The 72,089-nt window shown below is 36.3% G+C and overlaps 3 protein-coding genes and 1 pseudogene across 3 annotated transcripts; 1 reads left to right on the top strand and 3 right to left on the bottom strand.

The window, feature by feature from the left end:
• Positions 1-4,244: 4,244 nt before the first annotated feature.
• Positions 4,245-5,867, bottom strand: LOC136417699 (odorant receptor 10-like; annotated as a pseudogene).
• A 16,468-nt stretch (positions 5,868-22,335) lies between these two features.
• LOC136417700 (odorant receptor 67a-like) lies at positions 22,336-23,973 on the bottom strand. Its single transcript, XM_066403519.1, has 8 exons — positions 23,968-23,973; positions 23,529-23,888; positions 23,271-23,477; positions 22,979-23,202; positions 22,825-22,924; positions 22,667-22,771; positions 22,457-22,612; positions 22,336-22,391 (listed from the first exon to the last, which is right to left on the bottom strand). Exons 1-8 carry the CDS (start codon positions 23,971-23,973, stop codon positions 22,347-22,349), a joined length of 1,203 nt encoding a protein of 400 aa, XP_066259616.1. The 3' UTR covers positions 22,336-22,346.
• A 26,343-nt stretch (positions 23,974-50,316) lies between these two features.
• On the bottom strand, positions 50,317-52,250 carry LOC136417612 (tigger transposable element-derived protein 4-like). The gene is made up of 2 exons (XM_066403382.1): positions 51,982-52,250; positions 50,317-51,844 (listed from the first exon to the last, which is right to left on the bottom strand). Exons 1-2 carry the CDS (start codon positions 52,000-52,002, stop codon positions 50,780-50,782), a joined length of 1,086 nt encoding a protein of 361 aa, XP_066259479.1. The 5' UTR covers positions 52,003-52,250; the 3' UTR covers positions 50,317-50,779.
• A 2,375-nt stretch (positions 52,251-54,625) lies between these two features.
• Positions 54,626-59,890, top strand: LOC136417701 (uncharacterized). Its single transcript, XM_066403520.1, has one exon. It carries the CDS (start codon positions 54,626-54,628, stop codon positions 59,888-59,890), a length of 5,265 nt encoding a protein of 1,754 aa, XP_066259617.1.
• The last annotated feature ends 12,199 nt before the right edge of the window (positions 59,891-72,089 follow it).

Below are 72,089 nucleotides of genomic sequence, written 5' to 3' on the forward strand. Positions count from 1 at the left end.
TATGGATAGTACCTATTTTGATGATCAGGTGTAAGGTTTTCTCCACGCCTTCAAGTTGATTGACCTTTGTAAAAGGCACCAAAGATTTAACGGTATGTATCTTGCGCGTTTGAGTCGTTGGCAGCTTCTTAGGTTCTGAAAATGTAATACAATGACCTCAGATGCGACTATCTCGTCAATATGGAGCCGTATAGATGGATGTTAAGACGGGATCTTCCTACCGGAACTGATTTTGACTGTTATGCTGCCGGACTGGAAATTCTCCAAACAGTTGGCCCTGCCAAACTGAAATAGGAGACCTCAGATCCTCCCATACTATTTTTTTTCGTGTTTTACGTGCGAGTACATGTTAAAACGACTTGTTAATCCGTTTCTACATTGTGTTTATTATTTGAAGAAAATACTGAAGGTCTTAACGCATCTGAACCTGAAGCTCAAAAGAAAAAACAACGGAAAAAACGCGCCTTGATAATGGGGTCTAAAAAGTTCACTGTCAACGATGATCCAAAAGTATTTCTGTGTCAAGTACTCAGACTGGAATCAGCAATTTTTTCTGCGTGTGTTAAAAGGGTAGGTTTTAGTTTAATAAAAATGCACGCACGTGTTCTCAAACAACTTTATTCTATCCTTTTCGGGAATCGAATAAGCACCATACCAAAGATGCGTCAGGGTCACCCCCGAGTGCATCTGTTTTTCTTTAAAAAAGAATTGACATGTACCATTCTACCTTCTTCCCACGCTCACAATCCTCAATCATTCTCTTCTCACTAATGTTAGAACAGACCAATAGGTGAATCGTTTTCTGCATTTTATGTTCCAGCCAAGATGATAAACAGACTCTCTATCTTTTACGACAAGTGATTTATTCTTATTTAATACAGGGCTAAACAATAAAGGGTATATATGTGCTTGATTATGGGAACTAGTTATAATAGCGTGAGAAGATTCAAGCGTGAGTGTTACTGGAAACTTGTTTACAAAGTTTCCATGGACCCTATAGGTTATAAATTTATGTTTGTGTGAGTATGACTACTACAGTGCATGCACTTTTATTTTTTCTGTTCTATGTTTATTGTACCTACATTTGCATTTTACGTTATCTTTTTTTTTCTGAGCTGAGTTATTATAGAGGAATAAATGTACTAATATTTTTATAGAAGCAAAGAACCAGGATAGAGATGGGAAATTGGGAGCGATTTGCCAGTAAGTTCGGGTGACAGTGAAAAATTTCCAGTCGACATAAGACCTGTTAACCAGTACCACTTATGTGCACCATTCACGGATTTCAGACTTGATTTGTGGGGCCCAGAGGAAAATAATGAGTAATTTACATTTATGCATGTTTAGGTCTTGGTTGGTGGTATTTAAATTTGCTTTGTTACCATTCATAGAGTTCCCAGTCAATTTAGAGTTTTATCTTCTGGTATTTTCTAAAGAACAGTCGAATCATTTTTTTATCGATTTGGTTTAATATCAGATCGACTTCCATTTTCCATTAATTTGGCTAAAGTGTTCGCTGAATCACTCACAATAAATTTTAAAAAAATGACAAGTAAAAAAATATTTAATGATGATGAATCTTTTAAAACTGATATAGGAAAGTGCCAAACGTTTTTTGTGATGATAAATGATTTGCAAACTATTGCCCCTTAACTATGACAAAATGAGAAACTTTATACATTATATCGTCGGCGTTCAGGCAAAAGTCACTAAGTCCATTTTTATCATTTTTTAGTTAATAACACCAAATATTTTTGAAAATAAACATTTTTTAACTGGTAAACCTCATTAAGTCCGTATAAGCATGTATAGCTAGTTATATTCGCACGAGAAAATCATTAAGTTACATAAGAAGCTTTTTACGTCAGGCAAAAGTCATTAAATGGATTTGGTGATCTTTGTCTGATCTGTGACAAATGATAAACGTATACGTCAGTTGGACTTAGTGATTTATTTGATATTTCATTTTAAGATTCGATTAATTATTTCGGTGGTATTTGTAGTTTGCGTGCGCATCAATAAAAAATATTCCTAAATTTGTATTATAGTTATATAAAACGAGCTTAAAATGGTAAAACGGTAGGGGCAAGCGTCTTTTAGAAGTTGCTCAAAATGCGAATCACAACAAAAAACCTAAAATAATTGTGCAATCAGTTGTAACGTTGAATAGCCAATATTTGGTAGAAAAAAAACCTTTAAAAAATTTAAATGTGTTGATGACGATAAAAATTTCGATTCAAACGATGAAGACAGTTCTGATAATAGTAAGGAAATTGAAGGTAAATTTTGCCTTAAACAGTAAAAAAGCGAAACTAAACATCGTTCTTATTATTAACAGTCGTTTAAATTAGTTAACATTTATTGCTATTGCTCATGCATGTCATTGTACTGCCTGAACTAAATGATTTGTCGTATAATTTTTTGACAAAAGGTAAATAGTATAAATTTAGTATTTATTAATATTAATAAGTAAAATAGAGAAATATAGAAAAACATATTTAGTGCCAAGCCATTAATAATTTATGTTGATGAATGAAATGAATTCCATAAAATATTTTTCAATTTTGTACTCTTATTGCAACCGATAAAATAAGGCGGTAGTCGATCTTTAATGGTTATATAGATGGAATGTGTTGAAAAGCTAATTTCGTAAGACTATAATTGAGGTTTAAGAGGCACTAGTACAAACCATAAATGTACACTAGTAACAAAATGCACTATCCTTGTTAGTGGCGCTCCTTAGTAAAAATGACATGCTCATGTACAGATGTCACAATCAGGATGGTTTTATCTTATATTAAAGCATAGAAAATATACGCATATGCGGGCGTAGCCTAGAGAGGAAGGAAAAAGAATAGAACATGGAAACCACAGGCAGGCATCAACATTACTGTTTTATGGATTTGTTTATAAAAGGCATTTGCTGGAAATGCATGAAGTATCTCCACTACATCATTGTTACAACCTAGCCTGCTGTACTTAACCAGCCGTGAAAAATTACAAACGAGATTTGTTAGCGAATAAGTATGGACATATTAGGAAGGTGTTAACACGGTTTATGCAAAATTTCATTAGTATTTAAGTAGAAAAGGAGAAGGACATTTGACAATCCGCCAACACGCGTTTTTACTTATTGATTTAACCAGGCTTCTGTGTGTGTATAAAGTAGATACATACACATCATGATGCATTCTGTAAATATAATATTAGTATTGTTGTCCATACAAGACATTTCTTGTCGTCATTATGTTATTTAAAACTATTTTCTGATTTAAAATCACTAAGAGAATTCTCTTCTTTTCAAGACACATCGGCACAAGTGAAACGAATCCAGTTTTCTCAAATGTACCAGCAATTGCCACAATTTCTTGATGAGAGAGTGGCATCTGAACTGTCCCGTCCATTAGCGTTTGTCGCTTTGCTTCACTTGTCTAACGAGCAAAATTTGAGTTTAAAGAGACAGAATGATTATGATTTTTGCATTTCAAATTCGAATTTTTAGCTATATAATTTTTTTGTCGAACTCAATTTTGAATTATACATCATTTGAAAAGTTGTATCTTTTTAAATATTTTTGATAAGGAGTGCACAGAAAGTACTAAACCATGAAAATTTCGGAGGGTTTATCTTCCTGACACTTACATAAAGAAAGTGAGTAGATAACATATTAGGATTCTACGGTCTACTTTGTAAATAAAATTTAAATTGAGTTTTTATTATAGTAATTTGTTTATATGAAATTTTTGCAAAATACAAAAAAAGTTTTTAAAAAATGGCATTTTTTTTTATCACCTTTCCAAAATATTAATATACATATAATTCCAGGCATCGAGATCTAAGGCACTCGAATTCCTGAACACAGTCGTGGAACGCCTAAACGTCTAGATTACGACTGAGGAGTTTTTGCATGACCATTGGTTATTATTTGTATGTAACAGTTTTGAAATACCCTGTACAATAAGTTATTTTACTTACATGGCTACAATCTATTTTATGTTTTTTTCGCCTTATTAAAATTACATAGGGAGGTATAAAATATGTTGTCGATGCTTAAAGTAAAGTCAACTTCTGCTGATCTTCGTGCTCATTTATTATCGTTGGATAGTACATCTATCAGCACTATTACAATAGAGTGACATCAAATACATTTATTTTTAATTTGAAAATTTGTGTAAGTAACGTATTTATTATGTATTAGAGACCATCTGTCGTGTCTCAACATATACCTACCCCTACTGCCTTATCTATGATGTCATAATGAGCATCACGTATGAATACGTACCCTGAAGTATCTAAAAATGAGTGATTTCCATGGGGACCGTAATTACATCAATGAGATCAGTAGATGCAAACTTACAGAGATAAAGGACTGTATCGACATCACACCAAATGGACCAATCGTAAAGGCAAGAGGTTTCTGCACTCTCATGATAAATATCAAAATCATGAATTTGATTTTAGGAATCTCGTCCGGCCAATTACTTTCCCAGATTGAATGGGTCAATTTCTGACTCTAAAATCGAATAAGAGCGGAGGCTTTTATGAATTCCTGAGAACAGGTACTTACCAGGATCAAAAGTTCATCAGCATGGTAATAATACAAAGTCTTAACAGCATGCTTATTGAAAATGTACTTATAGATGCGATTAACAGTAATGTGATTTCGTTCTAATTAAAAGATAAATTTAAAAAATATTTCGACTAGAAGAAGAGTTACCAACCCCTGAGACTTGCGTTAAAGACGTGGCAATTTGAATTGAGCTCTGAATAAAATCCAACATCATAGGATAGGTCATGTTCTTATTGTAGATGTTAACATATCTGAAAATGTGGAAATTACCTAAAAATGGGTTATAACACGTGTTTGTGACTCACTGAATAATATTCTCGTGTCTGACAATGAGGTGTTTAAAAAATAAAAAAGCAGCCGTTTCCTCGTCCTCAATGGCACTCAAATTTTGATATTTACGTTTAAAATCCTGAAAATTCCTGAGCAAATGGTCTAGCTTTTTTAACTGCCTGCAAGGATAGAGAATTAAACTGATCACGAGGCTATCGATGACAACTAGAGAATTAGCCACCACTATAGCGTCTATAAACTGAACAATATACGCCGTCTAAAACTGATATTTTATTTGTCCATAGGGCATGTAATTCAATAGACCTTATAGTGCTCTTGTACATTAAAAGGAAACCAAGTGGATAGAGGCAATTCTTTTATAATCTTGGTAGCATTGCCATATGTTTCTTCAATGGGTTCAACCATAATAGGTTTTGTGAAGAATACCACATTCACGATTATTACGAAGTAAATGTAGATCTTACATTTCCAATTGGTGTTTTCAATGTTCTCTCTATCGAGTTTTTGAATCTTGAATTTTGGAATATTATATGATGAAAACTAAACTATTGTTAAATCTACCAATTCATCATCAATAAGGTCTCCCTTCATTTCATTTTCAATAATTGTCTTTATCATTTTCTTGAAGCTGGGACTTATTCGTGTTATCAATCGCCTACAGAAAGTAACGGTTTGTAACAAGGTAATACATAGATTCGAAGACATCAGATCTTTTTTAATGGGATTTTCGTTCAGAATCAAGTATAATTCTATGTATACCGTGACTGTGAATACAGCGCAATAAACAAGTATTATATTGGAATATACATCATAAGCGCTTTGCATCTTCTTGTTTTCTGGAAACGTGAACTCCGACGGCAAAACCTCCAACATAAAGCACCCTTTTACGGCTATTCTCAAGTTTTCGCATTTGGGGTATATCTAGAAAAAGTCTTTAGGATAGGAAACTAATATCCAAAGAGATGTTTTATAATTAACGGAATTTTGAAGGTTGACTTACGATCATGTTTTTCGGTAGCTGTAGCTCTAGCTATCACTCGACAGATGCAAATATATTGCTGCCAACAAAGTGCAGCGCTGAGGTAACTAACCTGCCGCGCAAATTACAAAGGTGATATAATATTGTATTGTATACAGCGTGTCCACAATTCACGTTTTTAAGGAATTCAGTGTTAGTTTTAAAATGCTCGGAACTGTAGGTAAGACAGATTCATATATCAGATATTTTTTAGAAACGGCTTCTTCTATGTTAATAGAATTTAGAGATCGGTTGCAACAATCTTTACCATATGCTATGTGGTAGTTAAATAATAAAGGCACATGAAACAATGGGTACTAATGTACGTTGATGGAATCTGATAGGAATGTTGGCAAATGCTGCAATGAAACGACAATTTCATTTGCAACAAAAACCAAAACTATCTTGAGCAATTTGTGCATTTAACCTTTACTTCAACTTATGCGCTGGCATAATGTGGTTTTCTTCCCGGAGAAAAGAGCCTCACTCAAAGGGCGTCTCCAACTGACGGTTACCTACGAGACTGTGCATGGAGTCCTACAGCTATAAAAGTTCCGGAGAACTCCTAAATACCCCTCCTTCCAGCAAATTACTTTTGGGGGATACCTAAAGTGGTAGCTTTTTCCCAACTCGTCTAGGAGAAGGGCTACTTTGTGGTCATTGGACTATATTGTGCTCCTCCAACTTTTTGGGAAAATTACTTGAAATTAAAAAAATTCATTTACACTAATGTTCATTGCAAGAGATTACTCAGTATCTCAGGCTAGGCACTTACCGGTTTCTTGTCGGATTTGTATCCTTTTAAAAATTTCGGAATTTGGGAAAATTATTATTCATTGATAAGGTGATAGTTGTTTGCGACATACTGTATAATAATCTGATCATGATACATTGTAATATTGTCCTCTTATTTAGTTACCATTTTAATCCTTACGTATGTACAATTATAAACCAATTACATTAGTATTTAAGTGTCTAGTTACTATTTCATGACTCTATTATAACTTTAGTCTATAATTACTAATAGTTTAGCCGCATTGCAAGAACAGGTTTTCATCATTAATAAAAAAGTGTTTCCGATTTTTGTATCCACAAGTTTTGTAATTTAATTTGCTTATTTATTAGCTGACCTCGGGACTCTGATGGCAACTCGAGACACAACCCTTTCTTGAAATCGAAAGACACTTGATGGTAATACAAAATCAGATTGTGCCAACACGGAATTATCTGAAATTGGTCATTCGGAACGCAACAGTGAAGACCAATGATTGCAGATATAGAAGTAATGCATCTGAAACCATTCAACACATCACCGAAGGCTGTTAAGCGGTTGCAGGGATGGAGTATAAGGAGCGACACGACTTGCACACATTCAATCAGGAACTGGCTAGTAAGCTAGGGCTCCTACAAGCGGGCAGGATCCCCTACTATGAGTACGCACTGAAACCTATTTTAGAGACCGAAAGCCATTTGCTGTATTGGGACCGTACAGGTTCGACAAACCGTACAGTAGATCACAATAGATCAGATATAATACGAGCAGTAACACCTAAATGTTTGGAAAAATAAAAATTGTTCAAAAAACAATAACTTTTTTCTATTAATACGGAAACATCTATGATGAATTTAATAGCACAATTTGCTCGTTATAACAGGTATTCCGTACAATGCCAGTATCGAATTCAAAGAAATACTACAATAACAATAACAAAATAATGAAGAAAGTGGAAAAGATGACAACAAAATATTGGGAATTATTTAAAAAAAAAGATTAATAAGGTGTTACGTCTTCTTTGGATTTAAGAACCGCTTGAATTTTGGCAAGTATTAATCTAGCTAGTTCGTGACATAAGTCCGGAGCATAATTTTCCCATATTTCGGTGATTTTCGCTTTTAATTCCTGAATAGTTTTTTGTGGCTTATTATATACTCTTTGTTTGATTTTAGGCCATATCTTTTTAATTACTCCATACACAGTTTCGTAGGTAGGCGCCAGTTGGAGGCGCCCTTTGAATGAGGGTCTTTTCTCCGGGAAGAAATCCCCATTATGCAAGCGCATAAGTTGAAGTAAAGGTAAAATGCATAAATTGCTCAAGATAGTTTTGGTTTTTGTTGCAAATGAAATTGTCGTTTCATTGCAGCATTTGCCAACATTCCTATCAGATTTCATCAGCGTACATTAGTACCGATTGTTTCATATGCTTTTATTATGTAACTACTGTTGTGGATATGCCTGCCACAGAATCTATAGGTCTTGAATAATTGAAATGTTTATAAAAGTTAAAGAAAAACATTCGCTACAGGGTACTGTCTAGTGTTTTTCAGGACTTTAATGTAAATTCTTGTTAATTTGAGGTAGTTACGCATAGAATAATTTAAAATTAATCTTGTTAAGGTAGTTACACATAGAATAATTTAGAATTAAAAAAAAACAAAAAAAAACGTGTAATCTTCGGGCCAAGCATCCTCGTGATACGCCTATGAACGTCACTAGTTCGAGAAGTAACTTCCGCCAAGCACAGGGTTTTTTCACCCATTATCCTTGGATAGTAGACGAGCCAAGTGGTGGAATTTCCAGCGGCTTCTTTGTCGGAACTAGTACCAGGGTGCAATTACGATTACCGAAAGACCCAAAAAAGGCCAAATCGTGCCTCCCGAGCGTTACGCTTTAACGCGGCCAGTGGTTATTGGACCAATAACTACCCCATAGTCTAAGTACGCCTATGGTTGTTCTCCAGTTGATGCGGTATTTAAGAAGTTGCAACATGAGACAGAGCTCTCTTGCAATCTTGCACCCTCGCGTCTTACGACCTTGCTCTTGGTTCTCAACTACCAGCTCACGTGTCCTCTTATTCGTTACGTGCCTCCCGTAAATGAATCTGTGAAGTGGTTCCCGGGGGGCCGAGCGGAAATCCTGGAAGGAGTATCTGATCCCGACTGGTTAATTTCACGACGAATCCTTCGAAAGTTCATAATCGACACGCTGTAAAAGTGTGAGTACGGGAGTGTTAGTTCTATATCCGGCAACAAAAAGACACACAGGTTAGTTGTAGATTATCTAGCATAAGAATGGCATTGTACAATTAGTCTTAGGATGTAGAGTGGCTTAGAGAAATATTTTTCTTCCTTTGTAATTCGGTTAATTTCCAAAGTTTCCTAGGTTAAGCTGTAAAAGTACCGTAAGGGATCTTTTAGAAAAACTTAGGTGGTACCCCTTGGCAAATACAATATACACGATAATTTTTTTCTTTCATTAATAAATTCGTACACAGTAAAGAATGGCCTACAGTAATTCAAGAAGCAGAGAAAAAGCTTTCTTTGATTCATTAAGAGGCGAAGGGGATGACTCCCCAAGTACCATTGAGGAAAGGGTAAGTTTGGCCTACCAGGCAGGAACAAGATTGAACCGGACGACACCGGTGCCCCGCCCGCGACGTTCAAATACCACCAAACTCCGCAATACTACCACATAGCATATGGTAGAGATTGTTGCAACCAATCCTTAAATTCTATTAACATAAAAGAAGCCGTTTTCAAAAAGTATCTTTTGACATTTGAATCTGTCTTACCTGTCATTCCGAGCATTTAAAACTAACACTGAATTCCTTTAAAACGCAAATAATAGACACGCTGTATACAATACAATATTATATAACCTTTGTAATTTGCGCTGCAGTTAACTTACCTCAGTGCCGCACTTTGCGGGCAGCTATATATTTGCATCTGCCGAGTGATAGCCACAGCTACAGCTATCGAAAAACATGATCGTAAGTCAACCTTCAAAATCCCGTTAATTATAAAACATCTCTTTGGATATTAGTTCTTTATCCCAAAAACTTTTCTAGATATACCCCAAATGCGAAAACTTGAGAATAGTCGTAAAAGGGTGCTTTATGTTGGGAGTTCTACCGTCGGGGTTGACATTTCCAGAAAACAAAAAGATGCAAAGCACTTATGATGTCTATTGTTACAAAATACTTGTTCCTTATGCCGTATTCATAGTCACTACATACATAGAATTATACTTGATCCTGAACGAAAATCCCATTAAAAAAGATCTGATGTCTTCGAATCTATGTGTTACCTTGTTACACACCGTTATTTTCTGTAGGCGATTGATAACACGAATAAGTCCCAGCTTCAAGAAAATGATCAAGACAATTATTGAAGATGAAATGAAGGGAGACCTTATTGATGATGAATTGGTAGAGTTAGCAATGGTTTAGTTTTCATCATATAATATTCCAAAATTCAAGATTCAAAAACTCGATAGAGAGAACATTGAAAACCTCGATTGGAAATGTAAGATCTACGTTTACTTCGTAATGATCGTGAATGTGATATTCTTCACACCACCTATTATGGTTGAACCCGTTGAAGAAACATATGGCAATTTGACCAAGATTGTAAGAGAATTGCCTTTATCCTCTTTGTTTCTTTTTAATGTACAAGAGCACTATAAGGTCTATTGAGTTACATGCCCTATGGACAAATAAAATATTATCAGTTTTAGATGGCGTGTACTTTTCTGTATATAAGTGCTATAGTGGGGGCTAATTCAGTAATAGTCATTGATATCCTTTAGATCAGTTTAATTCTTTATCCTTGCAGACAGCTAATAAAGCTAGACCATTTGCTCAGGAATCTTCAGGATTTTAAATCGGAAATATCAAACTTTGAATGCCATTGAGGACGAGGAAACGGCTGCTTTTATATTTTTTAAACACCTCATTGTCAGACACGAGAATATTATTCAGTGAGTCACAGACACGTGTTATAACCCATTTTTTGGTAATTTCCACATTTTCAGATATGTTAACATCTACAATAAGAACATGACCTATCCTATGATGTTGGATTTTATTCAGAGCTCAATTCAAATTACCACAAGTCTCAAGGGTTGGTAACTCTTCTTCTAGTCGAAATATTCTTTAAATTTATCTTTTAATTAGAACGAAATCACATTACTGTTAATCGCATCTATAAGTACATTTTCAATAAGCATGTTGCTAAGACTTTGTTTGTATTATTACCATGCTGATGAACTCTTGATCCTGGTAAGTACCTGTTATCAGGAATCCATAAAAGCTTTCGCTCTTATTCGATTTTAGAGTCAGAAATTGACCCATTCAATCTTTTTTTTTTTTTTTTTTTTTTTTTTTTTTTATAGAGGGTAAAAAATGCATTTACGCACTAACCCCCGGGCCCTTGATGTTCACCTCGGCTCGGGGAGTGTGGGACTCGACACAATACCCACTAAAAAATCCCTCTGTTTTCTTCCGATATGGGACAGGAATCATCTTTCGACATTACTTCTGTCCCATATCTGTCTCCTTCTTATTCCCTTTGCTCTAATTCTTTTTGCTTTATTATATTCGCTATTTGCTTCATTATAATTTTGTTTTTCTCCTCGCTCTCTGTCATTTGTTCTATAATATTTCTTGTTGTCAGGCTCTCTTCCAGAATTGTTTCTGTCTCTCTTCTATATCTACTCCATCTGTCACAATTGAGTATGGTGTGTTCAGCCGTATCTATTGTGTTACAGTACTTGCATTTGTCCTCATTTATAATTTTAAATCGGTTTAAGTATTCCCCAAAACATCCATGACCTGTTAAATACTGTGTTAAATAATAATTGGTTTCGCCAAATTTACACTTTGTCCATTTTTCTATCTTAGATATTATCCTTTTCGTTTTCTGCGCTTTGTCCGATAGTTTGTTCCAGTTTTTTTGCCATTTTTCATGTATTTTGTTTGTTTCATCATGTCTGTTCGTGTTTCCTTCATTATATAATTTTGTTCTTAGTTCTACCTGTAATTCTATGGGGAGTATCTTTGCGATCACGCATAGCGCTTCATAAGACACAGTTCTGTATGCATTGACCCATTCAATCTGGGAAAGTAATTGGCCGGACGAGATTCCTAAAATCAAATTCATGATTTTGATATTTATCATGAGAGTGCAGAAACCTCTTGCCTTTACGATTGGTCCATTTGGTGTGATGTCGATACAGTCCTTTATCTCCGTAAGTTTGCATTTATTGATCTCATTGATGTAACTATGGTCCCCATGGAACTCATTGTATTAATGAAATTCATTAATTAATGCTAATATGACTTAAACAGGCAGAAAAAAGCGATATCAGCCAGAACCGATCAGTTTGTTATGAAATTTGGTCAAATTGACTCATTGGCGTTATCAGAAGAATACATGGAAGAACTCAAGGCTTCTCGTATTCAATTTACTAACACTTGGCAAGAAATAACTAAATTTCTGAAGAGCAGGAATTTTCAAATATTACTTCTTTCTAATGATTCACCCCTATTAATTTCTATTAGAGTGAATCAATACATTGCAGACCATATCAAATTTAAATATAAAGACGGTAAAATGATGTTGCCTCTATCTAAACTTCTTCAATGTAAAATTGTTCGTGAACTCATTCTTAATTATTTTTAAAGTAAGGCCACTTTTAACCTGTTGATTCTAAACTGCGAATTTACAAATGAGCTTAATACTAACGTTAAAACTGAAATTTTATTGAAGTTGCTAGAATGTTTAGAAAGGTCAAAAACTTTGAATGGGGAGATTTAAAAAAAAGACTTTAGTTGGTTTGACTTGGAAACCAAAATTTGAAAATATATTCATCCATGACAACAATTTCAGTGTCTTAAATGATAAATCAAAAATGGAATTACGACAGAAAAATATTGATTTCCAGGATAAGAGTATTTCTTTTAATAAAATTTTGAGTATTGCTGATGCTAACACAATTATTGGTAACAAAACGTTGACAAAGCTGTTTCAAAAACGTGAACTTATATTGCATAAATTTAGTCCAGTAGAGGAAGAAGACATTTTTATTAACTGCACATTAAGACCGCAAATTGTAGATAAAACAGTTCTAAGCGACAATACTTTTTTATCTTCTAATTTTGTCGTTATATTAAATGCCTCAACAGATGACTTACAAAAATTAGGTACCAACTTTAAAAAGAACCCCCTGTTTGATTTCGACCATCTGGAAAGTGGAATGAAATTAATAAACCAAACTATAAGTTTTTCAGATCTACTTAGGAAATATAGTAAACAAAATGTGACAAAAATCCATAATATGTTTTGGCCAGAAAACACTGCAGGTTATTTAGTGTTAAAGCAATTTACAACTACTGGCCCAGTAAAGGGCTTTATCTGCAATATAAATAGTGAAACGAACGGTGCTGAAATTAAAGAAGAAGAAATTATAAAGTCAATTAAAAGATCAATGGAAAATAAAGTGAACTTTATCGCAGCGGAACCGGGATTGGCAAAATTCAATCATGTCTAACATTGGCAAAAACTTCAAATTCGCACATCCTGAAATATAAGTGAATCGAGTGAATCTGCTGCATCTTCTAAACAGCTTCCAGGAGCAGCAAAACTCACGTTGGGAGATATAAATTTTACAGAAGAATGTACAGATCAGGCAATTTAATTTATAACAGAAATATTACTTAGAAGTGGCACAGACGATGAACTGTTACAGAAAAGATTACTCGAATATGCTTTAAAGGAAGGTAAAACGCTCGTGAAAGCCTAAGCATAAAAGTCGCTTTCTTATTTGATGGGTTTGATGAGATTAGTCCTACGCACAAAGATAAGACTTTAGTACTCTTGAAGGCACTTAAGCAAAGTAGTGTGACGCAAATGTTGGTATGTACCAGAATTCATGAAGTACGAAACTCAGAGGATAATTTAAGAGTGGCTGCATTTTATTTTAATTCATTTAGCAACGAAGAAAAAGAACAATATTTTAAGAAATTTCGGCAACCCCAGCCATATAAATACAATATAGACTTTTATATGGTACGATAAGTTAATGTGAGAGTCTTCCAAACACGCACACTCTTTTTGAAAGAGATCCTCTTCAATTTTAATCGCATCGTCGAGTTTTATAACGTGCCTTGTGTTGATATATTGTGAAGTTCACGAAATACATCATCACTTTGGTACCCTTTTTTTGCACTTTCCAAATTCTTGCGAGTGGGTTAATGTAATACTAAAACCCATGGTTTATCGCAATGGATTTTAGTATTTAAGGATTTGCAGGGCATATACGAGCTTTCTTTTCTTCTGGGTTCGGTCGGTCGTGGACAACTCAAGAGTCGCTTCCGCGCTCAAAATTTATAAGTTACTTTGTCCTCCGCTTTGTTCACTTTGTATTAATAAACGCACTTTTATAATCCTTTTTCTGACCTGTGATTTCATTATAAGATATAAACACCATCCTATATCTACAGTAGTATCAAACCCGATGCTGCATTATTATTGTTTTAAAGTACAACAACAGCATTAAATTGCACAAAAAATACTATCTTTTAACGTTTGTTTATTTTTTTAATGTTGCTTACGTTACCGGAAGAGCAAAATTGCTCATTTTTAAAAATTAATAAGTGGGTTAAATGCCACCTCAAATTAAAGGTCTTTCAAAACTATATACATTCAATGGTGTATTGAGAATTAAAATCTATTGATTAGTTTTTGAGAAAAATAGCTATAAACGCAGTAAAAAATGCAATACAAACTCAGTTAAATAGTACGTAAACAATGAAAAAACTTATTTGTTAATAGAAAATTGTTTTGCTTTCGATTTTGTGCTCACAAATAGGTTTTGATTAAAAAAAAACAAGTAATGAATAAAAATAATCAAAGGCTGTTTGTGAGTAAAAAATCGAAGACAAAGCAATGTCCTATCAGCAAAAAAGTTTTTTCATTGTTCACGTACTATTTGACTGAATTTGTATTACATTTTTTACCACATTTATAGCAGTTTTTCTCTAAAATTAATCGATAAATTTTGAATAGCAATACATTATGAAATGTAGATTTAAAAGATTTTTAATTTGAGGTGTCACTTCACTCAAGTTTCAGTTTAAAAAAATTGTCTATTTTGCACTACTGGTGACGTAAGCAACATTTAAAAAATAAACAAACGTTAAAAGATATTATTTTTGCCCTAGGTAATTGTTAGGGCTTGTGTAGAGGACATAATATCCGATAATTGATTTAATCTATTAGTTCGATAAGTAGTATTCTACATAAGCCTACAATTTAATCCGTGATTAGTATGTAAGGAATCCGTGTGCTACGCCTATGAACATTACTCGTTTTTTTGCCACTTTGCCCATATGACCAGATGTTGGTACGCATTTCGTTTGAATTTAAACCAACTGTGTTACAAAACTTTTCGCCGACCTTTTGAGCATACCGGAGTTTAGGCACGTCCTCGATTCTGGTCTTAACCGCCCTCTAATAAAATCCAATTAGGGTAAACGGTATAGTTATTGAACAGATAAAGAACGTTTTATTTATTAAATAACTTGATAAAAATTTATTTTTTAAACTACAGATATCACCAGTGCACGAAAGTATCGTAAACAGATGGGTATTTAAATGTTATATCGAAAATACAAAACAACAACATAGAAAAAAATTAGGCATCACTAAATTTTTATGTTCAAAAAGTACAGTTATTGGACAAATTATAACAGTTAACAGACGAATTAATTATAGTTATTGAACATTTAATTTCTCAAGTTTAATTCTTCCAAGTCTTCTTAATCTGTTTCATCACTTTCTTCACGTGCTTCCTTGTGGCATAAATGACACAAATAATCATCTTCATCATCTGGAATGTGCTCTCTATGTGACACAGGAACACATGATCGATGAAAATTCCTCTGACAAGTATTGCAAGTCGATCCGTTCCTTTTTATTAGCTTCAAGCATTTGCTACATTTTTGCCTGTATTTCTGGCTGTTTTGTAGTTTAGTTTTCTCCATTAATTGTTGTTGTTTTTTCTCTGCGCGCTTTCTTTTTCTATCTTATTTCGCTTCTAACTTTTGCTGTTTTAAAGCATGTTTGGATTCAAAGATTTGTTGAAACTTTTCTGATGCCAAAGCAAAAATTGTTCTCTGTTTGTCGTTTATTTTTTCGTTTCGGAGAATTTTGCCACATTAGAAAAGGAGAAAGAGTTACATTAGTTTTTGATGCTTCCTCAAGTGGGACGTCTCGTTTGTAGGTATTACCACTAAAGCAGAGACAACAGAGGAACTAGAGGCCGAAAATTGTGATTTTTTGATCAATGACCATGTGGATGAAAATGGAATTGGAGTTGTTGTTTTGATTCGTTCGATATTAAACTCTTCTTCTGTAGCTACCTCATTAGTAATTGCACTCAGTTCAACATTCGTATCTCTTATTTGTCCGTTTTCAAGAGATTCTGACCAAAAATTATCAAAATTACTGGGTAATATTTTTTGGAAGTGTTTCCAAATTAAGTGTAATTTTTTTAAATTTTCGTCGTCGATTTCTTGAGACGAATTATTACTCTCAAATTTCGTAATAAGATCTGGGCCTACCACTTCAACAAATTCACTGTAAATTAACGTTCTCTCCTCGCTCTGTTAATTTTCTTCGTTCTGTTTATTTACATTTTGTTTTTTCGATCTAAGACACCGAATGTAATCCACTGCATCTGGATTAAAGGGGCATAATCCACATAATCGAAATCCATTTCGGATTGTATCTGGTTTAATGCTGTCAACGACGTTTGTTAATATAGGTGCAATGTTAAGTTTATTTATTGATTTCCCTGGACTTTCTGAATAGAATTGTCTTGTAGTTTTTCGCGAGGTGGCTTTCAATGGACTAAAAGCTGCGACATCTGTGGGCTGCAAAATCTTAATTGAATTCGGGTATAAAGCACAATTTGCAATTGACTGCATAAAACACCCAAGTCGTAAGTTATATGAGACTTATCTCCATCAACAAAGAGGATCACGGGGAACGTCGCCTTGTTCTTTACTAAATATCGATAGAAAACGTTTGCTATGTACTCATAAAATACCTCAACAGTCATCCATGTGTTATCGCTCCTTGCAACAGCCCATTCCAACGGAACAGCACGAACAACTTTCTCAGGAATTCTTCGGTAAGAATACATAATCATTGGGGGACAAGTTTTTCCATCAGCAGAGAAAGAAAACATTACAGTAATATTTTCTTTTGAAGAAGCTTTCTCGATGCTGTAAACATTTTTTGTTCCCTATTCGGCCAATACACGAACTGTAGATGGACACATTTGAAATCCCGTTTCATCCCCGTTATAAATCTGAGATGGGTACTTGAGTACATCCGTCAAGTTTTGCTCTACGAAGTATTCTTTGATTTCGGCGAACCATTTTCTTAGATTCGATTCCGTTACCCAGAGGCCAGCCGGTGAAATCATTTCGCTTTGCTTATCTGAGTTTTGAGGATTTCGACGAAGAAAATCCTTTATCCATCCTATACCGGGACGATTATTTTTTAAAGGATTTGGTCTAGGATTTGCTTCTCTAAATTTTTGAACACTAGAGATAACATCTTCCATTTTTCTCGGAAATCCTCTTTTTCCTAATTCCGAAATCCACAAAACTAAACGGTGTTCTTCTTCGAGATTCCTAAAATCAAATTCATGATGTTGATATTTATCACGAGAGTTCAGAAACTTCTTGCTTTCACGATTGGTTCATTTGGTGTGATGTCGATTCAGTCCTTTAGTTCTGTAAATTTGCATCTACTGATCTCATTGATGTAACTACGGTCTCCATGAGACTCACTCATTTTTAGATACTTAAGGGTATATATTCATACGTGATGCTCATTATGACATAATAGATAAGGCTGTAGGGGTAGGTATATGTTGAAACAGGACAGATTATCTCTAATACATGATAAATACATTATTTACACGAATTTTTAAATCAAAAATAAATGTATGCATACCATGCATTAGATGTCACTCAATTATAATAGTGCTAATAGATGTACTATCGAAGGATAATAAATGAGCACGAAGATCAGCATAAGTTGACTTTGCTCTAAGCATCAACAACATACCTTATTCCTCCTTATGTAATTTTAATGAGACGAGAAAAACATAAAATAGATTGTAGCCATGTAAGTAAAATAACTTATTTTACAGGGTGTTTCAAAACTGTTACACACAAATTGTAACTAATGGCCATGTGAAAACTCCCTAGTCGTAATCTGGACGTTTAGGCCTTCCACGACTGTGTTCACGAATTCGAGTGCCTTAGATCTTGAGGCCTGGAATTATATGTGTCGGAATAGCATTAGATGCGTTTTCCATATTTGAGGAAAGGAATCTTTTTAATAGCCAAAGAATGAAAAGACAGACTAGCGAATTCACTACCCCACGACCGCTCTTCTTCCCATCAATCTATTAACTGTCTGTTCTTTGTCCCTGTGTCTTAACTTTCCCAGTTCTGGTGAGTCCTTCAGAACCGTGGGAAAAGTACCTGCTAGTCCCTATTACAAAAGAACCAATAGTTTAGTGTCACCCAAATAATTAGCACACATGGCCACTTAAGCGCGTCGTGGCACTAGTGACCTCGTTCGACAGTGCTTTGCCTTTAGATAGCCCTGTCAGCCTGCCCTTCATCTTATTGTCTATCCTACTGCTACTTTTACAAAACTTAAAAACTAATAAATCTCCGACATATACAGGGTGATTCGTAACGCAACCGACACAGAACAGATGCGTGTAGAAGACCTCAAAACATGTCGATTTTTTATATGAAAGTTTTTTGTGAGGCCTGCGGTTACTGAGATATTGGCTTCAGAAAATGAATAAAAAAATTTGAAAAAATTCTGTATTTCAGGAAAGGCTTAACCTAGAATAACCATATTTGGGAAATATTTTTGTTTTATTGACGTCTTTATTTGTTAAAAATTTGAAGTGGCTGAAAGCTCAATAAGGGGTGGTTTAGGGGTTGGTCACCCTTAAAATTATATGAATCTTTTTAACCCTAACCAAATTAACAACTAAGGTTTATCAATATGATAGTAAATTTAATTTAATATCTTTTCGTACTCTTGCACATTTTTCGAGAAATTATTCGTTATTGAGAAAAAAAATGTTTTGTGATTTGGTGTCAAAACTAATCAAATCGAGCAGAAGGGTGCATCTGTGTGTAAGAGAAAATGGTAGCCATTTTGAACAATATATTTAGTGTTTATTTTATTTTAGTAATACAGTGCAATCTCTTTAATCCGAACGGCGAAATCATGAGTTACAGTCCGAACGCTACCTCGATAATTTGAACGTTAATCAGAAAAGAGTTGCTGGTTGTCACCGCTTGAATTACGCCACCACCGTTGGTAATGTGGGACTCCCGTTGCCCCATCGGGGAGTCCCTTCGCTCCGTTTTAAGTTAAACCTTTGAATATAAAGATCATTGTGTTTAGCGTCCCTAATGTGTGTGTGCGGATAGTAAGAGATCCGGTTTGGGCTTGCTTCCCAGAAAAATGTCAAAAAGAAAGCACGTAACACTCGATTTAAAAAAAAAAATTGAAGTGTTAAAAGATATAGATGCCGGTGCAAGCTATTCAAACATTACATCTAAATATGGCATCGGAAAAGCTACTGTGGCTGATATTAAAAAAAAACAAAAACAAAATCCTGGCATACCTCCATGAAAATGATTTTGGACCTTCAAATAGAAAAACTTTAAAGTTCAGTTCAAATCCTAGAGTTGAAAAGGCTATATTTACGTGGTTTATGCAGGAAAGAACCAAAGGTAAATTCTTATACATATTCCATATTTTTGATACAGGTTGTAGGAATTCCTTTTGTTTTTCTAGGTTCTCCAATTTCTTGAGAAATTCTTCGCGCGAAAGCTCAGTTTTTCTATAAAGAAATTACACAAAAAGATGATTTTAAAGCAAGTTCTGATTGGCTTCATAAATTTAAGACTATATTTGGTATTCGCCAGTTAAGCATTTGTGGAGAATCACTATCTAGCGGCTATGACGCTGTCGTGCCATTCATGGAAAAACTTATACAATTGATAAAGGAAAAAAATTTGGTTCCGCATCAAATTTATAATGCTGATGAAAGCGGACTTTTTTGGAGGGTTTTACCAAAAAAAACCTTAGCCCATTTCAAAGAAAAATCTGCCCCCGGACGAAAAGTAAACAAAGAACGGATCACTTTTATGCCTTGTTCCAATGCATCTGGATTTCACAAATTAAAGTTATTGGTTCTAAATAAGAGTGTGAAACCCCGTGCGTTTAGAAACGTTGAAGTTCCCGTTTGTTATAAAGGACAACGGAGATCTTGGGTAACTAAAGATATTTTTACTGAGTGGTTTCACAATAAGTTTGTACCTGTTAGTACTTGTTAGACGTACAATGAAGAAACTCAATCTTAGTCCAGAAGCAATTTTAATTTTGGACAATGCACCTGGGCATCCCACTCAGTTGTCTAGCAACGATAATCAAATTTTTGCATTTTTTCTTCCTCCAAATTGTACACCGTTGATACAGCCAATGGACCAACACGTTATACAAGCAATAAAATTGTTCTATCGCAAAAAGTTGCTGAAAAAAATTGTCGACTCTGATTGTGATATATCAGAATCACTCAAAAGTATAAATCTGTAGGACGTTGTTTTCTCTTTGGACGAAGCATGGAGATATGTGAGTGTTAACTTAATACAAAAATCATGGAGTAAGATATTACCGCATGAAGTAAATGCTTGTGACAGTGACGAGGAAGATGAAATTCCATTAGCTAGGTTAGCTAGACAAATCACTGAGCCCAATGTCACAGAGTTGAATAACGAACTAAAAGAGATTGTGGATTTGGGAAGAAAGATTGACCAAAACTTAACTAAAGAAGAGATGAAAGAGTGGGTAGTACACGACAAAGCACTCAGCGATGAATTGATTGAGGCTGATATCATTTAAGAAATAGATGAAGATTCCCATTCTGATAGTGACTCTGATGATGTTTCGGAAATTCCACGTTTGGTGACAAGTACTGATGCAGTGTCAGCTTTTAACACTTGTATTGCTTGGGCAAAACAAAATAATGTTCCTGAACATCGAAAGATTTTTCTGCAGGAACTGTTAGTTCAAGCGCAAGATGTCGCATTTAAAAATAAAAAACAGACTCAAATAACACATTTTTTTATCAGCACGTCAAATAAAAAATAATTCTTAATTACTTTTCGTTGATATTCATTTAGGTATATGTCAGTACGTAAATACATACAATACATATTTGATCATTTTTAAATTTTTGAGAAAATTATTTTGAGTTGTATGTGTCATATAATGTATAAACGTAATATATGTACATAAGTGCTAGCGTTAGGATTTATGTATATCTTGTTAAGATCGGATTAATACATGTCTTGAAAATATGCATTTTTATTCTGTGTTCGTTAATCCGAACCATTCGATAGTCCGAATCAGGCTTGGCAATGTGGTGTTCGGATTAAAGAGGTTGCACTGTAATTTGTTTCAAATATCGTTAAACTTTGAATAAATTTGATTTAATATTTATTAATAATGAGACCACGTGTTAGTTATCGTTTGCAAAATCTTTCTAAATAAAAATATTGACGAGCTATGATTAAGTTCATAGTTTACTATTATAAAAGTACTGTTTTGTTCGATTTGATTAGTTTTGACACTAAATTGGAGCACGGCCTTTTAGTTTTTGAGGAATATAATTTCGTTATGCTCGATTTGATTAGTTTTGACACCAAATCACAAAACATTTCTTTTCTCAATAACGAATGACTTCTCGAAAAATGTGCAAGAGTACAAAAAGATATTAAAGTAAATTTACTATCATATTGATAAACCTTAGTTGTTAATTTGGTTAGGGTTAAAAAGATTCATATAATTTTAAGGGTGACCAACCCCTAAACCACCCCTTATTGAGCTTTCAGCCACTTCAAATTTTTAACAAATAAAGACGTCAATAAAACAAAAATATTTCCCAAATATGGTTATTCTAGGTTAAGCCTTTCCTGAAATACAGAATTTTTTCAAATTTTTTTATTCATTTTCTGAAGCCAATATCTCAGTAACCGCAGGCCTCACAAAAAACTTTCATATAAAAAATCGACATGTTTTGAGGTCTTCTACACGCATCTGTTCTGTATCGGTTGCGTTGCGGATCACCCTGTATAATTCCAGGCCTCGAGATCCAAGACACTCGAATATTCCTGAATACTGTCGTGCAACGCCTAAACGTCCAGATTACGATTGGAGAGCTTTCGCATGACCATTGGATATTATTTGTATGTAATAGTTTTGAAACACCCTGTAAAATAAGTTATTTTACTTACATGGCTACAAACTATTTTATGTTTTTCTCGCCTTATTAAAATTACTCAGGGAGGCATAAGGTATGTTGTTGATGTTTAGAGTAAAGTCAACTTCTGCTGATCTTCGTGCTTATTTATTATCCTTTGATAGTACATCTATTAGCACTATTACTATTGAGCGACATGCATGGTATGCATACACTTATTTTTTATTTAAAAATTCGTGTAGGTAACGTATTTATCATGTATTAGAGACCATATGTCGTGTCTCAACATATTCCTACCCTTACTGCATTATCAATTATGTCATAATGAGCATCACGTATGAATACGTAGCCTGAAGTATCTAAAAATTAGTGATTTCCATGGGGATCGTAGTTACATCAATGAGATTAGTAGATGCAAACTTACAGAGATAAAGGACTGTATCGACATCACACCAAATGGACCAATCGTGAAAACAAGAGGTTTCTGAACTCTCGTGATAAACATCAAAATCATGCATTTGATTTTAGGAGTCTCGTCTGGCCAATTACTTTCCCAGATTGAATGAGTCAATTTCTGACTCTAAAATTTAATAAGAACGGAGGCTTTTGTGAATCCCTGATAACAGGTACTTACAAGAATAAAGAGTTCATCGGCATTGTAATAATACAAACAAAGCCTTATCAGTATGCTTATCGAAAACGTAGATATAGATGCGATTAACAGTAATGTGATTTCGTTCTAATTAAAAGATAAAGTTAAAGAATATTGCAACTAGAAGAAAAGTTACCAACCCCTGAGACTTGCGTTAAGGCCGTGGCAATTTGAAATGAGCTCATAATAAAATCAAACACCATAGGATAGCCCATGTTGTTGTTGTAGATGTTAACATATCTGAAAATATGGAAATCACCTAAAAGTGGGTTATAGCATGTGTTTGTGACTCACTGAATAATATTATCGTGTCTCACAATGAGGTGTTTAAAAAATAAAAAAGCAGCCGTTTCCTCGTCCTCAATGGCATTCAAAGTTTGATATTTCCATTTAAAATTCTGAAAATTCCTGAGCAAATGGTCTAGCTTTTTTAGCTGCCTGCAGGGATAGAGAATTAAACTGATCATGAGGATATCGATGACTATTAAATTATTAGTCCCCAATATACCAGCTATACACTGAAAAGTATACGCCTTCTAAAACTGATAATATTTGATTTGTCCGTAGGTCATGTAACTTAATAGACCTTATAGTGCTCTTGTACATCAAAAGGAAACCAAGAGGATAGAGGCAATTCTCTTATAATTTTAGTCGAATTACTATATGTTTCTTCAACGGGTCCAACTATAATAGCTTTTGTGAAGTATATGAAACACACGATAATCAAGAAGTAAATGTAAATTTCACATTTCCAATTCGCGTTTTCAATGTTTTCTTTATCGAGTTTCTGAATCTTGAATTTTGGAATATTATGTTATGAAAACTAAAACATTGCTAACTCTACCAATTCATCATCAATAAGGTTTTCCTTCATTTCATCTTCAATAATTGTCTTGATCGTTTTCTTGAAGCTGGGACTTATTCGTGTTATCAATCGCCTACAGAAAATAATGGTGTATATCAAGGTAATACATAGATTCAAAGACATCAGATCTTTTCTAATGGGATCTTCGTTCAGGATGAAATATAATTCTATGTATGCCGTGACTATGAATACGGCCCAATAAACAAGTATTATGTTGGAATAGACGTCATAAGCGCTTCGCATTTTCTTGCTTTCTGGAAACGTGAACTCCGACGGTAAAACTCCCAACATAAAGCACCCTTTTACGGCTATTCTCAAGTTTTCGCATTTGGGGTATATCTAGAAAAAGTATTTGGTATAGGGAATTAATATCTAAAGAGATATTTTATAATTAACGGGATTTTGAAGGTTGACTTACGATCATGTTTTTCGATAGCTGTAGCTGTGGCTATCACTCGGCAGATGCAAATATATAGCTGCCCGCAAAGTGCGGCACTGAGGTAAGTTAACTGCAGCGCAAATTACAAAGGTTATATAATATTGTATTGTATACAGCGTGTCTATTATTTGCGTTTTAAAGGAATTCAGTGTTAGTTTTAAATGCTCGGAATGACAGGTAAGACAGATTCAAATGTCAGATATTTTTTGAAAACGGCTTTTTCTATGTTAATAGAATTCAAGGATCGGTTGCAACAATCTCTACCATATGCTATTTGGTAGCTAAATGATAAAGACACATGAAACAATGGGTACTAATGTACGTTGATGGAATCTGATTGGAATGTTGGTAAATGCTGCAATGAAACGATAATTTCATTTGCAACAAAAACCAAAACTTTCCCCAGCAATTTATGCACTTTACCTTTACTTTAACTTATGCGCTTGCATAATATGGTTTTCTTCCTGAAGAAAAGACTCTCACCCAGAGGGCGCCTCCAACTGGTGCCTACCTACGAGACTGTGCATGGAGTCCTACAGGTATAAAAGTTCCAGAGAACTCCTAAATACCCCTCCTTCCACCAATTTTATTTAGGGGGATACCAAAGTGGTAGCTTTTTCCGAACTCGTCTAGAACAACGGCTCCTCTGTGGTTATTGGACTATACTGTTTTTTTCCAACTTTTTGGGGAAATTACTTGAAATTAAAAAAATACATCCTCCATAATGTTCTTCGCAAGAGATTACTCAGAATCTTAGGCTAGGCACTTAACGGTTTCTTATCGAATTTGTGTCCTTTTAAAAATTTCGGAACTTGAGAAAATTATTCATTGATAAGGCAACAGTTATTTGAGACATACTGTATAATAATCTGACGATGATACATTGTAGTATCGTCCTCTTATTTAGTAAAATTTTAATACTTGCATATGTATAATTATATACCAATTACATTTGTATTTAAGTGTCTAGTTACTATTTCATGACTCTATTATAACTTTAGTCTATAATTACTAATAGTTTAGCCGCATTGCAAGAACAGGTTATCTGCCTTACCTACCATTCCGAACATTTAAAACTAACATTGAATTCGTTTTAGACGCGAATAACGGACACGCTGTATACAATACAATATTATATAACCTTTGTAATTTGCGCTGCAGTTAACTTACCTCAGTGCCGCACTTTGCGGGCAGCTATATATTTGCATCTGCCGAGTGATAGCCACAGCTACAGCTATCGAAAAACATGATCGTAAGTCAACCTTCAAAATCCCGTTAATTATAAAATATCTCTTTAGATATTAATTCCCTATACCAAATACTTTTTCTAGATATACCCCAAATGCGAAAACTTGAGAATAGCCGTAAAAGGGTGCTTTATGTTGGGAGTTTTACCGTCGGAGTTCACGTTTCCAGAAAGCAAGAAAATGCGAAGCGCTTATGACGTCTATTCCAACATAATACTTGTTTATTGGGCCGTATTCATAGTCACGGCATACATAGAATTATATTTCATCCTGAACGAAGATCCCATTAGAAAAGATCTGATGTCTTTGAATCTATGTATTACCTTGATATACACCATTATTTTCTGTAGGCGATTGATAACACGAATAAGTCCCAGCTTCAAGAAAACGATCAAGACAATTATTGAAGATGAAATGAAGGGAGACCTTATTGATGATGAATTGGTAGAGTTAGCAATGGTTTAGTTTTCATCATATAATATTCCAAAATTCAAGATTCAGAAACTCGATAAAGAAAACATTGAAAACGCGAATTGGAAATGTGAAATTTACATTTACTTCTTGATTATCGTGTGTTTCATATACTTCACAAAAGCTATTATAGTTGGACCCGTTGAAGAAACATATAGTAATTCGACTAAAATTATAAGAGAATTGCCTCTATCCTCTTGGTTTCCTTTTGATGTACAAGAGCACTATAAGGTCTATTAAGTTACATGACCTACGGACAAATCAAATATTATCAGTTTTAGAAGGCGTATACTTTTCAGTGTATAGCTGGTATATTGGGGACTAATAATTTAATAGTCATCGATATCCTCATGATCAGTTTAATTCTCTATCCCTGCAGGCAGCTAAAAAAGCTAGACCATTTGCTCAGGAATTTTCAGAATTTTAAATGGAAATATCAAACTTTGAATGCCATTGAGGACGAGGAAACGGCTGCTTTTTTATTTTTTAAACACCTCATTGTGAGACACGATAATATTATTCAGTGAGTCACAAACACATGCTATAACCCACTTTTAGGTGATTTCCATATTTTCAGATATGTTAACATCTACAACAACAACATGGGCTATCCTATGGTGTTTGATTTTATTATGAGCTCATTTCAAATTGCCACGGCCTTAACGCAAGTCTCAGGGGTTGGTAACTTTTCTTCTAGTTGCAATATTCTTTAACTTTATCTTTTAATTAGAACGAAATCACATTACTGTTAATCGCATCTATATCTACGTTTTCGATAAGCATACTGATAAGGCTTTGTTTGTATTATTACAATGCCGATGAACTCTTTATTCTTGTAAGTACCTGTTATCAGGGATTCACAAAAGCCTCCGTTCTTATTAAATTTTAGAGTCAGAAATTGACTCATTCAATCTGGGAAAGTAATTGGCCAGACGAGACTCCTAAAATCAAATGCATGATTTTGATGTTTATCACGAGAGTTCAGAAACCTCTTGTTTTCACGATTGGTCCATTTGGTGTGATGTCGATACAGTCCTTTATCTCTGTAAGTTTGCATCTACTAATCTCATTGATGTAACTACGATCCCCATGGAAATCACTAATTTTTAGATACTTCAGGCTACGTATTCATACGTGATGCTCATTATGACATAATTGATAATGCAGTAAGGGTAGGAATATGTTGAGACACGACATATGGTCTCTAATACATGATAAATACGTTACCTACACGAATTTTTAAATAAAAAATAAGTGTATGCATACCATGCATGTCGCTCAATAGTAATAGTGCTAATAGATGTACTATCAAAGGATAATAAATAAGCACGAAGATCAGCAGAAGTTGACTTTACTCTAAACATCAACAACATACCTTATGCCTCCCTGAGTAATTTTAATAAGGCGAGAAAAACATAAAATAGTTTGTAGCCATGTAAGTAAAATAACTTATTTTACAGGGTGTTTCAAAACTATTACATACAAATAATATCCAATGGTCATGCGAAAGCTCTCCAATCGTAATCTGGACGTTTAGGCGTTGCACGACAGTATTCAGGAATATTCGAGTGTCTTGGATCTCGAGGCCTGGAATTATACAGGGTGATCCGCAACGCAACCGATACAGAACAGATGCGTGTAGAAGACCTCAAAACATGTCGATTTTTTATATGAAAGTTTTTTGTGAGGCCTGCGGTTACTGAGATATTGGCTTCAGAAAATGAATAAAAAAATTTGAAAAAATTCTGTATTTCAGGAAAGGCTTAACCTAGAATAACCATATTTGGGAAATATTTTTGTTTTATTGACGTCTTTATTTGTTAAAAATTTGAAGTGGCTGAAAGCTCAATAAGGGGTGGTTTAGGGGTTGGTCACCCTTAAAATTATATGAATCTTTTTAACCCTAACCAAATTAACAACTAAGGTTTATCAATATGATAGTAAATTTACTTTAATATCTTTTTGTACTCTTGCACATTTTTCGAGAAGTCATTCGTTATTGAGAAAAGAAATGTTTTGTGATTTGGTGTCAAAACTAATCAAATCGAGCATAACGAAATTATATTCCTCAAAAACTAAAAGGCCGTGCTCCAATTTAGTGTCAAAACTAATCAAATCGAACAAAACAGTACTTTTATAATAGTAAACTATGAACTTAATCATAGCTCGTCAATATTTTTATTTAGAAAGATTTTGCAAACGATAACTAACACGTGGTCTCATTATTAATAAATATTAAATCAAATTTATTCAAAGTTTAACGATATTTGAAACAAATTACAGTGCAACCTCTTTAATCCGAACACCACATTGCCAAGCCTGATTCGGACTATCGAATGGTTCGGATTAACGAACACAGAATAAAAATGCATATTTTCAAGACATGTATTAATCCGATCTTAACAAGATATACATAAATCCTAACGCTAGCACTTATGTACATATATTACGTTTATACATTATATGACACATACAACTCAAAATAATTTTCTCAAAAATTTAAAAATGATCAAATATGTATTGTATGTATTTACGTACTGACATATACCTAAATGAATATCAACGAAAAGTAATTAAGAATTATTTTTTATTTGACGTGCTGATAAAAAAATGTGTTATTTGAGTCTGTTTTTTATTTTTAAATGCGACATCTTGCGCTTGAACTAACAGTTCCTGCAGAAAAATCTTTCGATGTTCAGGAACATTATTTTGTTTTGCCCAAGCAATACAAGTGTTAAAAGCTGACACTGCATCAGTACTTGTCACCAAACGTGGAATTTCCGAAACATCATCAGAGTCACTATCAGAATGGGAATCTTCATCTATTTCTTAAATGATATCAGCCTCAATCAATTCATCGCTGAGTGCTTTGTCGTGTACTACCCACTCTTTCATCTCTTCTTTAGTTAAGTTTTGGTCAATCTTTCTTCCCAAATCCACAATCTCTTTTAGTTCGTTATTCAACTCTGTGACATTGGGCTCAGTGATTTGTCTAGCTAACCTAGCTAATGGAATTTCATCTTCCTCGTCACTGTCACAAGCATTTACTTCATGCGGTAATATCTTACTCCATGATTTTTGTATTAAGTTAACACTCACATATCTCCATGCTTCGTCCAAAGAGAAAACAACGTCCTACAGATTTATACTTTTGAGTGATTCTGATATATCACAATCAGAGTCGACAATTTTTTTCAGCAACTTTTTGCGATAGAACAATTTTATTGCTTGTATAACGTGTTGGTCCATTGGCTGTATCAACGGTGTACAATTTGGAGGAAGAAAAAATGCAAAAATTTGATTATCGTTGCTAGACAACTGAGTGGGATGCCCAGGTGCATTGTCCAAAATTAAAATTGCTTCTGGACTAAGATTGAGTTTCTTCATTGTACGTCTAACAAGTACTAACAGGTACAAACTTATTGTGAAACCACTCAGTAAAAATATCTTTAGTTACCCAAGATCTCCGTTGTCCTTTATAACAAACGGGAACTTCAACGTTTCTAAACGCACGGGGTTTCACACTCTTATTTAGAACCAATAACTTTAATTTGTGAAATCCAGATGCATTGGAACAAGGCATAAAAGTGATCCGTTCTTTGTTTACTTTTCGTCCGGGGGCAGATTTTTCTTTGAAATGGGCTAAGGTTTTTTTTGGTAAAACCCTCCAAAAAAGTCCGCTTTCATCAGCATTATAAATTTGATGCGGAACCAAATTTTTTTCCTTTATCAATTGTATAAGTTTTTCCATGAATGGCACGACAGCGTCATAGCCGCTAGATAGTGATTCTCCACAAATGCTTAACTGGCGAATACCAAATATAGTCTTAAATTTATGAAGCCAATCAGAACTTGCTTTAAAATCATCTTTTTGTGTAATTTCTTTATAGAAAAACTGAGCTTTCGCGCGAAGAATTTCTCAAGAAATTGGAGAACCTAGAAAAACAAAAGGAATTCCTACAACCTGTATCAAAAATATGGAATATGTATAAGAATTTACCTTTGGTTCTTTCCTGCATAAACCACGTAAATATAGCCTTTTCAACTCTAGGATTTGAACTGAACTTTAAAGTTTTTCTATTTGAAGGTCCAAAATCATTTTCATGGAGGTATGCCAGGATTTTGTTTTTGTTTTTTTTTAATATCAGCCACAGTAGCTTTTCCGATGCCATATTTAGATGTAATGTTTGAATAGCTTGCACCGGCATCTATATCTTTTAACACTTCAATTTTTTTTTTTAAATCGAGTGTTACGTGCTTTCTTTTTGACATTTTTCTGGGAAGCAAGCCCAAACCGGATCTCTTACTATCCGCACACACACATTAGGGACGCTAAACACAATGATCTTTATATTCAAAGGTTTAACTTAAAACGGAGCGAAGGGACTCCCCGATGGGGCAACGGGAGTCCCACATTACCAACGGTGGTGGCGTAATTCAAGCGGTGACAACCAGCAACTCTTTTCTGATTAACGTTCAAATTATCGAGGTAGCGTTCGGACTGTAACTCATGATTTCGCCGTTCGGATTAAAGAGATTGCACTGTATTACTAAAATAAAATAAACACTAAATATATTGTTCAAAATGGCTACCATTTTCTCTTACACACAGATGCACCCTTCTGCTCGATTTGATTAGTTTTGACACCAAATCACAAAACATTTTTTTTCTCAATAACGAATAATTTCTCGAAAAATGTGCAAGAGTACGAAAAGATATTAAATTAAATTTACTATCATATTGATAAACCTTAGTTGTTAATTTGGTTAGGGTTAAAAAGATTCATATAATTTTAAGGGTGACCAACCCCTAAACCACCCCTTATTGAGCTTTCAGCCACTTCAAATTTTTAACAAATAAAGACGTCAATAAAACAAAAATATTTCCCAAATATGGTTATTCTAGGTTAAGCCTTTCCTGAAATACAGAATTTTTTCAAATTTTTTTATTCATTTTCTGAAGCCAATATCTCAGTAACCGCAGGCCTCACAAAAAACTTTCATATAAAAAATCGACATGTTTTGAGGTCTTCTACACGCATCTGTTCTGTGTCGGTTGCGTTACGAATCACCCTGTATATGTCGGAGATTTATTAGTTTTTAAGTTTTGTAAAAGTAGCAGTAGGATAGACAATAAGATGAAGGGCAGGCTGACAGGGCTATCTAAAGGCAAAGCACTGTCGAACGAGGTCACTAGTGCCACGACGCGCTTAAGTGGCCATGTGTGCTAATTATTTGGGTGACACTAAACTATTGGTTCTTTTGTAATAGGGACTAGCAGGTACTTTTCCTACGGTTCTGAAGGACTCACCAGAACTGGGAAAGTTAAGACACAGGGACAAAGAACAGACAGTTAATAGATTGATGGGAAGAAGAGCGGTCGTGGGGTAGTGAATTCGCTAGTCTGTCTTTTCATTCTTTCTTTTCTCTGTTAATAAAAACGATATACTAAATACAAAGAAATGGAGAATACTTCTAAAGTTACCCATATACCAAATACCAAAGACATATGTTATAAATACATGCGGGAACCAATACGCGATAATTATTGAGTGAGCAGTTATCTTGTACCGGGTGTCCCGTTAACAGAGGACGCCGGCTGTATTTCTAAAACTACCGGAGATGAAGCTTTGAAACGAAAAGTGGTATAACAAAAGTCACCAAGAGAAAATACTGAAATATTTTTTTTACTCCTAATTCCACCGCTAGGTGGCGTATCTCATATAGTGGACGTAAATATATCAAATAACTGAAGAAAATGGAGCAAAAAGGAGTACCGAAAATGTCACATTTTTACTAATGAAAAGTTTTTGCATAGTTTTTGTATATGATTTTTTTTAATACATTTGCAAGTCTTCTGTAGAGGGTGCTGCGAATGTTGCCAGATAAAAACTTGAATATCTCGGGAACGGATCATAGGATTTAAACAAGTGGTGACTCGTTAGAAAGAGCGTTTTTTTGCTCTATTCAAGGATGTGTCAGACAATCCATTTTAGTTCATGAGAATACCCTTAGAGGGCAATTTATTATTAGATCTCAAATTTTTGTAAATTTCTTGCAAATATCAAGTGGAAAAATATATGTTTGGCATTTTTGTTAATAAAAGCATGAAATTTTACTTATATCCTGAAAATTTCATCTCAACATCTCCATTCGTTTAGAAAATATGCCGGTTTTTGCCCGGAATCTATGGTAATTAGCCTTTGCGGTGCTCGCCATCTGCTGAAGAAATTCCGCACTCAAACAATCTTTAAAGTTAACAAAAGAATAAGTTTAATGTTTTTGTCTAAGTTTCAAACTGATTGTAGATGACGCTGCGTTCATTTGAATAAAAACAATCGCGTTTATAGACTTTTGTTTGTTCTTTTTGTTGTTTATTTTTTATGACGTCCCAAATGTTCGAACTGATGCCCGTCGTTATGAATTATTGTGAAATTTGCGGTTATTTGACCGTCGCGGGCGGGGCACGGGTGTCGTCCGGGTTAATCTTGTTCCTGTCTTGTCAACCAAACTTACCCTTTCCTCAATGGTACTTGGGGAGTCATCCCCTTCGCCTCTTAACGAATCGAAGAAAGCTTGTTTACTGCTTCTTGAATTATCGTAGGCCATTCTTTACTGTATACGAATTTATTAATGACAGAAAAAAAATGTATCGCTTATAATGTATTTGCCAAGGGGTACCACCTAGGTTTTTCTAAAAATCCCTTACGGTACTTTTACAGCTTAACCTAGGAAACTTTGGAAGTTAACCGAATTACAAGGAAGAAAAATATTTCTCTAAGCCACTCTACAACATAAAACTATTTGTACAATGCCGTTCTTATGCTAGGTAAACTACAACTAACCTGTGTGTCTCTTCTTTGTTGCCGAATATAACACTTACACTCCCGGACTCACTGTTTTACAGCGTGTCGATTATGAACTTTCGAAGGATTCGTCGTGAGATCAACCAGTCTGGATCAGATACTTCTTCCGGGATTTCCGTTCAGCCCTCCGAGAACCACTTCACCGATTCATTTACGGGAGGCACGTAACGAATAAGAGGACACGTGAGCTGGTAGTTGAGAACCAAGAGCAAGGTCCTAAGACGCGGGGGTGCAAGATTGCAAGAGAGCTTTTTCTCATATAGCAAATTCTTAAATATCCCATCAACTGAAGAACAACCATAGGCGTACTTGGGCTATGGGGTAGTTATTGGGCCAATAACTACTGGCCCCGTTAAAGCGTAACGCTCGGGAGGCACGATTTGGCCTTTTTTGTGTCTTTCGGTAATCGTAATTGCATCATGGTATTAGTTCCGACAAGGAAGCCGCTGGAAATTCCACCACTTGGCTCATCTACTATCCAAGGATAATGAGTGAAAAAACCCTGCGCTTGGCAGAAGTTACTCTCGAACTAGTGACGCTCATAGGCGTATCACGAGGATGCTGGGCCCGAAGATTACACGTTTTTTAATTCTAAATTATTCTATGCGTAACTACTTTAAATTAACAAGAACTTACATTAAAGTCCTGAAAAACACTAGACGGTAGCCCGTAGCGAAAGTTATTCTTTAACTTTTACAAAAATTGCAATTATTTAAGACCTATAGATTCTGTGGCAGGCATATCCACAACAATAGATATTGTGATAATCAGTCAGTTCAAAAATTTCTTCAACTTTTCTGAGTTTTTCTTCAACCCTTCCAAACACTCGATCTGCTGTTAAATATGTGTGGCCTCGAACTGGGGAAACAAAAATTATTTCCTTAATAGACTCAGGGGCTTCTTTTTGGAACCCATAAGCTATGGAATGAATAACATGTTGATTCTTATTTTGACCGCTACAACCATCCGCGAACATACGAATTGTGGTTATGTCATCCAAGTTGCATTTCTTCAAGTAATCAACCAGAGCTGAAATTATTTTCTGAGTCCCACGGCCTCCTTCATTCTTAGTCCACACATAAAATTTTGGATTTAATCTTTGTATATCGGCAACGCAGAAACAGTAAAAAACAACCTGCCGTAAATAAAATGCTTCGCCTAGGGTCATTTTTGGAAAGTAAGACTGAGATATTAGCTCTCATCAATGAATGAAAAGCCTTGGCTCTCATTTTGTGAATCGTTAAATTTGCCATTATTGTTTGTTTTCTTACAACATCATCACAAACTTTTATATCACTTCTAGAACGAGAACAAAAACTACAGGTATCAAAAGCAGATGATCCAAATCCTAAATTAAATTTAGTCTTAAAAATTGTAGTAAAAAAAGTTTTCTTCACTTTTAACTCTTGACTGGCCTTATTATTGTAAAGGAACCGTAATTTGGTAATATTTAGCGAAGAAGGAAGGTAAATCTTTTTACTTTTATTTCGGCTATAATAACTTTTACTTGCCTTTAAATTAGATAAGAAATCATAGACCTCTCTTCTTTTATCTTCAAATTTTTTCAATTTATGATCTCCTCTTTTGTCTACAACTCCTTTTCTCGACAAAATTCCTTCCGCTATAGTGTTTAGACGCCTTTGACCAAAATTAAATAATTTTTGAAAAAATGTTGAGCATACAGGAACTTTTGATTTATCCGGTCCTAGCAAAAAGTACTTTATAAAAAATCTTCGTGAATGATTTTTTCTTAATTTTGGACGAAAACGATAACGTCTTGCCAACGTTACATTCATTAAGTATGACAACCTTTTATCCTGTTCTTTTCTCTCTGATTTGAAAAATACTACCTTTTTTGATTTAGCGAGTACATTTTTTTTCAATGGCTCTACCTTTAAAACGATCCTCCGTGTGATTGCAGGGACATCGAAAGTTGATAAGCGGATCAATGTCTTTATATCCAAGTATAAAACAAAAAGTAACAATAATCCTGTTTTTTTATTTTTTTACAACTTACCTTTCGTTATATTGAATTTTTCGTTTTGTCTTCCTTCGTAGTTTTTTCTACATGCTTCATTTGCATCCCCTACCACTACACAATGATGGTCTTCCATTGCTTTTTATTTTTATCACATATAAACTCATACAATTGAATTAACTGTTCACCCTTTATTTTAAGTTAGATCGAAATAAGGGAATCCCTTATTAATTCTCGGGGAATTCCCATGACAACATACCGAAAATTGCAAAATAATGCTTTTTGAGGTGGACATGTCAAGACACATAATTCGGTTTGATGCGGAGGAAAATTTTTTCCACATAATTTAAGTGGGTTAAAATGAGTTTTGGTACAGCATTAAATGCTGAGTACATACAGTGGCGGACAAAAGTTTAGAAACTTTTTAATTTTTTAATTAGTTGAAACAAGTGGCAAGTTACTGTGATACCTTTAATATACAATGGTAACCTTTCAGAAGATTGATTGTTTAATATACTTAATTATTAAATTTAATATATAAAAAAATAGAAAAATATTTTATTTTTGGAACGGACAAAAGTTTAGAAATTTCTATTTACAAAAAAATTCTGTTACGAAAAAAAGTAAAAATTAATATTTGTTTCCATATCCTTTTGCATTAATTACTGTTTGACATCTTCTGGGTATCGAATCTATAAGTTTGGCACACATTTCTTCAGGAATGTTTTTCCACTCGTCCATTAAGGTATCAAGAAGTTCAGCTCTATTTCGAATATTTTTCAATCGAATACGACGATCTAGTATTTCCCACAAGTGCTCAATAGGATTTAAATATGGTGATTGTGACGGCCAGTCAATTAAATCCACCTTTTTTGTTGATAACCAATTTTTGACAAGCTTCGAAGTATGTTTGAAGTCATTATCTTATTGGAATCTCCAACGAAGAGGTATTTCATATTTTCCGCAAAAGGCAATATTTGATTCTCCAAGATGGAATTTGTCCATTCTTCCTTTGACCTCAATAACTGGTTCAGTACCAGACCGACCAAAGTATCCCCAGACACAGAACACTGCCACCTCCATGTTTCACCGTTGGTACTTAGTACTTTACGTCGTATCTTTTGCTTTTTGGTCGTCTTACGTAGTGTCTCCCATCTAATCCAAATATTTTAAATTGGCTCTCATCACTTCAAAGGACAGTGCGCCAATTTTCACAAGTCCACTTCACGTGGTCCCAAGCAAAACGAAGACGGGCCTTAATATATTTCTTTCATAGAAGGAGTTTCTTAACAGTAACCCTTCCAAATAAACCAATAGTCGACGTCTTACAGTCCTTTCACTCAACTGGATATGAAATTGTTCCGAAATTTCTTGGTTAATTTGTCAAGCGGTCTTACGTGGATCTTTTTGTGAGATTTTTTTTATGACTTTATCAACTGCAGCGAAAGTTTTTCGTGGTCGTCCTGTACTTTTCGCTGTTACAAGATTTTCATTACCACTACGATAAGCAGATATAATCTTTGAGATGACACTTTTGCAAATTTTGAAACTTTTTGAAATATGAACTTATTTTTCACCACTTTTATATAATTGGACAATTTTTTGTTTCAAATCCCGAGATATACATTTAGCCTTACCCATATTTATAGTATAATAATAATTCGCTCACAACTTGTGCAAAACTTTGCAATAACTGAAGATAAACAAAAAGTTTGTAAACTTTTGTCCGAGCAAAAAATTGTTTTTGCCTATCAAAAAAATTAAGGAATGTATGTACAATAAACAAATTAATAGGAGATTTCTGTTTGTCATAAACAACAATTTTATGCATACGAGGGGATCCCTGAAAAAATATACTCCAATGAATTACAAAAAATAAAAAAGTTTCTAAACTTTTGTCCGCTATTGTAGGTATAGTATATACATACTTATAAAGTTATAAAATCCGCATCAAACTCAATGCCGCCCCGGGTGGCGGAAAATGCGTTTTGATAAGTTGCTCCTCAATTACGCATGGACTTATAAGTCCCAAAGGATCAAAAATTTTAGAACTTTCGGATAATATTAACCGTATTGCAATTTTCTTGGATTGAATTATGTTTCATCTTGTACATTCACTTGTCATAAATAGGGCTCAAGATCAGGCCAAGTTTTTTTGCATCATTTTTACCAAATTCACTAATTTTTGATAAAGGATTATTATTAGGAATGTATGCTAAAATACTCGGATTATTAGAACAGAATTTACTCAAAACAAAACAACCTTGTTGAAGGGTTTTAAAAATTAACTCATATATTTGTTTTACATTTTCAACAGTATTGGTTCCTGTAAGCAAATCATCTTCGTAAAAATCAATTTTAATAATCTCGGCTATATCGGGACAGATATTTTCAGCATCAAGAGCAAGTTGAAATAAACACCGATTCGCGAGAAACGATGCCGACGTAGTATCGTATTTAGTTTGTAACAATTTAGTGGGTTCTCAGGATTAAATCGTCATAAAATACGTTGCATCGGTTTATCATCTGAGGATACCCATACGGACCTATACACAGGATGGACCAATGAAAACGAAACAAGGCTGATTCTCATATTTACGATTAAAAAAAAAAATCAATGAGACACGTCGATTTTTATTTCGAAGGGGAAATCTTTTGCGCTCATTGGCAACTTTGCCACTTTGAACCCCTTGGCGGGGGAAGGTGCAACCCTTAAACCTTAAATGGGATTAGGGGTCAAGTGATAACTCATTTTAAAGATCATCGAATTCTCTTTTCAACGCTATCTTTTTGAATTTGATGCAGTAGTTTACGAGAAATCACGTTATAAATGTTGAAGAAGCCAACATTGAACAAATAATAGTGTTTTTTCAATTCGTAACTTACATTAAAAAAATTGTGGGAAAAACCATTTTTTCTGAGCACAGATTTAAGTTTCTGATAGTAGTAACTTTACAAAAGGAAAATAATTCAAAACATTTATCTATAATTTTCCTGACTTTCTAATTTAAGAAATGTTCAAAATGTTACCTTCCTGCTTCCATACAGAAATAGAGGTTTTATTCAAAATAATCTCAGACGTTTTGAAGCATTTCAGGTGTAATCTTCCGACATTCATCAATTATTCGTTGACGTAAACAATTTAGAGACTCGAGCTGAGTTTTATAAATCTTACTTTTTAAGTAACCCCATAGAAAAAAATCTAACGCACTTAAATTTGGTGATCTTGCGGGCCACTCCCCTGGTCCTCTTCAGCCAATTCATCTACCAGGAAAAGTTTCATTTAAGTACTGACGAATAGCAAAAGAATAGTAAGGAGGTGCTCCATCTTGTTGAAATGTCAACTCATTCTCATTGTAACGGTCATTATGTTCAATAATTTGTGTCAATGCGGGATCGATAGTATCTTCTAACAATTGCAAGTACATCTCTCCTGTTAGAAAAAAAGGGCCAACGCCATACATTTCAACGCAGACGTTTATTTTCTGCGGATGTTGAGTGTAAACTTCACGAAATAAATGTGAGTTTTCATTAGACTAATACCGACAGTTAGACGATTAACAGTACCGTTCAGAAAAAACGAACAATCATCTGAGAAGCAAATATTGAATAAGAAATTTGGGTTATTTGTTATCCGTACACTAATTGTTTCGCAAAATTCTAAACATCTATCAAAGTCATCTTCACTTAATTCTTGCGCAAGATGAATTTTATACGGGTGAAATTTATAGGCTTTCAAAATTTTTCGGATGCTCGTAGGGAAAATGCCAGAAACTGCTTGTAATTGCCTGGTACTTAACATAGTGTGAATATTAACTTGGCCCAAAACAGCAACTTCCATTGCTTCGTTTTCCACTATTTTATTTGCAGCAACTTGTTTCTGATTTGTTACCGATCTTGTTTCCTTAAATTTGGTTACTACTTCAATCACGAACTTCCGGTTAACATGCTTATCTCAATGTAGGTCATTAAATAACGGCACTGTAATATTAGCGCACCTACCGCTTTTATAATAAAGTTCAATTATCGATATTCGTTTTGCAGTTGAATAAACCATTTTGAACAAAAAAAAATTACTTTTAAGTCGAAATAGTCAAAGACAAAATCGTATAAGGTATTAAATGCAAATAAATTGAAGATAAATAATTCATCATATCCACTTCCAAAGGGAGGTAAAAAATTACTTCGTTTATTTTTGTTAGAATGTTAGAAATATGAAATTCCATAACAGAAATAACTACTAAAATTTCACTGATAAAATTGTAAACAAGACACTTATAAATGATAATAATTTTAAGACTTTAACGTGTAAAATAAATCTTTCTTTAAAAAATATCAAAGTAGATTGTAGATTTATTAAGTAATAAAAACCTAACATTAAATGCTTCTCTGCATCAAGTTGGTTCAAGAGTGATTTAAAAAAACACATAAATCCTTTTTTACATAAAATTCGTACCAGCTACAAAAATGACAAAAACGTTACATTCGTTCATTGATCGATTTCTTATTAACGTGATTTCTCGAAAACTACTACATCAAATTCAAAAAACTTGATAGCGTTGAAAAGAGAATTCGATGATCTTTAAAATGAGGTATCACTTGACCCCTAATCCCATTTAAGGTTTAAAGGTTGCACCTTCCCCCGCCAAGGGGTTGAAAGTGGCAAGGTTACCAATGGGCGCAAATGATTTCCCCTTCGAATTAAAAATCGACGGGTCTCAGCGATTTTTTTCTTGAGTGCTAAATATGAGAAATCGACCTTGTTTCGTTTTCATTGGCCCACCCTGTATATGTTAGCGTGCGTCGCTCCAAATCACTCAGACCACGGCGGAGTGTGCCGCCTGTCTCATAGAAACCAACCTCTTGGGTTTTTGGGACGCAGAGGGATGACCCTGAGAAGGTGGCAAGTCAGTAGTTTTTCGAAAACAAAAGAGAAAGGAAAATTGGGTCAAGCATAAAAGAACGGATGTCAGTGTCACAATAAAGCGTATTTTTGCAAGTCGTTTTGATTTTAATTGAAGGCAGAAGGTCTTTCATACACCTTCATTCTATCATCAGAAGTGGGATATCTTCGTGTGAATGAATCACGGAAGAAAGGACCTAAAAGTGACTTTTAGTGTGTGAACGAAAAATGGCTGACGATAGTGAAAGACGCGAACGCGCAGTAGGTCCGGTCGTTCAAAATAAATCAGAAACAGTACCTAATAGAAATGAATCTTTAAGGGATAGTAACATGATGTTATTTTTCCAAATGCAGCAGGAAAGCAACAATAGTTTTCACAGACAGATAATGGAAATTTTGGCAACAATGGCCAACGCCCAGGCTACGCAAGCTACTTTGCAAACGGCTTCGTTAAGGGCACAATTTCGCAATTTGTTACTACGCCAGTTCCGGAAACTATAAGCATGGCTTCGGTGCAGTTTCACTTAGCAAGCTTCGACCCGGATGATACATCTTTTACTATGATCGAGTGTATGGATGATGTGAGCCGTATTCGATAGGAGCTTGAAATAACGGACACATTAATTGTGTTAAAAGCTGGCCACGCTTTGCAATGATCGTGCGGCACGATTTTATCAACACTGGAAACCAAATGTCAGAGATTGGCCTTCTTTTCGACGAGATTTCAAAATAGCTGTGATAATCAGTGGACAATATAATTTTGTTTAGACGCAATGGGCATCGTTCCCCAAGTGTCGAACCTTTGTTTATTTGTTTGGTTTATGGCGAACCTGCGAGCTCGGATCTTGATTTTCGATGTGCCAGAACCAACTGGTCCGTCCTAATGCAGACAGTTGTGGTAAATTTTGTTTTAAGTTAATATACGATTTTACGTATTCGTTGCCTTATTATAACTTAGCCTTTCCTGAGCTAGGCACTCCTGCCACTCGTATTCCAGCCTGTCTGGAGATTACCAGTTCAAAATTCCAATCACTGGTAGAATATGGTAACGCGAAACTGACATCTATCAGAAGATTTTATCCACACTTTCCATGGAACATTGTGCTAAGTCTTATTGAGTACGATATTCAAAACACGGGAGTGAAACACCGAATCTGCTTGCAGACTCCTACACGTGATTCTGAACTGTTAAAACTGTTGGCTGCCTGTGATGCTAATAAGATTAAAGATTAAAGTGCGCGACTTTTCACGAAAACGAGCGCATAGTTTACGTGATGGGAACCCTAGTTTTATAGGAAACTGTCGAAGATGCTATCATTATGGACATAAAGAGGTAAATTACAGGTACAAAGAGGATTTTCGGTCTGCATTGGAAAAAGTATTGCCCGGTCCCTCCGGTGCAGAAACAAAAAATCGCCTTGGTCCGTCCGAAGTAAAACCACCAAATTTTTTTTTGCTGCCAATGACAATCCAGTGAATGTGAAACGTTGTAAAATCTGTAAAAAGAAGGGCCATACAGAAGAAACCTGTTACCGTAAACAATGACATGAAGCATCAAAACGAGTACTCCTGTCATAAAATACGCGTTTTATTCGTTCATTCCCGTTAGCTGAAATCGCCAACGACTCATCGATTACCTCAATATCATATCTAGTGGACACAGGTGCAAACGTCTCAGTACTACACGAAAAGGTAGCCAGATTTTTAAATTTGCACATTCAACCGGACTGCCAAACTATATCTGGAATGGGAAACTGTTACGAAGCCCATTGGTCGCAGCAGCGTCCTGATCTTTACACCAACCATGACTTTGGAAATTGATTTCTTGATTGTACCTGATGGATCTGTAGCGTACCTTGTATTGGTCAGGTGTTGAATTCGTTTACCCGATACTCCTATACTAGTAATTGGTTCCTTTATATTAATATCGACTTGTAATTTGTTTATAGGTATATTGTAATTTAGGTCGTTTTTAAAAACAAGTTTAGTAAACCACCATTCATTCTTATATCTTTTGTATTTTTTGAATAGTCATCGTGTGTCAAAAAATCCATATACATGTATGTCAGAAGATTCCTAACTCAGAGAAACAAAAACACAAGTTTAGACAATACTTCTTTATTTCTCTAGAATCGGGAATCGAATGAATCCCTTTTTGATGCGTGAGAGTCACCCCGGGTGCATCTGCTTTTCTTCCAAAAAGCCTACCACCATACCTTCCACATTCTTCCCACGCTTGCATCCCTTAATCATCCTTTTCGCACCTCCATATGTTTTTAGGCGAGATGATAAACAGACCTTTATCTTTTACCACAAATGATCTATTTTGACTAATATAAGTTTAGTCCATTTCTAATTTACAATGGAACACCAGCAGGTGCCTGTGACATTCTGCATATATCTAAGGATAAGTTACAATATTATGAGACGACATGTTTTTTGCATTTACATTAAGTGAATTTATAAGCAACCCTATATTAGTTTCTTTATGAAAGCTTTCATGTACTATCGACCACAAAAGTGACCGACCAGTTTCAAATGAAAATCACTTGCAGTACTATGGGTCGGATAACTTTTTTTGTCACACTTGACCTACATTGCATTTTGTTGCATCCTCCTTTTTGTGTATACATCAATATTTTCCACACAAACATGTATTGCTGGCTTAGTTCATTAAGACAATTTTATTTTTTGGTATTTTCTCAGTTCATCGTTAAGGCGCAATGGCTCCGAATCTGAGCAATGACGTAAAAAATAATATAGTACTTTTGTACGAACAAGGGCACAATGTTTCCGAAATTAGTCGTGAGTTGAATATTACGGTACGTAATCACATTGTCTTTTTTCAATTAAGGTAACTTTATCATTGGCTCAAATTTGGGGGCGTTTTTTTGTTTATATTGTTACTTCGGGCAAGAATTTCATCTAGAGTTGAGCGAAAAATCTGTGAGACGTCTGCTGTGTTATAGGAAGAATTGCTGTTCAGAAACTCAAATTTCAGAGGTTTTTCAAATTTTTTGTGCCCGTGCAGTTTTGATCTCGTTTCAAAGGGAGACCGCCCGTCGCTGGATCACCCGTCATGGGATCGAGGGTCACGTAGACCAGCGACCCAGGCCTGGTAGACCCCCCAAGTTATCGGACGACCAGCGAAAGGAACTGGTCGCCGATTTTCGGGAATGTGGTTTCCGACGAACATCCCAGTATGCTGTACGTTGGGATGTAAGTATGGAGATCATCCGAAAGACTCTTCATAAAGAGGGTCTTCATAATCGGCGACCAGCAACGAAACTTGCTCTGACAGAGCAACATAAACAGGCCTGCTTAGCATTTGCCCAAGAGTATTTAAATTTCAATTGGGCAAATGCTATTTTTGCTGACGAAAAAACTTTTTTGTCAAGCGAAAACGGCAGGCTACATTTATGGCGACTTCATAATACTCGGTACGATGAACGCTATGCTGTATCGAACAGAAAGTTTGGCCGAATACGGGTTAATTTCTATGGGTGGATGTCTGCTGATGGTCACGGCGAATTCTATTAAGTACGTTCGGATGCTCGACGAAGTTATGCTTCCTTCTGTTCGTACTTTGTATCCTGTGGCAGAAATGCCTGTCATCAATTATGTTGATGTCAACTGTAGGATACATCGCGCAAACATCGTGAGCTACTGGTATCACGAATATCTAGACATAAATAATCTTCCCTGGCATATTCACCAGACCTTAACCCCATAGGAAATTTATGGGGCCTAATGGTTCAAAGGTGGCACAATAACAATGAACGTACTACCGAAGATTTGGTGGCACATTGCAACCAAATCTGAAATGCGGTTAGAGGTTCACCCTTGTGTCAAAACCTTCTGGGTTCAATGGGCCGGAAGCTACAAGACGTCATCGACGCCAATGGGGGAGTAACCCGCTATTAGAATTGTTTATTTTTAATTTTGTCATTTATTTATATAAATTTTAAGTTTATTTTCTCTCGATCGTACTTGTTCATATTTTAGAGAAACCTTGCCTATTGGATTGACGGACTGTAGAAAAAAAACGTTTCTCCTTGCACTTCAGGATGATATATTGGGTACACTTTTAAACAATAAATATGGTGATTAAGGGATAGTCGCAGTGTGATCGAATCGTAGAAAGAGCGAAAAACTACCCTTTGAAACCTTAAATACTACATTCAGGGATCGGCACCCATAGGCGTACTCCAGTAGAAACCTCGTCGACAAAGAGGGTGCTCTTAATTGCAGCCGTTAGAAACGTGGTGCTATTGCAAAACAAAGCTACTTGAGGGAAAGTTGGCCCTTTCGAGGAACCATCATCATTAGGACAAAGGATTCCCCACATCTGGGCATTCAGAAATGGTGCCAATTTGTTGACGTTCATAGGCGTCGCCTCTGGGTGCATGATAAAATATGATAAACTAAACTAAAGCTACTAGGTTGCGATGCAAACAGCAGTACTAATTCGCATTATGCTAAAGTGCTTATCTAATCACTATGAACAACCTTAGGATCAGTCCTGAACAGTACTGTATTTCCGAAAAAAAGGTGTCTTGAAATTTTCCCTTTTAACGTACGCATTACGAAAAATGCCGTTCATGTCATCTTTTGTCTAAAGAACTTTTGCGACATAGAAATCACTTGATTGTTAAGTGAGAGGTAGGAAAGAGTCGGACTAGTTAATTCCTAATTCCCAATAAAATATTATTGTTAATAAAAGTCTTGAAGTTTAGTAAGTTGTTCTACAGTGTTTTGTAAATTAGTGGTCTTGTTTATAATTGAATTTAACATGTATTTTTTTAGTTTTCATCTTAAACAATTATATAGCCATATCAACTTTTGCAATTTACAAAATTCAATGTTAATATAGTGATGTTTTCACACAATTACTAGCAATAATGATTTATTTGAAATTATCATCCTGAGAATATTCCGGCAAACTTGGTATTCGATGTAAAATTCTAAATTTATTCGCTCGACACGTTTTTGTTGTGGATCATTTTTTATGACCTGATAAGGTACCTTCGCTCGGAATACGCGTCAAGCGATTTTGAACCTTAGCGTGGTCGACCACTTTTGTGGCCGATAGTACAATGCCATTCTTATGCTAGATAATCTACAACTAACATGTGTCTCTTTGTTGCCGGATATAGCAATAACACTCCCGAACTCACTGTTTTACAGCGTGTCGATTATGAATTTTCGAAGGATTCTCGTGAAATTAACCAGTCGGGGTTAAATACCTCTTCCGGGATTTCCGCTCGGCCCTCCGGGAACCAATTCACCGATTCATTTACGGGAGGCACATAACGAATAAGAGGACACTTGAGCCGATAGTTAAGAACCAAAAGCAAGGTCCTATGACGCGGGGGTACAAGATTGCAAGAGAGCTTTTTCGCATATTGCAAATTCTTAAATACCGCATCAACTGGAGAACAACCATAGGCGTACTTAGACTATGGGGTAGTTATTGGTCCAATAACTACTGGCCGCGTTAAAGCGTAACGCTCGGGAGGCACGATTTGGCCTTTTTTGGGTCTTTCGGTAATCGTAATTGCACCCTGGTACTAGTTCCGACAAAGAAGCCGCTGGAAATTCCACCACTTGGCTCGTCTACTATCCAAGGGTAATGGGTGAAAAAACCCTGTGCTTGGCGAAAGTTACTTCTCGAACTAGTGACGTTCATAGACGTATCACGAGGATGCTGGGCCCGAAGATTACACGTTTTTTTTTTTAATTCTAAATTATTTTATGTGTAACTACCTTAACAAGATTAATTTTAAATTATGCTATGCGTAACTACCTTAAATTAACAAGAATTTACATTAAAGTCCTGAAAAACATTAGACAGTACCCTGTAGCGAATGTTTTTCTTTAACTTTTATAAAAATTGCAATTATTCAAGACCTATAGATTCTGTGGCAGGCATATCCACAACACCCCCCCGTTAGTTGTGCCTGGTAAACTTATCCATCACAAGGACCTTACCACCAACATAAAATTATTTGTAAAAAACATCAAGAACTCAGTCATAGTATACGTGAAGTACATTAATGACTGAACCTACTTCAAACGGAATTTTGAGTTGGCAGATTTAGAATTTCCCACGTACGCTACATTCGAGGACAGAACGTATACTTTTGTCCTCAAAGGATTGCAGGGGAAAATCTCGCGGGAAGAGGTGAAAAGCAAGCTGAAAGAAGAAAATGGAATCTCAGTTAAAGAAGTCCATTTGATGAATATCACGTTCCGTCCCCTATACCTGGGGTACCACCCCACTTACCAACTCCGTGGCGGTGAAGAGGCCATCCTCCCACTCCTCACTAATCGCCTCCTGCACTCTTCCAGCAGCCATCAGACTCTTGACCCGGTCTCGCTGCGCGGCCACTCTCCTCTCCGCGCCTGTCTCCGTCTGCGCGGCGCAGTCAGCCATTTCCACTGCCCCACGTCCCGCTCGTTCCAATACCTCCACGACTTTCCTCCTGAGTCTCTCCTTCTCCTCATCCTCTCCCCTTGTCTTCGCCGTTGTCGAGCGATCGGTGTGCTTTACCTTACGCAGCGCAATTCTCACGCCCGCCACAGCATTGACAATATCGTGCCACGGCCTGTAGGCCGTCTTGAGGAAGCGATCGAGGTCCTCGACTCTCGCCACCGCCTCCTTCAGCGCCGTCCCTGTAAATGAGAGGGAAAAGCTCTCCTCTTCCCTCCTCCGCTTTCCTCCTTTGTGGGTACTCGCCGGAGGAGGCATCTCCTCTGAAAAGACGAAGGAAAGCTCCTCCCTCATCTTCCCCTCACTCGCTCTTCTCACCAGTTTCCCTTGCACCTCCTCTCCCATCTCCTCCTTACACCCGTTACCTCCTTGTTTCCCGTTCCTCCCTTGGTTCCTTTCCCTCCTTTGGAGGAGTTCACTTAAGCTTGGAGCTCCTCGCGAACCCCTCTCTCGTCTCCATTTTCTCCAGCCTGCCTGGTAGGTTATTCTTCCTGATGTGGCATAGCCCCCCCCCCCCATAATCCTTGGGGCCAGCACCAGCCACCTAGGTTTTCACCCGGTCGGAGCCGGTGGTGGCATTACCACCCGCCTACGGTACTTGTTTTTTTAAGTCACTCATCATTCAAGTATCAATAAATTTTACACACGTAAGGACTTCACATCATCCAGGTAAGTATTACGTAAGTGTTACATATTAATATCCATGCTAAAACTCCCCTGTCGTAAACTAAACGTTAAGCACTCTTCCACAACGTTCAGGAATATTCGAGCGCTTTAGTTTTCGACGCCTGGACCTTACATATAAATGCATGCGGGATCGAAGAGCGGAATATCAGAGTACGCAGTAATCTTCTAGCCTTTACATATACTGTAAATAGTCCTTGTACAATATACTTGTATTTTAGTAGTTTTTATTATTTCGTTATATCCCACGGACATAACAGTAAGTATAAGTTATTTAGAATAGAAATAGTCTAAGATTTATGGATAAGTTCCAGGACACTCCGAAGGCGGGTTTTTTGAGAAGGATAAAGTAAGTAGGACAAATCGCACTTTGGGATTGTAGTACAATTTCAGCTTAGGTACCACAGATTCGTCACGTCTGTGTTCACTAGATGAAGGTGAACCCCAACGGAGCCGCTTCGAACTGGACTCCTATCCAGCCATGCATCCCGTCGGCGCGCATCCGGAAGCGCATTGGAAGGTATTTATAGTGGCCTCACCACGCGAACCCTAACGATCCCCGCGCACCCAATCAACTCCGATGTTGACCATATCTCTGCAGCCCCTACCAAGACCCATCGGCTGTTTACGGTTTGCTCCTTGGATAAGTGGGGGCAAGAACAGGATGCTCCAAAGAGTGGAAGTTTCAGAAAATGGCAGGTAAGTTGAATGAAATTGCACTGTGTGAGGTAAGTACAATTTCAGTTAAGATACCGCGAGCTCGCTAAGCCCGTGTCCACTGTGTGAACCCCTTCGAGGCCGCTGAAGATTGGGCTTCCCCCCATCCTTGCATCCCTTGGGCGCGCACCATACCACGAGAATTGGGAGATGGGAGGTGTTATAGTGGCCTCACCACTTGATACGCGAAGGATCCCCGTTCACCTGATCCACCCCGGTACCGATGACATCCCTGCCCCCGTTGCCGGAATCCATCAGCTGTTTACGGTTTGTTAAGCTGGTCCACGACGGAAGTTTTCGTTCGTGTTATTTTTAGGTTGAAGCGATCACTTATCACTCCCACGAACCAGTGACCCCACAAGAAGTCCTGGCTGTTCCCCTATCCGCCACCCGGGGGACGCGTCCGATAGATTGCTCAATCCACGGGATAGAGGCCTCCTTAATCAACATTAACACCACCTCATCTCATCTCATTCTGTGAATGCACTGGTTTCACACTAGAAAATCTATTGAAAAAGCTTGGCAAGAACTCCATAAGTCCACTTCAGCGATCTTGAAAGGCTCCTGAAATTTCTCAAATGCCACGTAATAAATGAGGCCGCCCTTTAAATTAATTTTTTCAGCTGATTTTTCCAGTACATTACCTAATCAAACAACATTACGTCACGCATCAAATAGCTTACCTCAAAATTCTCTTTACACACAAGTGTACGTCTTAGTTTTGCAAATGTTCACATAAGAGTTCAAAACCCAGGTGGTAAACTGCCCAGTGTACTTCTCTTAAAACATTCTCTGATGACGACAGGACATAACACCGTCCATCGTGTCCTACATACGGCTTGTCACGTGCCATTTTATATATCCGACATGTTGGGTGCGAACACTCGTAGTTCGTGTATATATTTTGTATATACTTAGCCATTAAATTTTAAATTTTATCGAAGCTGCTAGGATGTTTGGAAAGGTCAAAAACTTTGAATTTTAGAATTTGTTCATCTATGACAACAGCAATTTCAGTGTCTTAAATGATAAATCAAAAATGGAATTACTACAGAAAAATATTAATTTCCAGGGTAAGAGTATTTCTTTTAATCAAATTTTGAGTACTGCTGATGCTAACACAATTATTGGTAACAAAACGTTGATAAAGCTGTTTCAAAAACGTGAACTTATATTGCATAAATTTAGTCCAGAAGAGGAAGGAGTTATTTTTATTAACTGCACATTAAGGCTGCAAATTGTAGTTAAAACAGTTCTAACCGACAATATTTTTTAACTTCTAACTGTGTCGTTATATCAAATGCCTCAACAGGCGACTTACATAAATTAGGTGCCAACTTTGAAAAGAACCCCCTGTTTGATTACGACCAACTGGGAAGTGGAATGAAATTAATTAACCAAACTATAAGTTTTTCAAATCTACTTAGAAGATATAGTGAACAAAATGTGTCAAAGATCCATAATATATATTTTTGCCAGAAAACACTGCAGGTTATTTAGTGTTAAAGCAATTTACAACTACTGGCCCAGTAAAGGGCTTTATCTGCAATATAAATAGTGAAACGAACGGTGCTAAAATTAAAGAAGAAGAAATTATAAAGTCAATTAAAAGATCAATGGAAAATAAAGTGAACTTTATCGCAGCGGAACCGGGATTGGCAAAATTCAATCATGTCTAACATTGGCAAAAACTTCAAATTCGCACATCCTGAAATATAAGTGAAACGAATGAACCTTAACGACTATGCCGCACCTTCTGAACAGCTTCCAGGAGCAGGAAAACTCACATTGGTAGATGTAAATTTTATAGAAGATGGTGCAGATCAGGCAATTGAATTTATAACAGAAATATTACTTAGAAGTGGCACAGACGATGAACTGTTACAGAAAAGATTACTCGAATATGCTTTAAAGGAAGGTAAAACGCTCGTGAAAGCCTAAGCATAAAAGTCGCTTTCTTATTTGATGGGTTTGATGAGATTAGTCCTACGCACAAAGATAAGACTTTAGTACTCTTGAAGGCACTTAAGCAAAGTAGTGTGACGCAAATGTTGGTATGTACCAGAATTCTTGAAGTACGAAGCTCAGAGGATAATTTAAGAGTGGCTGCATTTTATTTTAATTCATTTAGCAACGAAGAAAAAGAACAATATTTTAAGAAATTTCGGCAACCCCAGCCATATAAATACAATATAGACTTTTATATGGTATGATAAGTTAATGTGAGAGTCTTCCAAACACGCACACTCTTTTTGAAAGAGATCCTCTTCAATTTTAATCGCATCGTCGAGTTTTATAACGTGCCTTGTGTTGATATATTGTGAAGTTCACGAAATACATCATCACTTTGGTACCCTTTTTTTGCACTTTCCAAATTCTTGCGAGTGGGTTAATGTAATACTAAAACCCATGGTTTATCGCAATGGATTTTAGTATTTAAGGATTTGCAGGGCATATACGAGCTCTCTTTTCTTCTGGATTCGGTTGGTCGTGGACAACTCAAGAGTCGCTTCCGCGCTCACAAATTCATAAGTTACTTTGTCCTCCGCTTTGTTTACTTTGTATTAATAAACGCACATTTATAATCCTTTTTCTGACCTGTGATTTCATTATAAAATATAAATACCATCCTATATCTACAGTAGTATCAAACCCGATGCTGCGTTATTATTGTTTTAAAGTTCAACAACAGCATTAAATAGCACAAAAAATACTATCTCTTCACGTTTGTTTATTTTTTTAATGTTGCTTACGTTACCGGAAGAGCAAAATTGCCGATTTTTTAAAATTAAAACGTGGGTCAAGTGCCACTTCAAATTAAAGGTCTTTAGAAACTATATACAGTAATGTTCGCTTATAACGAACCCCAAGGGACCGTAGTAAATAGTTCGTTATAACCGAAGTTCGCTATAAGCAATAAATGGTGTTATGATTGTTTTTTTAATTAATACATAACACTTTATTTACATACATATATATTTTAAAAAAGTCAACAAGTAACATTCTTCAACTAGTAACCAATTTAAATAATACATATTTGTTAAATTTAACAACACTTTTTAGGAATTAGAAAGAAAAAAATCGCTAATTTTGGTTTGTTTTATTGTGGTGAAATGAATTTCATTTATATGTAATTCCACATGGGCTATTCCATCGAGAACATTTTGTGGAGTATTTCGCGATTGAAGAAATTGACGAATACTAGAAACATATCGAAGTGCTTCTGTGGTTGTAGGAACGGATATTATTTCATTATTCTCATATGCTGCATCTTCGTCTTCCTCATCATCATCATAAGTGTCAGATGCAGAAGACACAGACGCAATAACGGCATTATCGTCTAAAAACTCAACGCTCACAAGATTGTCATCCACATGAACAAATTCATGAAAATCGTTGTTGGTTTGAAGAAAATCCTCTTGAATATCGGTTTTATTTTTGCATTGATTTTTTTTTAAGCCATTCGACTAATGGTAAGTCATCATCTGAATCAAAATTCTCATTTTCGAGAAAACCGGCATGTCGAAAACAATTTCTAATCGTTTGCTTTGACACCTTTTGCCATGCCATATGAATAAAGCGTATTGCATCCAAAAGAGTAATAATAAATTTTTCCTTACCACTATCCATACAAGATATCATTTCCGAGAGGAGGAGTCGTCGATAATGACTCTTTAGACTATGGATAACACCCTGATCCATGGGTTGTAATTTAGAACTAGTGTTTGGTGGCATAAACACTAACGTAATCCACATCAAATTTTTAACATCGGGATGAGCCGGACAATTATCCACTAACAATATGATTTTTCTTTTTTTACGGCGTAATTCTTCATCCCATTCACGTAATGCATTTATAAAAATCTCTGAATTCATCCATGCCCTTTTATTGGACTTATAAGTTACTGGCAATTGTACAATATTCTTAAAACATCTAGGGTTTTTAGATTTTCCAATTACCAATAACTTTCTTTTTTCGGATCCTGTCAAATTCGCTACAACAAATATAGTGATTCTTTCTTTGGAAAGCTTTCCACCTTCACAGGTTTGCCCTTTAAACTTTAGTGTTCTATCAGGTGTAAGCTTGAAGAATAAACCGGTTTCATCTCCATTGAAGATGTCCTCATCCTTAAAGTTTGACCTAATTATTGGCCATTTGTTTTGCAGCCAGTCATCTACAATGTTCATATCAACTGAAGTCGATTCTCCAGCAATTCTTCCACTCGTAATATTATGCCTTCTTTTGAACCTTTCGATCCAGCTTCTATTAAATTTCGGTTCCTGGTTTCCGGACACCTTACTTGCAAAATCTTCAGCTTTTGATTGTAATATAGCACCGCTAACAATTGCGTTATTATTTCTTTGTTGAGAAAACCATTTTAAGAGTCTTTGGTCAACTTCATAATTATTGGGCTTTTTGATTTTTTTTACATTTGAATGTTGTCCACTTTCGAAGGTTTTTAGGATTGTTTCTTTATTTTTCCAAATTGTTGCAACCTAAAATTACATATGTATAGTCAAATTTTAATTCGTATTAATACTATTTCAAATTACATAATTTATTACAAAGCCGGAAAATTACTGGAATAACAAAAAAAAATATCTGTGAACATTGCATATTTTATTGTTCTTACCGTTGATTTACTTAATCCCATTTCTGAACAAATTTCACTCTGTTTGGCATGTCTCTGCAACCGTTTAACAATGTCATATTTACAATTTAAAGTTAAAGCTTTACGTTTTTTTTTTAATGATATAACTCATGATTTTTTTAACGAACGAATTCTTTGAACGCTATCAATATACTGGAACAACTGTGTCGTTTGTGTCAGCAATTTGCTTCAAACGATTTTGGACTTTCCCCGAGAATTGTTTACTTTTCTTCTTTGGGATTTCGGTAAAATCCCGCGTTAAGTTCGTTATAACCGTAAAGTTTTTCTATTCTTTTAAAAATTTAAGGTTCGTTATAAGCGAAAGTTCGTTGTAAGCGGGTTCGTTATAAATGACAAAAATAACATACGTCTAAATGTACTTGAGTTCGTACTTCATAGATTAGTTCGTTATAACCGAAAGTTCGTTATAAGCGGGTTCGTTATAAGCGAACATTACTGTATATTTAATGGTGTATTGAGATTCAAAATCTATTGATTAGTTTTTGAGAAAAATAGCTATAAACGCAGTAAAAAATGCAATACAAACTCAGTTAAATAGTACGTAAACAATGAAAAAATTTGTTTGTTAATAGAAAATTGTTTTGCTTTCGATTTTGTGCTCACAAATAGGTTTCGATTTAAAAAAAAAACAAAGTAATAAATAAAAATAATCAAAGGCTGTTTGTGAATAAAGATCGAAGACAAAGCAATTTCCTATTAGCAAAAAAGTTTTTTCATTGTTCACGTACTATTTGACTGAATTTGTATTACATTTTTTACCACATTTATAAAAGTTTTTCTCCAAAATTAATCGATAGATTTTAAATAGCAATACATTATGAAATGTAGATTTAAAAGATTTTTTATTTGAGGTGTCACTTCACTCAAGTTTCAGTTTTAAAAAATCGACCATTTTGCACTACTAGTGATGTAAGCAACATTTAAAAAATAAACAAACGTTAAAAGATATTATTTTTGCCCTACGTAATTGTTAGGGCTTGTGTAGAGAACATAATATCCGATAATTGATTTAATTTATTAGTTCGATAAGTGGTATTCTACATAAGCCTAGAATTAAATCTGTGATTAGTATGTAAGGAACCCCTGTGTTACACTTAAGAATATTACTCGTTTTTTTGCCACTTTGCCCGTATGACCAGATGTTGGTACACATTTCGTTTGAACTTAAACTAACTTTGAACTTTTTGGGACACCTTGTATAATATGATAATAATTTTAAAAAGTAGCCATAATAGATCCCCATATAGCCCAAAAGTGAAACCTTTTGAAAGCCTCGTATTTTAGCCACAATATTCCGCGCCGTATAGCGTGAATAACCCTGTATATTTGCATATGTCAAGTGATAGCTTCAACTACAGCTACCGAAAAACATGATCGTAAGTCAACTTTCAAAATCCCGTTAATTATAAAACATATCTTTGAATACTTGTTCCCTATCCTAAAGACTTTTTCTAGATATACCCCAAATGCGAAAACTTGGGAATAGCCGTAAAAGGGTGCTTTATGTTGGAAGTTTTACAGTCGGGGTTGACGTATCCAGAAAAAAGAAGATGCGAAGTGCTTATGACGTCTACTTCAACATAATAGTTGTTATTTATGCTGTATTCGTAGTCACGGCATACGTAGAATTATACATGATCCTGAACGAAAATCCCTGTTCATGACTGATTTTAAGATTATACCTAGTGATTAGATAAGCACATTCACATACGGCTATTAATATTATAACTTTGTATCTTTACGTTAGTTATTGTACTTTGTCATGCACCCAGAGGCGACGCCTATGAACGGTCACTAATTGACATTATTCCAGAATGCCCAGATGTGGGGAATCCTTTGTTTGAATGATGATGGTTCCTCGAAAGGGACTAACTTTCTCTCCATTTGTATTGTCGTGCAATAGCACCACATTTCTAACGGCTGCTATTAAGAGCACCCTCTTTGTCGACAAGGTTTCTATTGGAGTACGCCTATGGGTGCCGATCCCTGAATGTGGTATTTAAGATTCAATAGGGCAGTTTTTTTTTAGCTCTCTCGCTGTAAGGAGACCTCACAGCAAGTGTCCCTTAATCACCATATTTATTTAAACTTGTACCAAATTATATCATCCAGAAGTGCAAGAGAAACGTTTTATTATACAGTCCTTCAATCCAGAGGCAAAGTTTCTCTAAGTCAAAACATGGTCCTTCGAGCCGGATAGAAGCAGGGCTGTACGGTGAAATTGTGTTGATAACCAAAGGTGCCGAAAGTTAGTACGTCGTCAAGAAAGTGTCAAGACATTGTGATAAAGACAGTACAAGAAAAACCTGGAGAACGCAGCTGGGAAACGGAGCACGGCAAAATCAAGATGCAAATCATACTGGGTGAGTCGGTTCCAATTAATCCCTTTATCCTCTGAAATTTATGCTGACTTGACGCGGTGATTAGGGAAACAATTTCAAACGGTGATCAAATCCTTGGGTCTAAATTCAAGGATTGGTGCCAAAAGTACATAGGTACCCAAGAAAAGGAAAAACGTTACAGTGCCCTTTTCTTGAAGTGTACAGCGGGAATCTAAACAAGGGAGAGGGCAATAAATTAAGAACAGGTTACTGAATATTGTACAATGGCTCAACCAAACAGTATCCGTAAAAGAGCGGCATTAAAATCCAAAATGACCCTTTTCAAAACCTTTTTGGGAGGATTTGAGAAGCAGCTAAGTGACCAAACAGTCACAGAGCTCGATTATCGACAACTTCAAACGAGAATAGATGCCTTGGACAACGTCCTTTTCGAGTATGAAGAAATTCAAGCCAAAATTGAAAGTGAGGAGAATAGCGCGGATGTAGATCTCGCAGAACGCACCTTATTTACCAACCAATATTTTGATTTAATTTCTAGAGCTAAACATCATTTAGAAACTTTTTTGCAAGAATCAAATGACCTAAGTAATAATAAGTCTGCGTCATCTCCAACCTCGATTAGGCGTAATGCTTCTCATGATACAAATGTTAAGCTTCCTCCCATAGACATACCTAAATTTGATGGTAACTTTCAAACTTGGCTAGAGTATCGGGACACATTTGAATCAATGATCCATGCTAGTACGGTTCTGAGTAACATTCAGAAATTTCATTATTTGAGAGGTAGCTTGATGGGAGCTGCGGCGTTGGTTATAAAATCTTTGGAATTTTCGGCAAGCAATTACGAAGTAGCGTGGATGCTGTTGTTAGAAAGGTACAATAACCCCCGCGTGTTAGTTCAGAATCATGTAAAAGCTCTTTTTCAAATCGAATCTATATCAAAGGCTTCGGCAGAGCGTATAAGATGGCTAATAGATACGGTCTCTAAACATATGCGATGCCTCGAACAGGTGAAGGAGCCCACCGTGGACACGTTAATCATTTTTCTGATAAGTTCAAAACTAGACAGCGTCACATCACGGGAATGGGAGGAATATAAAACGAAAAGGGATCTTGAGAACACCTCCCCGTCTCTGGAGGATATGAAGAAATTTTTAAAGAATAAGGCTGTTTTATTAGAAACAATAAAGATGAACCAGACTCAGGCACAAGAACCCAAGAATGAATTAAAATACAGGCAGCAAAGGGAAGTACGAGGGTTAGTTACGGGGACGTCAAATTGCGCAATTTGTAACCAAGAGCATGTAACCGCAAATTGTGAAAAATTATCAAGTCTAAACGTACAAGAACGTATCAAACGGATACAAGAACTTAAACTTTGCATAAACTGCTTAAAGTTCGGACACCATAGTAAAGTGTGTAGGGGACGTCCTTGTCAACGGTGCTCATTAAAGCACCACACGTTGTTACATTTGGATAGGCGTCTCAACGCTAATCCCTCGCAGAATTTTCAATCTGGAACCCGATCTAATATTTCGGGTACCGGAAACCATGATACGGGGAACAATAGTCCGGGCTCCAATGCGTCCACCGAAAAGAGATCGGGTCAGGTACAAGAAACTAGCACTCTTTGTGTGAATTCTGCTCATCCAGCACATGTGCTTCTTAGCACCGCGTTAGCGAAAGTTTCGACTCCCGAAAAGAGATCAATTAACATCCGGGTACTATTAGATTCAGGATCTCAATCTAACTTCATACGTGGAGAGGTAGTTGAAAGATTAAAGCTGAATAAACAGGAAATCAACATGACTGTAACAGGTTTAAATCAACTAAGGTCGAGTGTAAAACACAAGTGTGATATCATAATCGAATCGTTGTACAATGCCTTCAAAACAAAAATATCGTGTCTAGTACTTCCTAACATAACGGGAAACTTGCCGAGTGTACGTGTTAACACACAAAATTATAACATACCCTCGAACATAAAATTATCCGATCCAGGGTATGGTGAACCTAGTGAAATTGACATGTTAATCGGGGCGGAAGTTTTCTGGTCGCTGATTTGCGTTGGTCAGATCTCTCTCGGAAAGAATAAACCGATTTTACAGAAAACAAGACTGGGATGGGTAGTTTCAGGATCGATTGAGACATTTCCTAGTCACCCGAAAAATAATATGTACTGTCACTTGACACAAGAAATTGACATTCAAAATCAATTATCGCGGTTTTGGGAGATAGAAGAAGGGTTTTCATCTCAATCTAGTCAATCCGAGGAAGAAATAGCGTGTGAAAATCATTTTAATCAACACACCGTCCGATTAGAAAACGGAAGGTTTCTAGTACGCATCCCGCTCAAATCTTCTCCTGACGATCTCGGTGATTCATTTCATCAAGCAAAAAGGCAATTCTTTGCGCTCGAACGAAAACTCGATTCAAACCCAAATCTAAAATCTCAATATGTCGAATTCATGACCGAATACATAAAATTAGGGCACATGCAAAGGGTGTCAAGCGCAATGCTACATAAGCACGCATACTATATGCCACATCATGCCGTAGTACGTGACGAAGCCAGAACAACAAGGCTTCGAGTTGTCTTTAATGGTTCCATGAAAACGTCGACCGGGGTCAGTTTTAACGATCTTCAGATGATCGGTCCTACCATACAAAGGGATCTAATGTCAATCCTATTGCGGTTTCGGCAGCATCGGTACGTAGTTGCCGCCGACGTTGAGAAAATGTACCGGCAAATTCTGATCGAACCCGACCAACGGTCCTTACAAAGGATTTTATGGCGTGATAATGCACAGAAACCGGTGGAAGTTTACGAACTAAAGACGATCACCTATGGAACAAGCTCCGCTCCGTTTCTAGCGATAAGATGTTTGTTCCAATTAGCCTTTGAATGCGAAAAATCAAATGAAAGAGTGTCACAAGCTATAAAAAATGACATGTACGTGGACGATCTTTTAACAGGAGCTGATACGTTAGAAGAGGCGGCCGAAATTGCCCGCGACATATCTCATATATTGAACGAGGGTTGTTTCAAGCTGCGTAAGTTTTTCTCGAATGAGAAAAACGCACTGAGGTACGTCGAATCTTCTGATTCGACAAATCAAACGTTGAACTTTGGCGAAAACGAGCCAGCAAAGACGTTAGGGTTAATATGGCATTGTCAGGCTGATACCCTGACGTATAATATAGGTACAATATCCAAGGAGTTTCCAGTCACCAAACGCACGATTTTAGCTGGTACGGCACAAATATTTGACCCTCTGGGACTGCTTGCAGCATGTATCATCAAAGCGAAAATCCTATTGCAAGCTTTATGGCTAGAAAAACTATCCTGGGATGAAGCGGTTCCCACCAGCATTCATACCGCTTGGCAACAATTTAGAAACCAGCTTGTAAGATTAAATACCTTACGGATACCCAGATATGTTCGGTGTACGGGGGCAATTAAGGTACAGATACATGGATTCTCCGATAGCTCAGAAGCAGCATACGGAGGGTGCATTTATCTTCGGTCGGTTGATGAAAATGGAGATGTGCATGTTAGACTTCTATGCGCAAAGGCCAAGGTTGCCCCGCTTCATACCCTTACTCTGCCCAGACTCGAACTTTGCGGTGCGTTGGTGCTATCTCGTCTTTTATTAAAGGTCACATCCTCTATCAATATAAAATTTGACGAATGCGTCTTATGGTGTGACTCATCTGTGGTACTTGGGTGGTTAAAAATCTCTCCAAATCTACTGAAAACCTTCGTAAACACTCGTGTTGCAGAAATTCAAGCGATCACGCACGATTATGTGTGGCGGCATGTCCCTTCGAAGGACAACCCCGCAGATTTATTGTCTAGAGGGTTAACTCCATCTCAAATGCTAGAATCGGAAATGTGGTTTCATGGACCGAATTGGCTGAAAGGTAACCCCTCGACATGGCCGTCTAAGTTTCGGCGAAACGAAAATTTACCCGAAATGAAAATTATTTCCCGAGCGTTTCTCACAGTATATAACAGTGAATTTCCATTTGAAAGATTTTCGAGCTATCATCGAATCAAACGTACAGTGGCCTATATGTTTCGTTTTCTACGAAACTGTACGGCAAAGGGTAAACCCAGCACCACAGAGCGAGGTGGGGCGTTAACTAGTGCGGAAATAGCCAATGCCGAAATTCGCTTAATAAAGATTGCCCAAGAGCAATCGTTTCCTGAAGATATCTCTAATCTCATGACAAACACTGAGCTCAGTCATAAGAGTAGAATTTTGGGACTTACGCCCTTTTTGGCGGAACAGTCAATGCTACGAGTGGGTGGCAGACTGACGGAGTCAAATTATTCCTATGAGAAAAGGCATCCTATACTGTTAGACTCTAAACATAAGCTCACTAAACTCATTTTTCAATACGAGCATCATCGGCTATTGCATGCCGGACCTCAGCAGTTGCATTCCTCCATACGGGACAAATTTTGGGTTATTGGGGGAAGAAATTTAGCGAAATTAACTTACAGAAAATGCGCCCTGTGCTTTAAATATAATCCAAAGATTGAAACACCACTGATGGGTAATTTACCCAAGGAACGCCTACTGGCAGAATTCCCCTTTAAGGTATGTGGAGTTGATTACGCAGGACCGTACTTAGTGAAAGATCGAAAGGGTCGTGGATCAAAAACTTCCAAATGTTGGATGGCATTATTCATCTGCTTTGCGTCCCGAGCAATACATTTAGAACTTGTATCAGACTTGAGTAAAGATTCCTTTATCTTGGCTTTAAAGAGGTTCATATCACGTCGGGGCAAACCGACATTAATTTATTCAGACAATGGCACTAACTTCAAGGCCGCTCAGTCTGAGTTGTCAAACTTCGGTACCTTTTTACAAAAAACACAAGGCGATATAGTCAATGCCATGACAAATGAGGGTATCGAATGGCGCTTTATTCCCCCTAGCTCGCCCCATTTTGGCGGTCTTTGGGAAGCGGGTGTTAAATCCAGTAAGTATCATTTAAAACGGATTTTGGGTGCTCAAGTACTGACCTTTGAGGAATTGTACTCCCTTCTTACCCAGGTAGAAGCAGTATTAAACTCCCGACCACTTAGCCCTCTTTCAACCGATCCTATCGATTTGAATCCTTTAACCCCGGCTCACCTGTTAATTGGACGACCCTTAGTCGCCCTTCCAGAACCCGATTTAAGGACGATCACTACTAATCGGCTAAACCGATTCCAACTGATTGAACAAATGCGCCAGCATTTTTGGGATAGATGGCATAAGGAGGTGGTGTCTGAGCTGCAACAGCGAGTTCGTTGGAAAAGGAACCAGCATCAACTGAAGGTTGGTACCTTGGTTATCATCAAAGAAGACAACACACCAGTGATGAATTGGAGACTTGGACGGATCTTACGTGTCCATCCAGGCAAGGACGGAGTGGCCAGAGTGGCTACCATAAAGACTGTTCGCGGTGAAGTAAAGCGAAGTTTTGCTAAGATATGTCCGCTCCCATGTAATGATAAGACTGATAGTGACTAAAACAGAAAGTGTTATTGAAAGTGGACGCTTTCAAGGTGGGGGGCATGTTCATGACTGATTTTAAGATTATACCTAGTGATTAGATAAGCACATTCACATACGGCTATTAATATTATAACTTTGTATCTTTACGTTAGTTATTGTACTTTGTCATGCACCCAGAGGCGACGCCTATGAACGGTCACTAATTGACATTATTCCAGAATGCCCAGATGTGGGGAATCCTTTGTTTGAATGATGATGGTTCCTCGAAAGGGACTAACTTTCTCTCCATTTGTATTGTCGTGCAATAGCACCACATTTCTAACGGCTGCTATTAAGAGCACCCTCTTTGTCGACAAGGTTTCTATTGGAGTACGCCTATGGGTGCCGATCCCTGAATGTGGTATTTAAGATTCAATAGGGCAGTTTTTTTTTAGCTCTCTCGCTGTAAGGAGACCTCACAGCAAGTGTCCCTTAATCACCATATTTATTTAAACTTGTACCAAATTATATCATCCAGAAGTGCAAGAGAAACGTTTTATTATACAGTCCTTCAATCCAGAGGCAAAGTTTCTCTAAGTCAAAACAATCCCATTAAACCAGATTTGTTGTCTTCGAATCTATGTGTTACCTTGCTACACACCGTTATTTTTTGTAGGCGATTGATAACACGAATAAGTCCCAGCTTTAAGTAAATGATAAAGACAATTATTGAAGATGAAATGAAGGGAGATCTTATTGATGATGAATTGGTAGAGTTAGCAATGGTTTAGTTTTCATCATATAATATTCCAAAATTCGAGATTAAAAAACTCGTTGAAAACCTCAATTGGAAATGTAAGATCTATATTTACTGCGTGAATTTTTTGAGTTTGGCATACTTCTTAAAATCTATTATGGTTGCACCCGTTGAAGAAACATATGGCAATGCGACCAAGATTGTAAAGAATTGTCTCTATCCACTTGGTTTGCTTTTAATATACAAGAGCACTATAAGGTCTATTGAGTTACATACCCTATGGACAAATAATATATTATCAGTTTTAGACGGGGTATATTGTTCAGTTTATAGACGCTCTAGTAGTGTCTAATTCTCTAGTAGTCATCGATATCCTCATGATCAGTTTAATTCTCTATCCCTCCCCCCTAGGCAGCTAAAAAAGCTAGACCATTTGCTCAGGAATTTTCAGAATTTTAAACGGAAATATCAAACTTTGAATGCCATTGAGGACGAGGAAACAGCTGCTTTTTTATTTTTTAAACACCTCATTGTTAGATACGATAATATTATTCAGTGAGTCACAAACACATGCTATAACCCACTTTTAGGTAATTTCCACATTTTCAGATATGTTAACATCTACAACGACAACATGGCCTATCCTATGGTGTTGGATTTTATTCAGAGCTCAATTCAAATTGCCACGTCTTTAACGCGAGTCTCAGGGGTAGGTATCTTTTCTTTTAGTCGAAATATTTTTTAACTTTTTGTTTTAATCAGTACGAAATCACATTACCGTTAATCACTTTTATAACTATGTTCTCGATAAGCATGCTGCTAAGGCTTTTTTCGTATTATTACTACGCCGATGAACTCTTGTTTCTGGAAAGTACCTGTTATCAGGAATTCATAAAAGCCTCCGCTCTTATTCGTTTTTAGAGTCAGAAATTGACTCATTCAATCTGGGAAAGTACGAGGCCAGACGAGACTCCTAAAATCAAATTCATGATTTGATTTTTATCATGAGAGTTCAGAAGCCTCTTTTCTTCATGATTGGTCCATTTAGTGTGATGTCGATACAGTCCTTTATCTCTATAAGTTTGCATCTACTGATCTCATTGATGTAACTATGGTCCCCATGAAACTCACTAATTTTTAGATTCTTCAGGGTACGTATTCATACGTGATGCTCATTATCACATAATTGATAATGCAGTAGGGGTAGGAATATGTTGAGACAGGACAGATGGTCTCTAATACATGATAAATACGCTACTTACTCGAATTTTTAAATAAAAAATAAATGTATGGATACCATGCATTAGATGTCACTAAATTGTAATAGTGCTAATAGATGTACTATCAAAGGATAATAAATGAGCACGAAGATCAGCAGAAGTTGACTTTACTCTAAACATTAACAACATACCTTATATCTCGCTATGTAATTTTAATAAGGCGAGAAAAACATAAAATAGATTGTAGCCATGTAAGTAAAATAACTTATTTTACAAGGTGTTTTAAAACTGTTGCATATAAATAATAACCAATTGTTAAGACTGTAGTTAGTCATATTGGACTATTTCCTCAATTAAGATACCCGATGCTACGCTCATGTATTTGTAATTTTGCTTTAGTTCCAGAATATTATTAGGTCCTTTTTTTTATAAGCTACTTTAATGATTGTCACGTGCATTCAAGGAATTCCAGCGTCAGCATCCACCATCCCTAGATGGTGGTTGCTTTATCATTGGGATTTCCAGTAATGCTCTTTGTCGGAGCTATAATGTCGGTTCAATTCAAGTGCCGCTCCGCCGGCTTGGCCAACGAAGGTCCAATCGGCTATTCATCTGGACGTTGCGCGTTAACACGATGAGTAGCCGGGAAGCCGACAATTGCTTCCTAAGTTAGGGGTACGCCTATGAGTACCGGCCCTTAGCCCTACTATTTAAGACCTAGAAATATTGAAATCGCTCTCTCATCTATCATCTCTCAGTGCAACGACATCATGACCAAGACACTGTGAGATCCTCAGCTACCTCGCGCGTCCTCTTACGACTTATAACAACCACTCCGGGCGTGAATTATTAAATTAGTTAAGTGCGTTACTTTCGTATATTGTTCAATAGTACAATAAATGAATTGTAAAGTACTCCCGAGTTCATCGTCCGCGAGTCACGTAATCCTGTAAAATATCACGAGGGTGGTACTCGCGCCAATCGAGGAACGAACCCCCTAATCTGAACACCAATGGTCACGTGAAAACTCCCCAGTCGTAATCTGGACGTTTAGGCCTTCCACGACTGTGTTCACGAATTTCGAGTGCCTTAGTGTAAAGTACCCCAGGTTACGCATATATATTATTATATTATTATATATGTATTAACCTCTCACATTATTACTTATATTACTTTCTCATGGAAACCTAAGAACAATATTAGAACTTAATTAGAATGTATGTTTACGTAGAAACACACTTCCTGTATCTAATATAACTAACCCATCAAATTGTAATTAGCTGAGACTCAAAGTCTCGGTACTTTTTGCACTCATAAAAAAATATGACCAAATATACCGAAGCGGTGGGTTATAACTAGCGCCCTCTAGAAATTTCGGAAAAATTAGATCAAAATCCTTATTTGGCATCTTACAAAACCTAAGTACACCAATTTTGGTGTTGATGCTATGAAAACACAAAAAGTTATTAAGGAATTTTAAAATAAAATTTTAACTTTTAACTCCCTGTAACTCTGAAACGCGCAATATTGATATAAGGCATGTTGAGTCCAATCGTCATATTTTGGTGTCCCCTATCTCGGGTTCCGCCATGTCCCATTCCCAATGAATCACCCTGTATATAAATAGGGTAGATCTACACAACAAAGTCAGTCAAACTCAAGTCCAGCAGAAACTTTCTCGACTCATCTTCACAGATACTTACATAAAAGGGTCTTTACGCCTCGCTTCCGCTCTTATATTATCGAGAAGTTAATAACGTGTTATATTTTTCACTCGCGTATAGTTATTCCAACCCGGCACTTTACATTAGATCTCCAGGCCTGGAATTATACAGGGTGAGTTTTTTAAGTGTGTCACGTAAATATCCCTGAAGTTATGAGTTTTAGAAAAAAAAGTTTCAAATAAAAAAGGGTTATATGAAAGGAGAAAACTTTTGGCATCATCACTGTTTCGATTCAAGGTCATCTTCAGGCTCTAATCAAGGTCAACTTTGTTTTTTCAAATGGAAACTCCACATTTTTTTGACAGATTCTGATTTGTTGTTCAAAACAAACATGTTTTTACTTGAAACATTTTTTTATTCATTTGATAGTTTTGGCACAAATTGACATTTTTAAAGAATTTTATTCTAACGAAAATGCTTGTATCGATACATTCAAGAGAAGAAATTTAAAAAAGACATAATTTTTAAACAATTCAATTAAATAAGTGTTCAAAATGATGTCCTTCTACTTCAATATATTTAGCGATTCTCATTTTGAATGACTGTTGGATATTCCAATATGTTTCTGGTCGAATAAAGAAAGAATAAAAAAAAACGTAATAAATAGATGTTTTATCAATTTGTAAACAAGTAGGACCTACAGTCCTACTCGCTTACAGTTTCAATTCAGTTTTAGAATAATAAATATTGTAAAATAGCAGTGCGATGTTCAAAAGACGAAAAAATTGAAATTATTTTTGCTTATGGCGAATCAGGTAGAAGTTCTACTGCAACGGTGCAGCGTTATGCCGAGCGTTTCCCACAAAACGTACTTCCATCACGGACTTTTGTCAATAAAATTGTGAGTTTTTTTCGAGTAACAGGAAGTGTCGAAGCACAAAAAAGAGCACGCTCAAAGACTGTCGTTGGAAATGAAGACAATCAAATTGATATTTTAGCTGCCATTACACTTGATTCTCATGTAAGTACTCGCCAGCTGGCTGAAGAGTCTGGTATTTCACAAAGTAGTGTTTGTAAAATTTTAAAAAATCATAAGTTTCATCCTTACCACTTCTCTCTTCATCAAGAACTACATGGTGACGATTTTCAAAACCGAGTTACCTTTTGTACTTGGGCTCAAAGAAAATCAGACAAAATGATGATTTTTTCTGGAATGTGTTGTTTTCGGACGAGTCTGGATTAACAAACCATGGGCAAGTTAACAGACACAACATGCATTACTGGGCTGTTGAAAATCCCTATTGGTTGCGAGAGGTGGAAAACCAGCGTCCATGGACTGTAAATGTTTGGTGTGACATTGTAGGAGAACATTTAATTGGCCCTTTTTTTATCGATGGAAATCTTAATGCTACAAAGTATCTCGATTTTTTAACACATGACTTGCCAATACTTCTGGAAGAAGTAAATCTAAATCGACGAATGACCATGTGGTGTCAACATAATGGGTGCCCAGCTCATTATGCGACAGTTGTTCGGGAAAAATTGGATGAAATATTTCCTCAAAAGTGGATTGGTCGTGGTGGTTATGTTAACTGGCCAGCACGTTCACCAGACTTAACATCTCCAGATTTCTTTCTTTGGGGGTACTTAAAAGAAATTGTCTACGCTGAAGTGCCAACGACTGCTGAAAACATGAAAGAAAGAATAAAAGTAGCTTGCCGTAACATTCCACCAGAAACATATTGGAATATCCAACAGTCATTTAAAATGAGTATCGCTAAATGCATTGAAGTAGGACATCATTTTGAACACTTATTTGATTGAATTGTTTAAAAATGATGTTTTTTTTAGTTTCTTCTCTTGAATGTATTGATACAAGCATTTTCGTTAGAACAAAATTCTTTAAAAATGTCAATTTGTGCCAAAACTATCAAATGAATAAAAAAATTTTTCAAGTAAAAACATGTTTGTTTTGAACAACAAATCAGAATCTGTCAAAAAATGTGGAGTTTCCATTTGAAAAAACAAAGTTGACCTTGATTAGAGCCTGAAGATGACCTTGAATCGAAACAGTGATGATGCCAAAAGTTTTTCCCTTTCATATAATCCCTTTTTTATTTGAAACTTTTTTTTCTAAAACTCATAACTTCAGAGATATTTACGTGACACACTTAAAAAACTCACCCTGTATAGTATAAGTATATATTTATTATTATTAGGAAAATATTAACATTGCAAAAATAATGGAATGAACTGAGTTACAAAAAATGTGTCGGCCAGTGTTATTTTCGCATAAGGAATCTCCAGTTAGCGGATTGGCCTACTAATACAAAACATGCTAAATATACACATAAACAATATTTATTTCCTTGCAAAAAAAACTATCAACTAATCTGTTCTTTGCCCATGGTACATATTCTTAACTTAGACTAAACATTATTATAAACCAAACTTATGATCTAGATCTGGAAGTGTTCCAATAGAGTAGTCAACAGAAAGAAACGGGATTGACTTATTTTGTCTCGTTAAGCAAAGTCGTTTCAGTATAATCCAGTTATGAGTGTTGGAAAAATACCCAACACCATCTATAAGTGATACAAATCTGCTTGTTGAAAGAAAACAGACCCAATACCATTTGCACTATAGAAAACTTATGAGACTAATTTATGGTCTAGACAACATAAATTAGTCATTACTTTCCCTTTATGATGACACAGTGGGAAGAAAACGGGACAGGCGACCTGAGCCTCCTTTTAAAAACACAAAACAGATCACCACTGGTGCCTTCTTCGTTGACAACCCTAGTAAGGTCATCATTATTCGCTCTTTACCAGTAACAGCCGACGCTTCACCCGAACTTTACGAAAGGTACAATTTTTGGAAGAATTTGAATTATCGGCGGTCACTTGTTTTTCTTCACAATTATCAGCACTATTTTAGAATTTTAGTTAATCGTGTAGTGTATGTTGTTTATATGTTGTTAAATAAAACTTTAGGTGCAATCAAGCTCCAAGTGTCTTCTTGTGGCAGTTGTGGTCCTTAAGCAAGCATTTAAGGAACACAGATAGATAAGTTAAACGTTCGGCATTGTTTTTCAACTGTGCCCCCCTTGTGTTTGGGGTGAGACATTGAATGCCCGAGATTTCATTCTCGATCAGTGAGAATCGTTTTTCCATTTCAGCTGAAGTTGTAGGAGTCGTTCGGTTATTTTTGTCATGTGTGTGCGTTCGTATAGTAATTGGTTGGGTGGATTATACATATAACGGTTTGTCGGAATGTTTTATTTTTGTGATTAACCTTAGTGTAATCTATTTTGATGTCTGTATGTGTCGTTTAATTTTTTCTGTTGCATTTGTCCTTAATATGTGTCTGTAGTCGAACAATAATCTGCAGATAGATTTGTATATTTGTGTAGCAGTTTTAGTGCTGACCCCTTTGTCCTTGTATGTTATTATTTGGAAATATTTTGCCCTTTTGATAATTTTTGATCTGATGTTTTGCACATGTTTAGTAAATTTTAATTTTTTGTCGATTGTTATTCCAAGGTACTTCACGACATTCTTTGGTCCAGTTGTGTGTCCACCTGTTATTATTGTTGGTGTGTCGGTTTTGATTTGGTGTGGTAAATGCAGTATTGGTAAAAAGTAGATAAACAAAGCTATTTTGTCCCTTAAAAAGTTGTAAATAAATAAATCGAATTATTTTAATATTGAAATCAAACACACAAGCAGCACTCCAAGCCTGCCTGCAAAAATTCTCCGCTTATTATTTTTAATATGAAATTTGTTAATAAAAAAAGGAAATAGCTCTGGCCATAAGTAGATAGACAAACCATTTATGGTTAGTTTTCTGCATGATAAGTGTTTAACCAAAAACTAAATTCTTAGTGAAGTTAATTCTAATATCAACTTTTAAAATGCCGCGTGGAAAAAGAATTTCAATTGATTTAAAGCAGCACATTATAGAGACCTATAGACAAGATGACCGCCAAGTGGATATTGGTAAGGGGTTCGGTATAAAAAGGGCTGTTGTATGGGCCATTATCAAGCGATACGAAAGAAATGGTACTATTGAACCTGTACCAAAGTCAGGCCGTCCTAGAAAAACAAGTGCCAAAACTTTTCGGAAGTTAAAACGGATAAGTTCGAGTGACCTCTTTCTCTCGTCCCAAAAAATTAAGGAAGTTTTAGAGTCGACAGGGATGTGTAGTGTATCTTCAAAGACAATAACGAGAAGACTAGTCAAGAAACCATTTATCTCTAAAAAGAACCGGAAGGCTCGATTAGAGTTTGTACACCAATACATTTATTGGACAAAAGAAAAATGGAAAAAAGTATGTTGGACGGACGAATCGAAGTTCAATATGTTCAATTCTGATGGTATTCACTATATTAGAAGACAATCTACTCAATTCTAATGGTATTCAGTATATTAGAAAACCTCCTGGGAAACGACTGTATCCTAAATATACGAAACCGACCTTAAAACATGGTGGTGGCTCCGTAATGGTGTGGGGATGCTTCTCGGAATTTGGAACGGGACCACTTCACAGTATTAAGGGCATTATGGATAGGATAATGTATCGAAATATTTTTAGAGACATCATGGTTCCCTACACTGATAAAAATTTGCCTCTTCGATTCAAATTTCAACACGATAACGACCCGAAACGTTCTTTTAAGTTAGTGAAACAATTTTTTGAAGCTTAAAAAATCATTGTTTTAAAATGACCGTCACAGTCACCCCATTTGAATCCAATAGAAAACTTTGGGAAATCCTTGATAAAACGATTAGAGATGTACAATATTCAAATCGGGATAACTTGTTTGCGAAATTACTGGAAACCTGGCAAATATGGACTTGGTTGTTATCAATAGGCTGTTAGATTCTATGCTATGGAGGTGCTATGTTGTAATTAATAATAAACAGTACTATAATACTATACTAAGTATTAATTATAATTACTTTAATCTTTAGAAAAAATTGTTTCCTTTTTTTTTTAAATTGAGTTATTTTTTATATGTCTATCTACTTTTGTCCAGCCATATTCTGTTTTTTTCTACTGTTTCATTTAGAATTTTCAAGATATTTCAGAAATTGTTGTTTTATTTATTAGAGTATACCTACCTCTTTTACAAAAAAAATAAAACAATGCTCAATTTATTTGTTTTAATTTAGTTGAGATGTAAAACGACTTTGTCTATCTACTTTTAACCAATACTGTACATTTGTTCTATATTTTATAAAAATTTGGCCATTCATAATGTCAATATAATTAAAATATGAAGAAGTGAATATTGCAATGTTTCAAAATATCTTTAGGATAAAATTAGTGATAACTCTAATCATGATAAAAATGTTGAATTTAAACGACTGCAATTTTGAACCGAAAGATTATTAATTAAAGGCCGGTAAAGTTGGTTTGCAATGACATTTCAGTATCATGTTGTAATTTTCGATTTATTGGCCGCAAGTAAGTACAGAGTATTTGTCGGAAACAGAAATGTTGCATGTTCAGAACGGTAGGAGGACGAACTTTCTACGAAGAAGGAGAGAATCGACTGGGTGCCAAGAGAACTGGGGACCGAACATGTGGCTCGGGTCTCAGCGTAGGAGATTCGGCAGGCTGTTGGGAATCTCAAAAGACGCAAGGCTCCGGGGCTGGATGAAATACCAAACGAGGTCTTAAATTTGTATCTTGGGGCAGTGCCCCAGGGTATGGCTGACTACGTTTCACGTATCGTGACGTCAGTGGTTTTCCCGAAGGTTTGGAAGAGGGCCTGATTGGTGTTGATGGAGAAACCGAAATGGAAGTCAGGTACGGGGGCCTCGTACCGTCCCATCTGTTTAATTGACAGACACAGAAAAGTAACGGAGAAGGTGATCATGACCAGACTGATGGAAGAGGTGAAAGCGCATGGCATGATCAGTGAAAGGCAGCATGGTTTCATGAAGGGCAGGAGCACCATGGACGTCATGCTGGGTGTGATATAGATCGTGGAGAAGATCAGAAGGACGGATTACAAGTGCGCGGACTTCTGCGTTATGGTAACCATTGATGTTAAGAATGTGTTCAATTTCGCGCCCTGGCACCTCATAGTCGAGATGTTCAGGAGATCCCACGTGAGAAGATACATGACTGACGTCGTGCAGTCATACCTGCAAGATAGAACCTTAACGTTGCCTAACGGAGAAGCTCGGAAGCTGTTGTGTGGGGTTCCTCAGGGGTTCGTGCTGGGCCCCATCTTGTGGAATCTGTACTACAACGAGATACTGACGATGGGTTGTCCAAAGGGTGTCACTCCGGTGGCGTAGGCGGACGACCTGGCGTTGGTGGTGACGGACAGGAACAGGGAAATTCTGGAGACGAGGACATGGAAGGCCATGGAACTGATCATCGATACGTTCCGTGCCAAAAGTGTCAACATGGTGACAAACAAGACAGAGATGAAGCTTCTGGCCGGATGTAGGATGATTCGGAGCATGGATCTGAGAGTGGACGACGATATGTATGAGACGAAGGAATGCGTGAAATACCTAGGGGTCTGATTCAGTAGGGATGCTCACTTCGGTGACCACGCCCGACGAACGGCCGAAAAGGTGGCACGGGTGATCCGTGAGCTCGAAGGCATATTACCGTGGGTGAACGATTTGGGATACTAAAGGAGGCGGTTCATGGTGATGGCGATATCGTCGCCCCTGTTGTACTCGGCTCTTGTCTGGCAGACGGAACTGACGTACAGGCAGTGCGAAGCTATTCTGAAGAGAGCAAATTGCTTGATCGCGTTCCGGGTGGCTAGCGCCTACAGAACGGCTCCGGCCGCGCCAGTGTTGGCCCTAACCAAAATACCGCCGGTGGGAATCAGAGTGAAAGAAAGGAGCATGATGTGGGAAAGGGGGAGAGAATGTAGGGGAGAGGGGTGAGAGTGGGTGATGGAGGAATGGGAAAGGGAATAGGGGGGGGGGGTATGAAGGATGGGTAAAAACCTTCATACCCAGGATCCGAATGTGATATGAATGTGAATGGACAAAGAGCGGCTATATGCTGTCTCAGATATTTACAGGGCACGGTGTGTTTGGTAAATACCTGAGGCGGATAGAGGTTGAAACGAGTGCGGAATGTTAGTTTTGTAACGAAAGGGAGGACACTCCAAAGCACGATAAAGAACGAATTGGTGGAGAGTAGGGAAAAGTAGGAATTGTTTGAGAACATGATTGAAAAAATTCTGAGAGCGAAGATTGCAAGCGAGAACGAAACGAAGAAGAGTGGGTTGCGAAACCGTGATCTCGCCTAATCCGGGCGAGCAGGAGTCCCCAATGCAAGGCCTAAAGGTGCTTCTGGGGTAGAAGAGAAGAGATGATTTTAGTGGGTAGGTGGGCGCACCAGATGCGGTCAAATCCCACACTACCCGGTTACTGAAGCCGGGTGTCTTTGGAAGATTTCCACTTCCTTGCAAAAAGAAAGTAAGCACAGGGTGAACAGATCTATCCAAACAGTATGAAAAACTTCTACTGGAGGTAAAACCCATATTAGGATACCTTCTTTTTATTAATATCATATATGAGTATATTATTACCAACTAATCGTTCATTCAATTCAGTTTAATTCAATGATCTAACAATTACAAACTCCATCAACAATCACAAACATTGTTAGAAACTTTGGCAAAAAATTAAAATATCTTAATGCATCATTCGCCATTTTTTTATGCTTATGCTAGCCCCCCTTGTATTGTGGATTGACTTATAAATGGCTTCACCACCTGCTAAAATGGCACCCCATTCTCCGTAGGTTCCATAATCAAAGATGGAATGATTACACACTGCCATTATGGCCAAATCTTACACAGCCGTGTTGTTCCTTTTGTACGACGCAACGAAAACGTCTTGTAATTTGCCAAATTGATCGTAGCACCACTGTGGATCATCACTAATGATGATGAAAAGACATCTTTTGTATTTATTTTTATAGTATCCCATGGCATTCAAGTAATATTCATTTGTCGCCGGTGTAACATGGTATTTTCTGGAAAAAATTTAAGGAATTGGTGGATAGTAAATGTTATAGCTAGTTACACACATTTTCATTTTTTTTTTAATTTACACACATTACACTTCACTTGATTTCATTAAAATTATTTATACATACGTATATTTCAAAAAATACACAAATTCTTCTGATTCTTTGGTATGTAGTTCAATTCTACTAAGGCCATCACTATTGTTTTCTAGTGTCCAGACTTTGAAGTACAAACAGAAAATTCCTTGATAAAAGAAATACTAGAAAGCAAAACGAAATGGGACTGATATAGCGACGTCATTTCTACTGTAATCAGAGAAAAGGAAAAGATCGACCGTAGCATTCAAAATGTATAATTCTACTGACAAGGAAAGGGACCCAAGTGTCTCCCTCCGATTTTAATGAAATTTTGCACAGAAGTAGTTTAAACCTATCTAAGAATAATGATGTACATTTTACGTGCCATCTTCAAAGTTTAAGGGATGAAAACTACCCCTAAAGCTTCGCCAATTTTTCGTTTTTTGACGATAACTTTTGATTCAGATGAGTTAGAACAACACAAATAAAAATGAAA

The sequence above is a fragment of the Euwallacea similis genome, chromosome 29 (assembly GCF_039881205.1).
Source record: "Euwallacea similis isolate ESF13 chromosome 29, ESF131.1, whole genome shotgun sequence".
NCBI lineage: Eukaryota > Metazoa > Arthropoda > Insecta > Coleoptera > Curculionidae > Euwallacea > Euwallacea similis.

Bases quoted from the DNA above. Each gene is read 5' to 3' on its own strand.
- LOC136417700 (XM_066403519.1), bottom strand. The intron at 23,478-23,528 runs GTAGAGTTAGCA...CCAAAATTCAAG, and splicing joins ACCTTATTGATGATGAATTG to ATTCAGAAACTCGATAAAGA. The intron at 22,613-22,666 runs GTAAGTACCTGT...ATTAAATTTTAG, and splicing joins CCGATGAACTCTTTATTCTT to AGTCAGAAATTGACTCATTC.
- LOC136417612 (XM_066403382.1), bottom strand. From the start codon at position 52,002: ATGGGATTAAGTAAATCAACG. The intron at 51,845-51,981 runs GTAAGAACAATA...ATGTAATTTTAG, and splicing joins TGGGATTAAGTAAATCAACG to GTTGCAACAATTTGGAAAAA.
- LOC136417701 (XM_066403520.1), top strand. From the start codon at position 54,626: ATGGCTCAACCAAACAGTATCCGTAAAAGAGCGGCATTAAAATCCAAA.